This window comes from Pezoporus flaviventris, unplaced genomic scaffold, assembly GCF_033815535.1.
Source record: "Pezoporus flaviventris isolate CSIRO_AGI_PZ_B2104156 unplaced genomic scaffold, CSIRO_AGI_Pfla_v1 ptg000025l, whole genome shotgun sequence".
In the NCBI taxonomy this organism is placed as follows: Eukaryota; Metazoa; Chordata; class Aves; order Psittaciformes; family Psittacidae; genus Pezoporus; species Pezoporus flaviventris.
The window spans coordinates 18283457-18355545 of NW_026892573.1; the positions used below are offsets into that span (position 1 = coordinate 18283457).

The 72089-nt window shown below is 38.8% G+C and overlaps 1 protein-coding gene across 1 annotated transcript; it reads right to left on the reverse strand.

Moving 5' to 3' along the window:
- Positions 1–2491: 2491 nt before the first annotated feature.
- RNF17 (ring finger protein 17) lies at positions 2492–51439 on the reverse strand. The gene is made up of 37 exons (XM_061457727.1): positions 51318–51439; positions 50617–50708; positions 49830–49888; positions 49048–49103; positions 47086–47176; positions 44815–44895; positions 43340–43440; positions 42424–42595; positions 40965–41041; positions 40025–40099; positions 38639–38913; positions 37375–37452; positions 34644–34802; positions 33838–34027; positions 33209–33374; positions 31687–31877; positions 30610–30748; positions 29982–30135; positions 29174–29289; positions 27117–27249; positions 26367–26472; positions 23483–23704; positions 22387–22537; positions 21255–21373; positions 20395–20485; positions 19585–19700; positions 18646–18953; positions 17286–17449; positions 16375–16494; positions 15186–15266; positions 14368–14493; positions 8749–8856; positions 6596–6752; positions 5453–5588; positions 3999–4188; positions 3518–3619; positions 2492–3170 (listed from the first exon to the last, which is right to left on the reverse strand). The coding sequence occupies exons 1-36, from the start codon at positions 51365–51367 to the stop codon at positions 3521–3523; spliced, it is 4749 nt and encodes a 1582-aa protein (XP_061313711.1). The 5' UTR covers positions 51368–51439; the 3' UTR covers positions 2492–3170; positions 3518–3520.
- Between the last annotated feature and the right edge of the window lie 20650 nt (positions 51440–72089).

Genomic DNA, 72089 nt, shown 5'->3' on the forward strand with positions numbered 1-72089 from the left:
CAAGATTTTTGCTGGGGTGGGAGTCTTCTAAGGAGGAGAGCATATCTCCGAATAAATACCCACCTCCAACACCTACACCACTGCTTGTATCGCTCCCGCGGGAGCCGCAAAATGAGTGGGACTGGGGACAATGGACAAAATCCTTAGATAAACAATTGCAGAACTTGCAAGACCGTCTGGGCAAACTGGGGGAGGAGAGGGAGCAAGCCCCAGAAAAACCGGATAAGATCAGTCCTTGTGATGTGTCTTTACCACCGACTCCTACATCTAATAAAGCTAATCCGAGTGCCATGAGATGGCGAGGCTGCATTCAGGATGCAGTCATAGACAGTACTATTTTACCAATAGATGTTCCCGCTGCATTTCCTGTTATTATAAATACTCAGGGACAGTCTGTCTGGACTCCTATGGACTGGAAAGCTATGAAAGAATTTAAGGGAGCAATTACTCAGTATGGGTTGTCTTCCCCATATACACAGCAGATGTTATCTGCTTGCTTTTCTAGTTCTGTTCTAACTCCAAATGATTGTCTCAGAGTGGCTGTAATTTTATTAACTCCTTCACAGTTCCTACATTTTAAAAGTGGGTTTGAGGAGCTTGCTGCAAGAGCTGCAGATGAGAATTCAGAGTGTAATCCTCATCACCCTTTGCCCTTCTTCCATCAATCAACAAAATTGTTAGCTCAACAGTTTGGACTGTCCCTAACAGATGCCCGAGGCATTGTGCAATCTTGTCCTGATTGTCAAGGCCAAGCACTAGGTATAGGCCTTGGAGTCAACCCTCGAGGCCTCCAGCCTCTTCAGCTTTGGCAAATGGATGTGACTCATGTACCCTCTTTTGGGAAATTGAAATATGTCCATGTTACTATTGACCCTATTCTCTTACAGGACAAGCTATTATTGAACGAACACATCAAACTTTGAAACAGTTGTTGGAAAAACAAAAAACGGGGGAAGAAGGTACACCAGTAGCAAGGATACAGAAAGCTGTATATGTTATGAATTTTGTGTGATTGACAGGAGACTTTAATGACCCCCCCCCCCCCACTATAATACATGGTAGAGTCATCCAAAACATATGTAAAACAAAAAAGGGGAAATTGGAGGCAGTGTTCTCACAGGAGAATGGATAATTGGTACATAAACTCTGAATAATCCTGAAAGATACAGCAAGGCCATGAGAGGCCCGAGGAAGCCTAAACAAGCAAGATAAGAAGAAGCTGGAATTCACTGAGTTAATGAGAACTGTGGACTGTTGGCAAGCTTTTGAGGTCAAGTTCTCACACCAGTGCTTAACAAACTGTATGTTAGTCACTAAGGGTCTTCGAGACATGTATCCAATCATAATATGTCAAATCACTGTAAGTGCATGTAAGAAATAGTATATAAGGAGTGAAGGCTTTGTAATAAATTCGGCAATCGCTTGATCACATTGATCGTCTCTGTATTGTCCGTGACCCCTGCGTCAACAGTGTTGGAACCCTTGCCATGGAAAAATATGGCAGGTGGCCAAATTTAAGAGTGTGGGTATCAGTTTACTTACTGCTTGACTCAAAAGAGTAAATAAATGGCAGTATTCCTCATGGTTGATTTAAAAAAAGGTGGGTTTTTCATAAATGCAAATAAAACCCACATGTTGAAGACGAGCATGACAGCTCTACAGGGTACTGCTTCATACTAGAGTATGTACTAGAGCTGTGAAAGAGGCATTTGATCTATGTGTAGAAATATCTCAAGAGAGGGTGTCAAGAGGATGGGGCCAAGATATAGTACAAGAAGCAATGGGTACAGACCTGTGTGACATATAGAATCATAGAATAGTTAGGGTTGGAAAGGACCTTAAGAGCATCTAGTTCCAACCCCCCTGCCGTGGGCAGGGACACCTCACACTAAACCATGTCACTCAAGGCTCTGTCCCACCTGGCCTTGAACACTGCCAGGGATGGAGCATTCACAGCTTCCCTGGGCAACCCATTCCAGTGCCTCACCACCCTAACAGGAAAGAATTTCTTCCTTATATCTAAACTTCCCTTGTTTAAGTTTTAACCCACTACCCCTTGTCCTATCACTACAGTCCCTAATGAAGAGTCCATCCCCAGCATCCCTATAGCCCCCCTTCAGGTACTGGAAGGCTGCTATGAGGTCTCCATGCAGCCTTCTCTTCCCCAGGCTAAACAGCCCCAACTTTCTCAGCCTAATTATGAGTAAGTTTATGTGTGTATGGGCTCAAACTGAAACACAGGAGGTTCCCTCTGAACATCAAGAAACACATTTTTACTGTGTAGGAGACTGAGCATTCAAACTGCTTGCCCTGAGAGGTTGTGGAGTCTTCACTGTGCATGGTTTTTTTTGATGGTCCAGATAGAATTCTCCATGGGGAGACTGACAGGTGCTAAGCTTTAAATGTCAAGGATATTATTACACTAATATAATAGAGATGTGAGGTTTCTTTGGATACTACAGCAGTAAAGGAAAACAAGCTTTCAGATGTATGCTGAGCAAGCTCCTGTTTATTCCAACACTTTCAAATGCACGCTGCAGTTTCAGGCATAGGAAGGAGGTGCAAGGATACCCGAAACGCTGTTCTCATCATGACAGAAAACAAAGCCCCAATGCAAACATGTTCCAGAACAAAGACTGTAACACTCCCCCACCCTAAACTGTTGACTATCTCGAGGTCATACTGGAGAAGTCTGTCACCAAATATGCCTGAAACATAAACAAGAGTAACAGTAATAGAACTATCATCTTCCCTCGAAGTCTAACAAGACAGTAGAATAACTGTGCCCAGCAAAACTTTTAATCTATTTCTTTTCAACCATACACCAATGGCATCTACTCTTAAGAAAAAGGGTACTGCTGAACAATACTTAAGGCTCTAAGGTTGAAAGAAGTAATTGTGAACAGCTTCACTATTTCAAGATTCAGAACTGTTGGAAACATTATCTGCATCAATTAGAAGAATGCTTATTGAATAGGAGGGAAAAATGCTATTTAACAGAGTTGGCCAAGGAATTTGAAAATCTAAGTCTCCAGTATTCGCTGTAGACAACACATACTGTAAGGCTGTTCATTAAAAATACTCCACGTTTGCCTAGATGTATGGACATCCATGTGGTGGTACCCTGGATCAATTTGAGAGCCACTGGCACTGGACACTGAGGTCAAATGCTGAAAATGAAGAGAAACAATTAATTTTGATTGTTAGGGCAGAGTACACTGCCACACATCAACTTACCTTGCTCAGTTAGTTACTGGCAGCAAAAGCTCTGTTTTATTGCCTTAGGGCTTTTTGTTTCAGTACCTGTTAGTTCTTAAAGCTACACTATGGGCTTCAGTAAGGGGTATATAAAGAAATTGTATTTTTTTAAACAGCTTTTTATTTTGTTAAAAAGAGTGGAAGTGTAGACAGGGTTTTTTAAAACAAATTCTAGTTGTCAACATTACTGACAGTTCAGATGTCTGAACTCACACTTTTGAAATGGTATCAGTATGTAGTTCATATTCACTGTACTTACACGTCACTCGTCCAAATCTGCAAGTCCCATTTCTATCAGTTTCATATGAACTGGACTTTTGTCAGCTTCATACAGAGAAATGGTGACCTCTGGTGAAAGAGCCTGAAAACCAGAAGTTCACAAGGTACTGACAGTTAACATATCTAAATCTCCATCCAATCAACAGTACAAGTTACTGTACTGTTTGTACTGTATTGGCTATACTCCCTGCCTAAATGGAACTGTGACAATACAAAGAATATTTCTGGTTTTAAGTAAAGGAAACTGGTTTCAAGCCAACAGGAATACTCAGAAACCTCTTGACTGCAGGATTAAGAGCACCACAGGATTTTGTCTCTTCGACAGCATTCCTTCATGGTAAATGGTTCACAATTCCAAATTATGAGGTTTCACAGTAAAACAAGTATTCAGAAATTAAGAGTGCTAGTGAGAATTTTAGGGTAAGCAAGCATTAGGAGGGAAAAAAAGAAAGTGTTCTCACAACTATGGAAGCAGAGAGCTGTTTTCCTTCGATGCATCCTATCATAGCCCACAAAGCGTCCACGCTCCATTCTGGGGAATAAGGAATTCTTTCCACATGTCTGTCATATAAGGCAGGCTTAAATCCAGCTAACAGCGCTCGCACTGCCTGAACAGGATACTTCAGCAGGTGAAAAGGTATGTGACGCAATCTAAAACAAAAATGGAATGTGTTTGCTTGCAACAATCCACCTGTGAAGCTAAACTGCCAGAACAGACAAAGGGGTAGCTTAATGGCTCATGCAGTAGGTTTATGATGTGGAATCTGGGATCAGAGTCCCTGCACTACATTAACATGCCAGTGTCAGAATGAACAATTCACCAGGTAGGTCTAGGCCGTTTGAAGATGCTCAGCATAGCAACTATCAAGAAGCAGGTCAGTATCAGACCCCACACCCACAGTCCACCAGGCGCCCTGGCTCCCCGTTACAATGCTTGTGGCGGAGTCTCAAGTGCCTGACACAGATCTGAGCACAGGAATGCAAGAGCAAGTCACCACAGTGCAGGCTCCAAATCTGGTGCATCTGGAAAATGACACCTTCTCTGTGGTTTGAAGTGCTTCATGCCCAGATATGCTTTAGACACACTGCTGGAAACAGGTACCTTAGTCCTATATTATCATCTTTGCATTCTTCTGTCTATCTCAGACACAAGGGAATGGGGAAGCTGAGCAGGAAAGTGCAACCCTGAAATAAAACACTCTTTCGCATGACCCTATAGTCTGTGAAGCAGGGAATCTGTTCAAATCTCCATTTTGCCTCATCTTCAGCAAGGACCTGTAGGTTCCTCAATGAGCTCAAGAGCAAGTCAAGGTGATTAAGCAGTATATATAAAATGTGAAAGTGTTTCCAGATAGAAAGTTCAGACAAGCTTAGAGGACCCCCAAAGCCCGGGATGTTTGAGACACTTAGCTGACATCTGTGTGCCAGCATCAGGCAGAACAGGGATTTGAACTTTCATTTTCTACACAAGCAGAGTCAGTTGTGCCCTACTCACACACTCCCTTATCTTACTGTCCAGCTGTCTTCTGAGCAGACTGCAGTTGCACAGGATCAGAGGATTTGTTTGTACACCTGGAAGGCTCAGTCCCTATTTTGTGTAAGCTTCTGGGGTGCAAAACCAGATAATATATGTGAGCCTACCTTACAGGTTATGTAACCTGCAAATGATGGATAAATCTGGTATTATAACAGGCTTCTCAGAACAACCTGAGAAAGAACAGAAAGTGCACAACCCCATTCCCTGCAGACATAAATTATTTGAACAGCCAACCTTCTCTGCAACTGAAATTTAATGCTGAATTATTATATCTATAGTTGTATAAAAATACAAAGTAATAAACATAAACCATATTTTTTAAGTGTATACACACACACATACATAGTTTTTACATGCAATTTTTCCTTATGCATTTACCTGCTGCTTGGGACAACTGAAAAACTACCGTAGTCAACAAACTGAACCAGGATCTTAACAGGGTCAGATTTCATAACAGAGAGGACCTTTCCTCTATACCATAAACCATCCTGGTATTCTACAAGGCAAGGCATTTCTGTAAAAAGAAAATAAAACCAACAACAATAAACCAATCACAAAACACTGTAAAATATACTCACAGTGCAAAACAATCTGACTGAGCTTGAAACTCCATTTTACTTTGTGACCAAGATTAAGTTTTTGCTTCTCTAATTCCTGCTAGTATTTTGTTCTAGGTATCCTCCAATTCTCCCTGGACTCCACAATCATTAGGATGGAGTTTAAGTCAAGTGTCTCTACCTCACAGGGAAATTATGAGAATTAACAGGAAACTGCTTAGTAAACACAGTGATCCAAACTGTTTAACATTTATACTTTTCAACTTCAACCCATTTGTATTTTTCAGTTAGTAAGCAGATTGATCTGTAAGACAAGAGACAACAGTTTGGAAGAAACAAGGCAGATGCTGCCTGAAGCTTCAACTGGAATTTTATTAGTTGGTAGAACACCAGGTACTAGCAGTAAGTGGTTTCTTCACAGAGTTTTAGACTCACATACTTCACATTATTTCAGGCACAACAACTGTGGACAAGAGAATGTAAGCCTATCTTTTCCCTAAATGGAAAAGAATTAAAGTGAAGAGATGCTCTTTAGGGTTATCTAATTTCTAGCTCTTGGTAACATGATTTTCTGTACATAACTTGTGTCTTTTGAATATTTAATAGCAAGATTTTCAGTTACAGCTTCAATTACAGCCACCTTAAGGGAAAAGTTTTATTACTGCTGTATGCAATCTGAACTCAGTTAATCCACTTTAACACTATCAGAAGTGTGAGCTCTTTCCACAATTTTCCAGTGGAGCAGAATGACACAGAAGTCTCAATTTCATGAAAAGTAAAAAAACCCAAAACAACAAACCCATGAGTATAGTCTATCTTATTACTATAATGTAGTGTTACTCCTTACTCTCCAGAAGTTTTAAAGATTCATAGAAATACAGAGTTATTATTATTCTTACAAAAGAATTTCAGGCTTTTTGCACACCCAAATGAAACAACAGTGAAAATACATACACTAACATACCTGTTAGGAAGTTTGTTAAAAGAGGAAAAGAGTTCACACTTTTATTGCACCACTTCAGGGCTTCATCAAGGCTCTCCAACCCTGAGTCACAGCTGGCATCTCCCCCAGAGGCAGGCTGCTTCATAAGGTTCTTCAAAGTATCAAAGCAAATATATACCTACCCAAAGAAAAGGCTCTCATATTACAGGTTCTTCAGACGACTCAAAACCTTCAAATTCCATCTGTAGTCAAGGATTATTAGAAGATTACTGGTTCCCATCTTTATGAGGATCAGCACATCTCTGATCCTCTTTCTTCTTCCCTCAATTTATGAGTAATTTCATACTTACAGATATTTTTTCCAAGAGCAGAAGAGAGTCATTAATTATTAATGTCACATTTCAATGTTAGGAAGTTAGAATGAAAGGCACACACATACTAGAGAACATGCCCACATAAGACTTCACATATAGGATTTTCACATACGAGATTTCCTAATCTCATTAGGATTCCTCCCTCCTGCTACTTGGTAAATAGTCTCACTATGTATTATCAAAACAAAGATTAAAGTTAATGAAAAAAGAAATTTTGAAAAGACATTTTGTTTTATATGCAAAGACATTCATTCTGTTCATCTAATTTATAACTGGGTCATCACTATAATGCTGTAGGTTAGGAAAGTTCAAACAACATGCACAGGCAAATTAAAATCTATACAACAGCTTCTAACTGAAATGCCCTTTTTAAAACAGAGCCATTTCAGAACATGACAATATTCTACTGGTAGACCAAACAAATTAAAGAGTAGGTTATTATTTTTTCTAAACTCAGCATTATAATTCACTGGCCAGGAAGAAAACTGTCATTTTCTAATTTCTACACAATATAAACAAAACAATATAAACTCCATCATGAAACTGCTACTTAAATCTACAGGAGTCCAAAGCAGCATCCAGTGTTCACAATTATATACCATGATCAAAAGTAAGAGTTTGAATCATTTGCACAAAAGGAACCAGAAAAAATATTCATTATAATGTTCTCCTGTAGAAGAGGAAGCAGGATACATAACTTAGAAAAAGCCCTTTTCTATGATACCCAAATACTTCCATCTTGTATTTAGTCAAAATAGTTGTACATTACAGAATCACAGAATCATTTAGGTTGGAAAAGACATTTAAGATCATGGAGTCCAACTGTTAACCCAGCACTCTCAAGTCCACTGCTAAACCATGTCCCTTAAGCACACATCTACAAGTCTTTTAAATACCTCCAAGGATGGTGACTCCACCACTTCCCTAGGCAGCCTATTCCAATGCTTGACAAGCCTTTTGGTGAAGAAATTCTCCCTAATATCCAATCTAAACCTCCTCAGCACAACTTAAGGCCTTTCCTTATTGTCCTATTGCTTGTAACTTGGGAGAAGAGACTGACATCCATCTTGGTACAATGTCTTTTCAGGTAGTTGTAGTTTTATAGTCCTTTGGTACTATAAAACCTGTTATTTGGTTTACAGATTTACCAAAACAACGAACATACACACACACACATCCCCCACACAAGAAACCATTAAGAGTATGTTAGATTTTGTAACACCATCAGCTTCTCACCACTTCCTTTTCTCCTATTTCATCATTCAGCATTTAAAGTCCACACAGGAATCTTTTATGATTGATGAACACTACACACTGCCTTTTGCCTGGGAAACTACTTAGAAGGAAGCTGTTTGTGGGTTTACACAAAAATCAATGATCAATCATTGATCAAAGACAGTAAAATACAACTGTAACAGCCAGAAAATGTTCACATTACTATATGTTCCAGTAATTTAGTTTTTGGAGAAAAAGAGATACATTGTTATTGTTCCACCAAGTCAAAATCCAATAACCTGTCTGCTTACTATATACTAGTTAAGTACCAACCTGCATTATGCATAATTCTAAATATCCATTTTTAGGGAAATGGCCAGTATTTATTTTACTGCCCCTGCTCAAAAGGGTATTTCAGGTAAGAATTTATTCAGAGAGTTGCTCTGCACAGCCATCTGCATCAGTAACTCAGTAGCATTTTGCAACCTTACTAACACTTTCTGGTATCACTTAAAATTGTTTGCCATGATTTCCTTTTATCTGCATGATGTAACTGCAAAATATGCAAGATCTTACAAAAAGTACCTCCTTAGGGTTCACCAAGTGGGTAACTCTGACAGGGAAGGTATCTCCTGGAAGAGGCAGCGATGGTAACTTGTATGAAGGTGTAACAGCAACATCTTCAAGTAGCTCCTAGACCAAGATAACACTTTATTCAAGCATTATATTTAATAACAAAATGGAAACTAGCTTTGGTATGCTTATTAGTTCAAAGGAGTTACCTAATAATGTAAACAGTGTGCCCTTGACACAAGAAATATTAATCAACATTTCCTTTAAATACTGATTTTGTTTTTAAAAAAGCCTCAGCAAAAAGAAGGGTTGGAACGGACCTTAAGATCATCTAGCTCCAAGCCCCCTGCCATGGGCAGGGACACCTTACGCTAAATCATATCACCCAAGGCCTCGTCCAACCTGGCCTTGAACACTGCCAGGGATGGAGCATTCACAACCTCCCTGAGCAACCCATTCCAGTGCCTCACCACCCTTACAGTAAAGAATTTCCTTCTTATATCCAACCTAAACTTCCTCTGTTTAAGTTTTAACCTGTTACCCCTTGTCCTGTCACTACAGTCCCTAATGAAGAGTCCCTCCCCAGCATCCCTATAGGCCCCCTTCAGATACTGGAAGGCTGCTATGAGGTCTCCATGCAGCCTTCTCTTCTCCAGGCTAAACAGCCTAAACTTCCTCAGCCTGTCTTCATATGGGAGGTGCTCCAGTCCCCTGATCATCCTTGTGGCTCTTCTCTGGACTTGTTCCAACAGTTCCATGTACTTTTTTATGTTGAGGACACCAGAACAGCACACAGTGCTCCAGGTGAGATCTCACAAGAGCAGAGTAGAGGGGCAGGATCACCTCCTTTGACCTGCTGGTCATGCTCCTTTTGATGCAGCCCAGGATATGGTTGGCTTTCTGGGCTACGAGCGCATACTGAAGCCAGCTCATGTTCATTTTCTCATCAACCAACACCCCCAAGTCCTTCTCCGCAGGGCTGCTCTGAATCTCTTCTCTGCCCAACCTGTAGCTGTGCCTGGGATTGCTCCGACCCAGGTGTAGGACCTTGCACTTGGCATGGTTAAACATCATGAGGGTGGCATCAGCCCACCTCACAAGCGTGTCAAGGTCCCTCTGGACGGCATTCCTTCCCTCCAGCGTATCAACCAAACCACACAGCTTGGTGTCATCAGCAAACTTGCTGAGGGCGCACTCAATCCCACTGTCCATGTCAGCGACAAAGATGTTAAACAAGATCGGTCCCAACACCAATCCCTGAGGGACACCACTCGTTACTGGTCTCCAGCTGGGCACTGAGCCACTGACGACAACTCTTCGTGTGCGGCCATCCATCCAGTTCTTTATCCACCATGTGGTCCATCCATCAAATTGATGTCCCTCCGATTTAGAGACAAGGATGTCGTGTGGGACAGTGTCGAATGCTTTGCACAAGTCCAGGTAGATGACATCAACTGCTCTACCCCTGTCCATCAGTTCTGTAGCCCCAGCATAGAAGGCCACCAAATTGGTCAGGCAGGATTTCCCCTTAGTGAAGCCATGCTGGCTGTCACCAAGCACCTTGTTGATTTTCATGTGCCGTAGCATGCCTTCCAGGAGAATCTGCTCCAAGATTTTGCCAGGCACAGAGGTGAGACTGACTGGTCTGTAATTCCCTGGGTCATCCATTTCCCCTTCTTGAAAATGGGGGTTATATTTCCCTATTTCCAGTTGTCGGGACCTTCACCTGACTGCCATGATTTCTCAAATATAATGGCCAGCGGCTTAGCAACTTCATTTGCCAGCTCCTTCAGGACCCGCGGATGGATTTCATCAGGACCCATGGACTTGTGCACGTTCAGATTTTGGAGATGGCCTCAAACCAGTTCCTCTCCTACAGTGGGTGCAAGGTCTTCATTCTCACAGTCCCTGCATCTGCTTCCAAGACTTGGGGGGTTTGGTCAGAGCATTTGTCAGTGAAGACCGAAGCAAAGAAGTCATTCAGAACCTCAGCCTTCTCCAAATCCTGTGTAGCCAGTTCTCCCGAGAGCTTCCTGAGGGGGCCTACGTTCTCCCTAGTCTGTTTTTTATTTGCTATGTACCTGTAGAATCCCTCCCTGTTATCTTTAATAACCTCTAGCTAAGTTTAATTCTAAGTGGGCCTTAGCTTTCCTAACCTGGTCCCCAGCTTCCCAGACAACATCCCTGTACTCTTCCCAAGCCACCTGTCCTTGCTTCCACTTTTTATAAGCCTCTTTTTTCAACTGAATTTTCCTCAGCAGCTCCTTATCCATCCAAGGAGGTCTCCTGGCCCTCCTGCTGCACTTCCTTCTAGTTGGGATGCAACACTCCTGAGCTTGTAGCAGGTGATCCTTGAATATCAACCAACAGTCTTGGGCCCCCCTGCCCTCTAGGGCTGTATCCCATGGAACCTTCTGAAGCAGGTTCCTGAAGAGGCCAAAGTCTGCTCTGTTGAAGTCCAGGGCAGTGAGCTTGCTGCATGCTCTTCTCACTGTCCTGAGGATCTCAAATTCGAGCATACAGAAAGGATGTATCTTTGAAATTACTCTAGTGTACTGACTTGCTACTCTGACTGCTGTTAATTCAAACATGCATTAAATATGGAATTCTCTTTAAAGAGAAAATTATTGGGAGAGAAAAACTAAAATGATCACAGCTAAGTGGCACCGATTAATCTGAATGCCATGCCCAATGTTTACTGCAGTTTGTCAGAGCAAGTTATCCCTTAAGAGAAAGGCAAAGGATAATTAACTCCCTAGCCACCAAAATTACCACTCTTTCAAAAAGGTAACAGATTTTGTAAAGTACACATTGTTTCAGTACCACAGCATGCTCCAGTGGGTCTTCCTCTTGAAGCATGTATTTTTATAGTTCGAATTTTGTATGCCATTAACTCATCTGCTTCAAGACAAAATAAATGTTAGTGCATTAAATTATGCCTTTGTAAGGATGCATAGCATGTAGGTTGGCTGGATCGTGGGTCAGGAATACAGCTCCTATTCTGGCTTGTACTTCAATAGTGCAGGTTACAAACGCTACCATTTCTCTAAAATTCTTGGTATTACATGTATATACGTACTTGGTGAACAATTTTTCCTATGCCCAGAACAAGAGAAGTGGAAGCAACCAGATATATGTAACTGCAAAATGAAACAGTAAATTCTGACCCCTTCTTCCCCCTGCATGATCTGATACAGAATACAAAAAAAATTAAGTTCCTCAGACTTAAGAAGGAAAACACAGTGTTTCTACTGAAAATATGTACTTGTGAGATTAAGAAGAAATAATTTCTTGATAAATAGTAGCAAAGAAATGATGCCTAACTACATCATAGATACATACGCACTAAATGCCAGATTCCTGCAGAACAATCAGAAACACTGTGGCAGGCCACCTCACTACAACTGGGTTTAAACTTACTGGACTTACATTTCAGCTCACTCCCAACCGACCACTATGCATAGCTGAGCTGGGTATCTTAGCTAGCTCTTGTGCGTGTCTTTGAAATGAAGACTGCATTTGCGTTTTTGTTGTTACAGACTTTCCTTATTGTCAGATTGGCTACTGCTAGATCTACCACACTTAGGCACAGACATTCCAGCTGTAAACACTGATATTAAAAAGACGGTCTACCAAGTCATCTCTAGGAGTTACCTATTTCAAGCAGTTATCACTCATCCTTTCTGCCTTTGCGTCTGTTTTTTAAAAACCTAAAAATGGCTAACATTCCTTATAACATTTGTAAAGCCACAGCAGAAATGATGTATTCTTAATATACAACTCACACATCACATAATGCCATATACTTAATAAGGCCACACAAGAGTGCTTCTCAGCAGGAAGATCTTAATCCAAACTAGGTAAATGGTTAGTTGCAGTGCAGTGTGTTATGTTGTACTTCCTTCTCTACCACATGCAAAGCTTTGTTTATGAACAGCTACATGAGACCACCCTGTAGTGTGAGGCATTAAAGACATCTTCAGGATGATGAAGACCAAACTGATAGCCTGGCAAGTCTCAGATTCTGATTCCCCTGAAACAGGCAAGGTACCTTAGACTTTACTCTCATATTGACAAAAAGAAAGCAGAAACGGCTATCTGTTTATAGACTGCTTTTCCACTAGTCTTGTTGCAAACATCAGCGACAGAACAGGTCTTCTTGGTGTCAGGGATGGCGGGACTTATGACCCACATGGCTGGCCTTCAGTGCATGCCTACAGTCATCTGACAACTCTGTCCTTTATCCAGATAAATCCTGATGAATTCCTAACAGAGAAATATCAGTTTAGGGTATCTGGTAGGTCTTTCAGTTATACAGATCCTTCATTTTAGAGGAAATTAGCTGCCTGTTTAACAGTGAGGAATGGGAACAGGAGGAGTAAGCCTTCCTCCAAGCTGAAGTGCCAAACCACGCAGCAATCTCTGTGCTAGAATTTGTAATGATGCATGCAGTAGGGCAACACAAGATGCAGCATCTTTTCTGATCTACCATGAAAATCCACGCAGAATCAAGAGGTGGAATTAGCCCTTTGTACACTGCTGTTTCTGCCTGAAGATTTGCCTCCCTGCCTGAAAAGACAATGATCTCTAAAACAGCTGCCGAACAGCTCCTGGTGATGCTAAAAGCATTCAGATGACAAGTCAGTAACATCAAAAATAGCTTTGCCTGAAGTCTTTGCAGCATTGTCTGTTTTTTTCCAAATTTCATTTTTATTTTAAGGGTTACAACCTCAGTTTAAGATCCACATTTAGTATGGTGAAAGTTCTGCACCATGTGGTGACTTTATGAAAATGCAGCAAGAGACATTTACAATTAGGTTTTCCGCAGTTCTTAAGTTCTGATACACAGACAGATTTTTTCTAACTGCATCTCAAGCCCACTGGGTACATGCCAAGACTTACATCAGCACTGACAGCAGCATACTCCATACTGTAAAATAATTTTCTGAAGCAGAAACTCATGTTGGAAAGAAAAACACACTGGCAGGCTTAAACAGAATTAAGAGAAAAAAAAAAAACAAGCCCTTAGTAATTTAAATAAACCTGATCCTCAGATTTCAAGGGGAAAAAAAAATACACAGAAACTACTTTTTTTTTTTTTGTACGTGTGTTAAGGCATTGAAGTTTGATGAAAATTTCAATCCTCCTCTAAAGAACACCAAATGGATGTCCCAAACACTTGGAATGAAAAACTTGGGTAACTCCCTTAGGTATTATTAAGTTTACGCTGGAATACTTGACTCAATTTTTATCCTTTATCATTTTTGATTATCTCCATCCTTGGATATGTTTCTATGATTAACAAATCCCTTCAAGTGATAAAAATATTATCCTATTCCTAACACAAGATGTAATGGGAATTTAAACAAAAATGCAAAAATCTCTTTTCAGTAGGGAATCCAAGAACACACTCCATGCTATTCCATACAACCTTGTCAACACATCATCTGTACACTTATGCTACAGAGCTGTGTACTCAGCCTTACTACTGTTTACATCATAAATCTCTACACAATTATGAAAAGAAACAACAAATCAAAGGTCACCAGAAACAACTGAATAATCTTTTTAATGTCAGAATAGCAACACCAAAAGACACACTAAACATAAAACCACACAGATGAATCTCACCAGCTCTTTCATGTCCCGACAATCTTCAGTAACACAGAACTTCTGGTATGCCATGAAGGAAGAAAGGGACATTCCTCCAAAATACAGGCTGATGGACAATTTGCCCCATGGGTTATCTGGTAATTCCTAGTTACACAAGATAAAATAAAGATTATAACAGGAATAGCATGACTGAGGTTTTAGAAACAGTGACCAGGAAATTCAAACTTGTCCTTCCTACATGCACTGTACCCGTTTATCGAAGATACAAAATCAGTAAGGATGGCTATTAACATGACACAAATGGGAATATATCTATTACTGGAATGGCAGCACTGACAACTCACTCCCAACAGGGAAACATTATCCAACATTTGCTCGCTCAGCAGTAAAACCTTTTACAGCTTATCATTAGAAATTAAGCTATACGAAATCATGGGGTTTCAGACAATACAGATTATGTGTTTCTTTGTACTGTTAATGTATTTATTTAAGCATGTCCATGTTTAATTATGTCAAATGTTAATAACTTAAAATCAAATTTAGAAGAACTTATGTTATTGGCTGGTAGGTTGCTTGTAAGAATGACAACACATAATACAAACAAGGACCAAAAGATATTAATACTTCTAAAGGACACAAATTTAAGGCCTGAAATACTAGAACAACTGGAGAAACAGCTTTAGTTTTGGGGTTTTGTTTTGTCTAAGAAATATATTTACTGCTATATTACTTTACCTATTACTCCTAATGTAAGTTAAAGAAAAAAAACCCAACCAAAAACAGAGAGAACAAAAAGCCTTGTTCTACATCTACCATCTATGAATAAATTAAGCTACCTGAATGTGTATTTCAACTTCTTCATTTGTAAGTAGTCCTTGAAGGTAATCTACTGCATCTTGCTGCCAAAAATTTCCAATCTATTTGGTGAAAATCAAGAAGCCCCCACACATTAAGATGCTGTCAAGTAATACTCTTACAATTTTTAACACAGGAAGAAGAAAATACATGACCATCATTGAAAAACTTCTTTGAAAACACACATCATTAGTTTTGTCTACAACAGTATAAACATTATGTACTACCTGGTACACTAAAACTAACTGTGTGACAAAGCTGACCAGCAATTTTCAGGTCTTGAAGTGGCTTACAATGAGATGCTGCTTGCCAAGTGTAAACTTTACTGTATCATAATAACGTACGTGTGCATTATTACCTAAAGCATAACACAAAGATACAGAATTACCCCTGAAGATAAAACTTAACAAACAGAAAACACAGGAAACTTTAAATACTTCTTTTATGCCCTGCAATATCTGTCTGTCCCCCAACCTGTAGGCTTACAAGCCCACCTTTCTTAATTTATCAGCTGAACTGTTTCCGGCAATAAAAAGGTTCTTTAAAATAAGTTTAAAAGGAAGCTAGTCATTTCACAGAATTGCAAATTGGTTGAGGGTGGAGAAGGGACCACCAGGGGTCACCCAGTCCAGCCTCCCTGCTCAAGCAGGGTCACCTACAGCATTTACTAAATGCACCATTCAAGTTTGAGCAAGATGTGATGATATGTGAAGATGTTATTTACATACCAATTACTAACAAACCCCCCTAAAATAATTCACATATGTTATTTAGACTAAAAGTTTCCTACACATCAAGTTCTGAATGACAGAAACACTTTTGCAGGACTTCTAGATTCACAATTTTCTGGCCATTTTGCATTAAATCCAGGCCTTACTTGTTGCTGCTATTGTAAAATGAAATGCCACTTCAGAGTATCATCCTGCCAACTACTGCAGTGTCCTGTCCCACAGAGACTTCATTCCAGTGACAGCTGGAACGGTCACTTCATAAAGCAATCTAGAAGCTTTTGATAACTGGCTCCCTGGCTGACATGATCCTCACCAGCTATTCTATGAATCCTCATTGGCAAGAAAAAATACTAGCAACTCGTCTCAACCTTTATATGACTAAACAGTGTATTGATTTAAGTAACTACCTACTAAACCCTCTGAGTTTACCCTTACTCACTGGTATTGTCTTGTAGAGCTGACATGGTATGCAAAATGGAGGAATATCAGTATACAATGTAGTTGGATACAGATGGCACTGAGGAATCCTCTCTATACAACCATGATCTATGTACTGTACCTGTATGAAAAGAAAAACTTTCCTGAAATAATTCCTGTTTTTTAAGTCAAGTTTTATAGGAGAAAGCAGTTATTTACAGCATTCACTTCTCTAGAGGAATAAGTAATGGTTTGCTGGTAAGCAGGTGACGTGACAAAATAGAAATGAAGGATTAAAAAACTGGTATGGCAAGTAAATTCAGGCTCTAAACTTGTCTGGCAAGAAACCTTAACTTTTGTGTAATACCTGCAACAGTTTAAAACTGAAAGAACTAAAATATGTGTAAGCTAGGATAGTATCAGATGTCTGAACCTGTATTCAAAAAGCATGAGCAGACTCAAGAGTTTAGGTAAATTTAACTCCGAATTAGAAAAAGTACCTCTATATTTGTGCAGCAAAAAAGAATTAAAACCAGACAGCCACTATTTTTTGGGTGGGGAGAAGCTAAACGTAAGTGTTTTCAAAGTCTTCCACATACGCTAACAACAAAAGAAAAAAACTAAAAGGGATTACTTCCAGGTGATCAAGGGTAGTTTTTAACTTAAGGACATTTATCATCACCACGAAAACTACATTGTACAACTGAAATAAGTAGACAGAATTCATCTTTAAACTAAATGCAAAAACCATGACACTCATCACACTTGATGAGCAGAATGAGCATCTGGACAAGCAAGTCAGCTGAATGAAAGAAGGTGTGATAATGAATTTATTTTAGTCTTATTTGCCCTTTTTTCTTAAGACCCATGTGCACATGTTCACCATGTTCATGCACACACAATCCCTCCCTTCCGCCATATACCTGAACTTACCTGGAGTGTACTGCCACAGAGTTCTACAATTTTACCTCGATACCACATGGTATCTGATCCTCTTACAACACAAGCTTCTCCCTTTTTCCAGCTATAGGGTTCCAGAAGTCCAAGACATTTGAACTTACTTTGTATTTCAGTCATCAGTTTACTTAGTTCAATTTCTGGGCAGTGGGGGGAGAATGAAAAAAAAAAAAAATAAAATTCTGCAACTTATTAGTGCAAACTGTTTCAATCATTAAACCCAGCAGATTCAGGTGAAGATGTGTATGAACAAAAAAATGTATTTGCTGCTTAAAGCATTTTCTAACACTGACAGAATATGTATGTTCAATGTCTAGCATATGGAAACAAGTTTCTATTTAAAACAAGTAATAAACTGCACTTCCAATTGTGAAACCATTAGTAATTCTGGACTACAATTTCAGAGAGAAAAGGGGTCTATAAATTTTGCAACTGACACCTTGCAGCACTAACACAAAAGCCTCTCCATGAACTAGACAAGATCCCCAGAGACAGTGTTAGGACATCACAGAAGAACACAAACCAAACACATGTTCAGAAGACCCTCTTCTGCTGTAGGTCAGTCTACAGAAACAACTGCAAGAACAATACAAATGGGCAGATGGGGCTACTGTATTTTGAATGTTGAAGTTTTATGATACGAACTAATAGTTAAATGGACTTGTGGAGTAAAAAAACAAAAAAAAATATTCTCATATGTCAGATGAAAATATACCTTTTTCAACCAGTACAAACAGAAAATACCGAGATACAGAATTTATCACAGCACAAATAAAGAGCCCAAGGAAACTGGGTACTTAGCTCACACAGAAGGAAAAAAAACAAAAACCCAATGAATATTTGAGAACCAGGCTAATTTCCAAGAATCTTTACGACTGCAATTTCATTACTCTTGTTAAAATGTATCACAATGTCAACATTATATATATATAAAAAAAAAAGAAACCAAAACCACTTGCTGCTTCACCCAATCCTGCCTAGAGAAGAAAGCCAAGTAACCTGCCCACCCAATAGCTTAGGGTTTTTTGATTTCATGGGAGAGTGGAAAGAAAGCTGGTTTTGTTGGCTTTAAGGACAGGACACTGTCTCCTGGGGATCTGGGTTATCTGCTGGACCTCTCTCCACTCCTACAGAACAAAGGGTGCACAGCCATGTACCCCTCACCTCCATCCCAAACGCCTTATCACCTCCCAACAGCAACCTGTCCAACAGGTATCTTCCAGAACTGCGTTCTGACACAGAATACATATACTAAAACATGTATCTGGTATACTCTGATTTACCAAAGGTATCAGATTAACAAGATATGAATGTATTTTCTTCTATGCAATCTTACCAGATGATTTGGGTATTATATAAATAGTTCCATCGCATCCAATAGAGCTTACTATAGCTTGAAAAATTTTTGCTTCAGGTATAACAGGGGACATATATACTTCACCAGTTCCTGAATGAAGCAGTGAGTTGTATGTTTTGCATGGTATTTGTTCACACTCCAGAACAGTGATCCTTTCCTCCAGAGCAAGGCTGTTTCTTGCATATACAATTCTGGAAGTCCAGCTATCCAGTTGTGTGTTCTCCTGCTTTAAATGTACTTTAAGATGTTCCTTGGAGACTGAGCAAGCCACATCAGCTTTATCAGTTCTAGCAGATTCAAACAAATTGTATCAACAAATTAACTGACACAGAACTTGAAAAGTGAAAAAGAATGAAATAATACAAGTGGATGCTGGGGAGCAACTCTTCATTAGGGACTGTAGTGATAAGACAAGGGGTAACGGGTTAAAACTTAAACAGGGGAAGTTTAGATTAGATATAAGGAGGAAGTTTTTTACTGTGAGGGTGGTGAGGCACTGGAATGGGTTGCCCAAGGAAGTTGTGAATGCTCCATCTCTGACAGTGTGCAAGGCCAGGTTGGACAAAGCCTGGGGTGACATGGTTTAGTGTGAGGTGTCCCTGCCCATGGCAGTGGGTTGGAACTAAATGATCTTAGGGTCCTTTCCAACCCTAACTATTCTATGATTCTCTGACTCTAAAAAACACACAAAGATGGCAAATGCTTCTTAAAGTACTATCAAACATCTCATCTACCAACCTGGAGAACCGAAACATGTAATGGATACAATTACTAGTGTTATACCCAAGTGAGTTCACTGAACATGGAGTTCAGTTGCTAAACATTCTGTAGAGAACAATCCAAATTTTTGTTTTACTTATTAGCTTATCATGATGTGGATATGGGAGTCTGAAAGAACATAAAGAAAAACATCCAAACCTTCTGTTTCTAGAAGCCAAACCCTTTTTAATAAGGTGTTCTGAAATATCAACCAATTCTCCTGTTTCATCCTTGCAAAGAATTTTCACAGGCAATGCACAAGCCCCATTACTTTCCTGAAAAAAATGAGCAGCACAACATACAATATGCATTTCCTCTAAACTACAGGTATATTTTTATTTTATTGGTATTAACTGCAAATCGGGTGTCGCTGAACAACTGCTCACATCAGAAGACACAAAATTCATTTAATCCATGTCACAGTTCCCATTGTTTTACCAACCTTTCTAAAGGTGACATTAAAAAAAGTAACAGAATAAAACCCTTTTTCCCTTAGCTGTTTTATTAGAAAGAGCTGACATCAGACACCAAATAAATTAAACCTGCATAATAGTAAGTTTATTTTAACCATTACAAGAAACCAGCTAACCAATGGTGTTTGTGCACCACTGTATTCCTTCTTTCAGTTTCTGAGGCTTAAAAACTAATATAGTAGCTGCTGAAATCACTCTCATCAAGAACACCGCATCTTTTTCTGCTGTCTACAAAAGCTCTCAGCATGCAGTGATCCCAAAGATATAAATATTATTCTTCAGTAACTAAATACATGTAAGACTGTTCTTTCCACACTGTGTAGCCAAACTGCTCTAATACTTCAATGAACAACAAAAGCAGAAAATGAAAAAGCATCTTTTCCTGCAAAGCAAACAGCAATCTATGCCAGTTCCACTCAGATTTTTTTGAGCAGTGAAATATTTAGGGGGGGGGGGGGGGAAATGACACCCTGACAGAAATTCTACAAATACAAACCTGTATAATCATTTTTACTTCTGCCCCAGTTAAGTAATCATCTAGACATTCACATGCTGTTGCAGTCCACTGTGCGCTTCCACCTGTTGGTCTAACAGAACAAATTACAATCTCCCTTAGTACATGAGAAATTGGCATCTCCTGAGCTTAACCAGAAAGCCTTCCCTCAACTGAGATCTGCATTTTTTGTGTTTTTAACTACTTGAAATGTCACAGAAAAGATGACAATCTCTGTTACAGTCAACAGTAAAAAGAAATGGTTACTAATCTCTGGATCTATCTGACAGGAAGAACTGAAAAAACACAATCCCAAAATTTCAAAATGAGGATTGTGAGTTCCAGAAGTATACCTGCCTTAATAGAATGAAGGAAAATCCATACTTCATCTAGAAATTAGGCTTTTTATAGTCAGTCAGGGGATGGGTATTACAAACATAGTTAGTTTTCCTTCACAGTGCAGAAGTCACACAAACTAATGCATGGGAGAATATGCCTGTTCTCTTTTCTACAGTCTAAGTCCTGTACGTTTTCATGAGATCTGATTCATCTCAAATTCTGAGCCAAGGAAAAAAGCATTCAGTGAAACAAGAAAAATCTTTACCACTGGCCCAGGATTTTATAATTAACCCTATGAATACTATTTCTATTTGTAGCATGACTTCTGCTTTAGTGGTATGTAGCAATAACCCTTAGGAAAAAAAACCCAACCTTTTATAATCACAGCCACCATCTTATTTCTTCTTTATCCAAAAAGCAAACTACTTAAGATAATCTCAGATAATCAGTGCTAACACAGGAAAATATGAAGTTATGTCATTATTTGTTTCTAATACTGCTACTCAGTATATGAGAAAAGCTACCTTATATCTGCCAAGGAACATTCAATTGCTAATGTCCTAATTATCTTCATACTTTCCTCAAGTTTTCTTAGACAGTGGATATCAACTGTTTTTTCAGCTCCAGAATCGTAAAGCATTACCTGTTTCAGATAAGAAACACGCTGAAACAAAAAAAACGCCCCTCTTAGAGCTATCTGCAACAACGGTAAATTGAAGCATGCCTGAACAGGTAAACAAAATTCAAATATTATCAGCATTCAACGAATGGACTTTACACTGAAGTCCTTCATCACACAACACAAATAACCACCACAGTGTACTGAGAGGACAAAACACACAAACATGCTCAAACAGCAACAACTTTACAGAGGCTCTTATTTGAGTAAGAAAATTTATTTTGATGTGCTTCAGTTATGCAGAGTTTATATCTGTAGACCTAGGAATACTGAAACAGCTCCCCTCCACCAACTGCTTTTTAGTCTGACATAGTTCAATAGCTCTTTGAGGGCTCTTAGCCTTAAAAAGCAGATGATGCAAAGCAGAAGTATAAAAAGTCCCATTTCTGCTTCCTACATTTGAGGCAAGCAGTTGTGATCTACTCCTGAAATGCCTCTTCTGATGCTCCTTTTTCTTTCCAAATGAGTGCAACAAAATGCATGTTTAAAGCAGCACTGTGTGAAAAGTTACTGTGGAAGTGTTAAATTTAAGTGCACAGTGCATCACCATCTGTTCGGGGCCCAAGCAACAGCCTGACTACATGTGTTCCTGTAGTGGTGCACTCAGTTAAACTGGCTCCATCTTCTAGCAAGTATCATTAAGTCTGAATTAATGTGACAACCCTCAGGTTTATGCAGCTTCTGGAATCTAAGCTAAACTGTTAGGTTATAGCATGGGAATCTGTGCCATGCTTCGAAGTGTAGTGTAAACATACACATAGTCAACCTCATGAGCATTCCTGAGCTCCCAGGTTCCCTGCTAAAGGTGTGAGACAGTACCTTATTTGCAGCAACATACAAATAACTTAAACTCTTGGTAAAAGCAAAAGGCTCCGAGAAAATATTAGCAAAGAAGAAGTAAAGATTTGACATTATTTTAATCAATGAATGGTTACAAACTTTAGAAATACAAGTTTGAACCCTGTTACAAGGCTTACCTCTGCACTTGTTTCAGAGACAATCCTGCTTATTTGACCTCTTTGCCACTGTTTCAAATCATGTACATAAACAGCACAGTGCATTCCACTTTCCCACTTCACGACATGGAGCTGGACTTCTTTGTAGATGGCAGCCATCTTCTCCTGTAAACTAACATTCAAAAAAACTCCTTTTCTAGTGGTATAATTTTATCCAGTGAATAAAAGGTTTATTTAGTCAATTGCTGTTCAACTAGCATACACTGAAATTTTATTAACTGTTCAGTATTTTATTGTTTTCCTTCATGGCATGTTAGAAAAACATGAAATGGGGCTTCAAAACACATGCGATCTCATTAAAATTCTGTAAAGCTATCATGTTTTTTTAAACAACGGATTTAATCTGAGTGATCCTTACTGTTCTATATAGCACTATTTGAAAGATGCACTATTTTCTCGCAACAGCTTGAAAAGTATCATGACACTAAATGAGTGTCATGACAAATTCAATGGGACTTTAGGTAGCTACAAGCAAGAAAGTAAAAAGATGAAAAAATGAGAAGAGGCAGGAAGTAAGCAAGTTGCACTAAGCAATGACATTTCCATTTCACTATCTTCAAACACTATTATCTAAATGTTACCTAAATATTTACCAAAGGAAGGCTGATACACTATGTCTAGAAATTGCCTTCAAACTTTTCTAGCAACATATTAGAATTGTGTGGAAAGAAATACTTGACTGGAATTCTATGACTTAGGATACCAGTATTATTTAATAAGATTTCTAATGAAGGAATGGGGAGGAGAAAAGCAAGCAGAGAGACTTCATTATTTTGGATAGTGCTACATTCGTCAGACCCCAATACTTACTACATTTAGGCTGATTTGAAATAGGAGTCAGATCATATACTTAATTTGAAATCACAAATAGTTAATAAACCACAACATAGTGTCCATTTGTCTTTTGTTCCTATACTTTGCTCAATGAAGCCATATAAAGTCAACAGGATTTAAGAGTACCCAGTACCAAATGCAACCGTAATCAGAGCTTGTTCTAGCTATACTTCACCAGTTTATCATTCAAATGCCTTGAGAAAAGTTCTTAGAATTTTAGTACCTTTTCAGTGTATGTTCTGATGACAGCCATTGTACAAAAATTTTACTAGGAGACACAACATGACTAATTCTCACTTGTAGCTGTTTATTACAAAGCAATCTGAGATTTGCTTCATCCATGGATTCCATGTCTATAGGATTTAAAGCTTCTAAGGTTTTAGGAATTTCTTCTATAGGAAGATTCCATATTTTATTAGGCTCTACACCAGTACTGTCAACATACCTGTAAAAAAAATAAAATACTTAGAATGGAAAGTTTAAACACATTTTAAACAAAATGAAAAAAGAGCTCAATAATCCCACTTCAACATGACAGGAATCATTCAAGAGGGCTGAATGAAGAGTAACTCAGAAAAGTAGACCCCTGCCCCCCCCCCCCCCCAGCAAAAGACAAAATCAGTTCTAAATGCTATTTCTGAAACACTCATGGTAGTAACATTTTTATTCTTCTTCAGAAGATATCCTTGCAGATTCTACTATCAGATGAAAGCATTATGCAATATGGCCTGTCAGCAGAAAAGCAAGCCTGACACATATGGGCTGCTGAACATTAACATTTGTGCCTGGCTTAAAAGAATTACTAATATCATGCTTCTGGGAAGCTGTGTTGCCTTTGAGTAAAGGCTGCAACATTCAACTTCTCTGTAAATATTCCTTTCAGAAATAAAGGATATTAACTTCAGTGAAACATAGAACTGTTGGAACAAGCCCAGAGGAGGCCACGAGGATGATAAGGGGCCTGGAGCACTTCCCATATGAAGACAGGCTGAGGAAGTTGGGGCTGTTCAGCCTGGAGAATGTAAGGCTGTGTGGAGACCTCATAGCAGGCTTCCAGTATCTGAAGGGGACCTACAAGGATGCTGGGGAAACACTCTTCATTAGGGACCGCAGTGACAGGACAGGGGGTAATGGGTTTAAACTTCAACAGGAGAAGGTCAGGTTAGATATAAGGAAGAAGTTCTTTGCTGTTGAGGGTGGTGAGGCACTGGAACATTTGCAAATGCTCCAACCCTGAAGTGCTCAAGGCCAGGCTGGTGTCCAGAAGGTGTCCCTGCCCATAGCAGGAGGCTGGAACTAGATGATCTTCAGGTCCTTTCCAACCCAAACTATTTTATGATTTTATGATTTACCTCTCTGGCATACCCTGAGAAAACAAATGCAACGCAACTGGTCTAACAGCTGAGTACTGAATGAAGCATAGCTGTGGTATTATCTTGATGAAAACGTGTTAAATTGTGTGAACTGGACAGAATAAATCCCAGCAGCAAGAGTTGGCTGGTACGTATTTTGAGCCACAGCCCAGCTTAGTACAAGTCTCTGTGAATTATGACAACTAGAGATGCAAGAGACTGCAGCTTGCAAAAGCACCTGTTTATGCAGAAGAACTGCTTTCTTGTAAAAATCAAGAACTAAAGGAAACAGCAAGCCTCAGTTTAACTGCTGGCCATTTCTGGGCCTCTGGAAGAAACTCTTCCCAGTTTTCGGAGATCTACCACCTGTCTTTTCCTTCCATAAAGGAAACGAACTTCTCTGCCAGAGAGAAAATTCCACAGTGACGAAGTATTGAATCATCTACTACATACTGCTACAAAATTATTTATGTGAACCTTCCTGAGGCAGGTATTTGGGAAGTGCTGGTTAAAACAGCTAACTTGTAGAACTAGGAAAGAAATGAACACCACAGCTCATAAAAGCGCATATCTTGACAACAACTAAGTCTGAACTATGAAAAGGACAGAGGCGATCAGCCAGAGAGAGCTCTTCCAAGTGAAACACATTACACGTCTTACTACCACCTCTCTACTAAGTCCAGTATAGCATTATCATAGCAGATACATCAGAAAAAAATAATTTAGAATGAACTTCAGACTCCACAGTTTCTTCCTGGAATTCTGTATGGACTACTTCCTATCCCAATGCAAGAGTAAGGTTACTGACATTTGCTTGTCAGCAAGTCAGCTTCAAAGGAGCATTGTGTCCTGCTCTTATTGTCTTGTACTAGTTTGTTACTTAAGTTTGCACTTGTTTGCAGATCATAAGCAGACATCTAAGTATAGTTGCAACACAACAGAATACCCTGGTGACAGTAACAATTCAGCATTTCAGTTTAAATAAAGATACTTAACTTTACAAAAATCTGAGTTAAAATTAAAACCAGTAAAAGAAAACTGTTGCTAGGATTTAGTAGTATTTCTGGCTAAGAAATGAAAATGCACTTATTTGCCTCCCCCTGAAAAAAAGCAAATTTAGGGATTCCCTTCTGGAATAAACCATTTCTATTTAACAATTTTTCTATTTTGTTTAGTATTCAAAAATAATGAATGAAAGCAAAATTACTGATTTTCATGAATACAGCCCATGAGTTATCTTTTTAAAAGGCCAACAAATTAAATGCAGCAGTGCTATCTGCTTATCAGTCTCATCTCCCCCAGCAGGCTTCCCAACAATTCTGTCCGTTGCTGTCATAGCTGGTTATAGAGACTATTTGCTTTCTAGTAGCAGACCTTCCAAAGAGATGACTTACCTCAGGTGCAAGTTAAACACACAAAAGTGCTATTTCTTGTCTTACTACAAGGGAATGGGAACCTTAATGATAAGCAGTTCGGGAACATCTGGAACTTAAGTACACTGCAAGTATGTTATAAACATTTAATCTCCAGTTTTTGAGTCAATTACAATTTCAATAGATTATGTTCAGCAAGATTTAGTCTGAGAATTCAATTATGCCAAACTGCAAAGTTATGCTCTGTAACATGTCAGTTGATGAATGTGATTTGTAATGAATGTGCTAAATTCCAGCCACTGGGGTGACATACTAAAGCAAGTAATTTTGTTACGCAAATTCAGTATTTCCAAATATTCTCAGTTATGCACAGTGTATTTACCCAGGTATGTTGGATGCTAGGTCTTCTTTAACTAGCTGACAGTTAATACTAAATCTTCTTCCATGAACAGCAGAGGAGTAAAAAAGTTCAACAGATAAGATGTTATCTAAAATTTCTGTGAATGAATAATATAATTAGTGCTGATCAAAGACAATAAAAGGACAATTTATGGTTTTGAAGGCATGGCAAGTGGTACTAAAATACAGAATTTTTAAAATTACATTTGATTTATAAAAGAATTGTTTCTGAGCATCAACAATAGTGGCTTAGCTTGCCACTATTAAGATTAACTTAAAGTACACCAATAATATGGTTTCCAAACCACTCCACAGGCACTGAAAAATAACTAGCTACATATTAACAATAAATGGTATTGTATTGAGAAAAATCCTGCTAAGGCATGTAAGTGTCATCTGAAATCCCTCCCTCGCCATGTTTTAGAGCAGCAGTGATCACACTCCCAGCTACTAATATTTAAGAGTCAAGGATAGCTAGTGCTTTTGGAAACAAGCCCGTCTTGATAACCAGGATACTTTTATCCCTTAATGCTGGTGTGAACTGTAAGGGATGACATAAACAGAGCTTTTGTCAGTTTTATCTGTCATGCCTCTTCCAATTAGTTCATGTTTAGATATTCTCACTCCAGGCTACCTGTTGTAAGAATGAACATAAGCATTTCAAGTAAATACTATTTAAAAGTCCATGTTTCTACATTTGAGCCATTTTAATAATAAACAAATTAATACACACTTGATAACTTACCAACAACTGAACACACTGTAAGTTTATCTTCAAGCACTTCTTCAAATCGTTCCTTGGCTTCTCTGCTCCACTCATTTGCCCCTTTATAAGGCTCAATGTAAGCCAGCCTGCACCTAATTGCCTAAAGAATAACTCAAATTATGTATCTACCATCACCTATCAAGACCATCTCACTACAGCCAAATCACAGCCTTTGCTCTGCACTCATGCAGGACAAGACGACAGGATGACAAGATTCTACATTACCAATGCTAGATTTTAGATGACAACCCCCATCACCTGAGCATGAACCTCAAATTCAGACACATTCTTGCTGAAATAGAAAGGCCTTACTTCTCCTTGCCTCCCTTTATGGTTAGGCGTAGAACTAGTGCAGAGATCAGCAAAGATTACTGCAGAGAGTGATAAAGAAAGCCTTCATCCTGCTTTGCTTATGATGCAATAATCTTGACTGGAGCATCTAATATCAACGTTATTAAACCATTGTAGAAACCTGAACCACTAAACACAGAGACACCATAGTTCCTATATCAGAAAATTCCTGCCAGATTTTTGAGAGGTGTTAATTAGGAGACATAAAAAAGCAAAAGAGACACAAAGGAAGCCAAACGAGATGAAGTACTTTGATTAGAATTTTTGTTTAGCATTTTTATTGCAAACTATGCTACACTATGACTTTATTTTAAATTAACTGTGAATGTCATTGTTTCTTCCTTCTTCTTTATTGCGCTGAAGGAGAGAGTAACACAGATGAGGGAAAAAAAAGAGAAAAAAAAGACAATAGAAATACGAATGTTTTGTGCAGATATTCTTAGGTCCCAGGCAGTCAGATATGAAAATAAAGACTGACAGGTTAAATAACCATTAAAAGGAAGAGCTGTGGATGACAAAACCAACACTACATTAAGCATTGCTTATGCCAGGCTTAGCCAAGATTTCTGCACCATCCAAGTCCATTAAAATGTGTTAACAATAACACACAAACTGTGTTAATGTGCTGAAGAAAGTCCAACTTCTCTTGTAATTGCCTAATTCAAATCTCTTAAACAAACAACTTAGATTCTTTAGCCCCTTCTCCTTTATGTTCAAAGTGAAGAGGCCTAGTAGCAGGTACTCAAGAGCTGACAAACTTAGCAGATTTTTATGAGGACTTATATTTGGTTAATAACAAGCAATCATTTGGAATAATGGGATTAACATGGCAAAAATCCCAACACCCTTATTTAATCCATTAGGTGCTCTGATCTGAAGCGTTAAGACTCTGCAAAAGGAAGAACATTTTGCCATTTTCAGAATGTTTCCTCTTCCTTGCTGTCAAAAAAGGCTCAATTATTTTGGCTGAAACTTTCTCCAGTTATTACTCATAATATAAACAATTAAATCCTATTTTCAGTAGATACTGGCCAACTTTAGATACAACCATCACTACTTCTGTTGCCTACAACTGGTTAAATGCCCTCTATAAAACATAGGAAGTTTTAAAGTTTAGCATAATCATGACTGGTAACCGGAACCAACAAATAAACAGCTGAAGAAAAATAATTGCTTCCTACTGAAGTGCTTTTTTTATTTGACAGAATACTTTGCAATTGCCTTCCCCACTGTTTTCTTTCTCCTTGTCAAAAGAGGGAAACTCCTACCATACCTAAAGTTAGGAAAACACCAAACTCTAAGTGCCATAAACCAAACAAGAACCTTTTGTGCTTGTGTTTGTTTTTTCTTAAGACCATCATTAGATTACCATTTGAAAGTAAAAGAATGCGAAAATGACTTTGTTTTTTGGAGTAAAAGAAGGTAAATGAATTAAGCACACACAATGTATATATATACCTCCCCACCACAAGCTAACATTAGATTTCATTGAAAACTGAATTACATAATGTGCACCCAAACCATGTTAAGACCAATCACATCATAAACCCATATGAAAAGAAACTTGCTTACCCTTTTATTTACTTCAGAATATTAACAATCCTCTCCTTCCCCTTTCATGCATTGAGATTCTATTAATTCCAAGTATTTAATCTGGGCAAACACTAATTTACCTTTTCTGGAAAGCTCAGAAACTCCTTTTTTACTCTACGTATGTCTTTATGAGTTAAGTTAGCAACACTGCCGTAGTCAACATACTTCACCGTAACTTCTTGATGACTTGGCAGCCCTTCAAGTAAAACAACCCAAGTTACTAAAACAAAAAATGGAGTACCTGATGCAGATTAAAGCACCAGAATTTCAGAGCAAAAATCAACATTTACACCATATAATCCTAAAATACCACATTTTCTACAACCCGATTAAAAAACTATATCCTTTAAGAGCCAGCTCTTTTGGGTTCCTGAAATGACAGCTGGCACTTTGATGCCCCCTTCCAATGACTGTATGAGACACTGGCACACTAAATACAGGCCAAGTAGACATGGAAGGATACAGGCATGCTACACTGCCCATACAGGCAACAGAGAGGTCAGCACAAGTACATTCCCCCTCCTGTTTAAAATTACAATGGAGAATTATTAACCTGCATTAGCTACCACAGAGGTTGGCTATAACAGATAAACCTATACATTAAATTAGATGAAACATTATTTAATTATATAAAGATTTTCAATAATACATAGAAAATTAAGTATACTGCTTCTCATTTAAAAAAAAAAATGTATAAACCACTCCATTAATAGCAAAAGAATATAACATGAATTGCTGCTACTGACTTTATGCATTTACCTGGTAGTCTATGACTGCCTAGTAAAAATAACAGCTGTTTGCCACTGTTCATATCCAATGTGTGACTCTGATCTAGTACCATACCTGATTTTGCCACCTAGCATTAGAGTGAAAGAATCAGTACTTCACCAGTAATCTGTGCTCTGTACCAATTCCCATCTTCCTGCTTTGCAACACAGGCTTGTCCTTCAACTGGGTGGACAATTTGCATGTTTTTCCCATAGTCACGTTTATATACCTCCTGAATTTTCTTTGAAAGAGCTAAAAAATCTGGACTCTCTCTCTAAAATAAGAAAAACAAAACATACATAGACACCAGATGTTGCATTTTGTTTTATTTTGCTTAAGGGTATCTGCTCTTTTAAGGGACACTTTTTCTAGTAGTGTACTTTCTAGTCTTTCCCCCAGATTTAACAGTGGTTATGAATATGTAAATTAAAAAGCCTAAGAAACATTGACTATTGCCCTGTTCAATCACCACTGTGAACAGTAGAACACTACATACCCATATAGGAATTAACTATGCAACATAAAAAAAAGTTAACTTCCTGGAATTTTAAGAATTCATGCAAATAATCTAGGATTAATTAGGACTGTAGGAATTGAATTGGATCTATTAATTCTACGAATCCAAAAACTGGTAACAACTGACAGAAATTAATGGAAATCGTAGCTTATTTAATATGGAGTACAAGTAACTCAGCATTAAAATATTCAGTCAGAATTTTATTTAAATAGACCTTGTTTCTAAACTTACCAACTGCAGATAGAAATCACTGGGACTATTAATGTGACAAACTATGACACAGATGCCTTCGCCTTCTTGTGGAAGCTTTGGTGGACTGTACTTTAAGATGGCATTATTTTCTAACTGATTGGGAAGCTGAGATCTATACCTAAGGTAAAAAAAAAAAAATCCTGAATAAATAATGTCAAAATTAGCAGAGAAGGAACCTTTTTACATTCAAATGTCAAGTTTCTCACAAAAAAACCCTCACAGAATGGTCTTATAAAAATAGTTTGATTCATATTTGTATGAATAGCTTCAACTTTCCTCCTCACAGCTGGTGCAGGCAATTCTTTGTAATGCTGTTTTCCTCACACAAAACTTAAAAAGAATGCTGTAAGTAAAATACTAGAATCCACTAGCAAAACACTTTAAGATTTCCTTTACGTCACTCATGAGAAAAAGCGATTACCTGAGAAATAGTGATGCAGTAAAAAAATCATCTCTCACTGTTCTCACCACCATAAGTAGTTATCCTCAAATATAAACCAAGACCTTTCTTTGTGTGCAGCAAAACAATTTCCTACAGATTTGCATGCTGTACCTCTGTACCCAAACACCAAAACACTCATGTTGTTCTCCATTTCCTGCCTCTTCCACTATCCTTTTCAAAGCAGCTCTCCTCTGTCCTTAACCCCCTATGGCTGTTCCTCCTATTTGCTGTGCTACATGCATCACATCACATGGCCGGTTCTGATGTGGTGACTAATCTGTCACTGCCATCCATCCAAATCAAACATATAAAAGGCTGATTTCTTTACGTTTTTCTGTCCATGGCAAGACACCTTTTACCCCCCGTTCTTCAAACTTGCACAGAAATTTAAATGTTATCATTTTCTAAAATAAGGTTCATTATCTAACTAAAACCCTGACTAGGGCACAAATTTATACCACAGTGCTTACTAGTGCAGGTGAAAAAAGGGTATCAACAAGTATGGCTGAAGATTAATGTATCAGACACTCAAAACCAACTTGCCTGGTAAATTTCACAAGTAATATGCTTTATAATTTATGGCATAAAAGTATTAACTAAAGAAAAACACATACCTTGCCAAATCTAAAAAAACTAATGCATCCTTGAGAGACAATGGCATGTTACTGCATATGTTATTAAATGGAGGTTTTTTCAAATCCACAATGAGAACACCATCCTCTTCTCTAAATATGGTCATTAAAACTGTTTTGTTATTTACCATTCCTAAAAATGTTGTGTTTGCTTTCTCTCCCCAACCTTCACTCTGTGTTAGGAAGAAATAAAAAGTTACGGAAGATATCAGAGAATGTTAAAAGAAAAAATTACAAATAAAAATAAAAATACACAAGAAAGAGAGCACAGACATGTGAGCAGATGAAATACTGAACACAGTTAAGACTGTCTATCCATAGCCCAGACAACACTATTCTTGCATAATGGATTTGTAAGGTTTTTTATGTGTACATAGCTGAGTCAGATCAAAAGGGTGCAGTTTTCACCACATTTCTTTTAAAGTTTCAAAATTTCATCCCCTCTGATTGTTCTGATAGATAAAACAGAATTGTCATAGGCTGTTTAATATAATACTTACATTTCTGCTCTCCCGATTTGTTTCAAAATCTATTCTTATCTTTTTGTGTCTTTCTACAAATGTATAACATAGTTTGGTCAATTAACACATTCCTCCTCTCCACAATATCCTCCTTGACATTTAATCTACCTTGAGAAAGCCTGTCTGAATTTATTTATTTTGGATCAAGTTAATGCACTTCTCACTTGATACTGCAAATCTGTGCTTTTTAGGTGTTAACAGCACATAGAAGGAAGGATTTTTACCTACACCTGTAAAAACTGTTTCTGATCCTTCCTATTTAAAGCTATTTCAGACAACATGAGACTGGTACAGAAAACCCACAAAACCAACCAGCAGTTACACAGTCAGAAATGCACAGCTGCTTTGGACATAATTAAATCCCATGTGAATGTGGCAAAAATAAAGAGAGCCTAATAGATAAGTGAATACTGAAGAAAATAATGCTGCAAAATATGTCACTTTTCTAAGCGAATAAAGGCTGACAGTACTTTATTTGTTGCTATACTGAAACAAAAAAAGTAACTTTTCAATAGTGGCAGAAAAAGAAAAAAAATTTACAAAGGACAATTGCTGAAGATCCCCTTAAAAAATCTGAAGCAATTTCTTCTGTTTGGATGGTTTTTAAAAGTTACTACTTACATAAAGTTATCAGCCAGCCATGAAATACCAGTTCTTTAATTTGTTTTTAAATTTGACAGGAGAACATGCCTAGAGTAAGAGCAGTGAGATTTAAGCCTGACGTATTTGTAAACCCAAAGGCTTTTAAAGACAGACTGCTATAAACTCATTTCCTTTCCAATGAAAGTACTCAACCCACTTTTTTTTTTTTTTTTAACAAGAGATTATCTAACTTCTTTTAAATAAAATACACCCTGTACTCTTGAATTTCCTTCTGTTTATACTGGAACAAGATCTATGTACATTATGTATTTAAGTTCTTCAGTATAAATCTTAGGAGAAGGAAAAAATATCCTGAAATAGTACAAACAGCTTTTACTTACTGCATTTTTGGGAACAACATCCTTCAATGAACACCGTACTGCTAACGGAGGAACAGCTGCAAGTTCTGCCTCAATATTCTGATCAGGCTTTCTTATAAACAAACTAATGTCATCTGTTTCAATAGTCTGGAGAGTAGCAGGTTCAGGCCTTTCAGCAGGGACATACCTATTGTCAAAGGGAGTAGAAGCAGTGCAAGCTTGAAAGTAAAAAAAAAAAAAAATCCAACAACCCAAAAAAGCAAAAACCAAAGCCCAACACCAAAACCTACACCAAACCAAACCCCAGACTTAAAATAGAGGTCATTATTCCAGTAACTGGCATGATGTCATGTCACTGAAACAAAATTAAGAGTCTCAACAAAATGCCTTTTTTTTTTCTTAACATTGAAGACTCAGGTTCTCTTTTTCAATTCAAGTCTAAGTTAAGTATTTTAACATGTGGAGGCTTGTACAGTTGTGTACTTAAATACGTTGCCACATTCCTGTGGGAAATACGTATGTATAGAATGTTAGTGTCATTTGGGTACCCGATTATCTGCTTGTGTGAAGCTGATGGAGGACTTCTTAGTAATGATCCTTCTGATTAACATCAATCAACTGCAGATGAGAAACCTTCTCTGTAAACATACCCTGAGAAAATTAGAACTATAGAGCTCCCAAAATCAAACAGGAATGCTTCCAGCAGCGCAATATCACAAACTTTGCATCTTATTGGACCACAAGGCTCCTTCTCATTTTCACTTTTTAGAGGAATTAAATCAGTGATGGTTCCACGGCACCACATTCCAGTTTCCTTACTCTTAATAAAAGCTCTAGCACCTACACAGAAGCAAATAAAAAAAAAAAAGAAAAAATTCAGTATTTGAAGATAAGTCATACCGGGACTATTATTACAGTTCTGCATAATGTTCCATTGTTGCCCCTCTTCCACAGAGAGAGTAAATGGGCTACTGCTAAAATAAACACACAAAACACGTTAGAAACATTATCTTGACAGCCACCAGAAGCTTTCTCCCCACGTTCATTTACACAATATCTGTACCGCTAGGAGGTGTTTGCCTTGTATTACGTAATTTCTGGGAAACTCTGTACCTCTTAATAATGGTGAAAACCCACTGAAGTTCAGAGCTATCACATACTTCCTATCAGGTTTCTAAGCACCTTCTAGAAGTGAGTAACATTTAACATGTGGGCTAGAAGAGATTTTTAATGATTTAGCAATATATTGCTGTCTCTGGTTTTTACTCTGAGAATAGTTTCTACCCAGTTAGTGAACTTCAAGGGAATGTTGCTTGCATGAGAGAAAGCTAATTTACTGAAGTAAGGAAAGAATCCCCCTGTGACAAGGGGCTTTGAACTAGATAATGTTTAGGAACCCTTCCAATCCAAACCATTTTACAATTCTAATGTAGCCCTTTAGAAATCAGTACTTTACCTATTTCCAAAACATCTGAAGGCAAGATAGATGAACTCTTATTACAGTAGTTTTTCAATTTCTTCTCCAAAACCCCTGCTTCTCTCTTCTGTGTGTATCTCTGAACATAGAAGTGGCATGGATTTATAACATGGGTTACAAACACTAGTTCTGTCAAACCTGAGTAAGGCAGAAAACAGATAACTGAACACTCCAAGTGACTCCAACAGATATTATTAGACATGAGATTAGGTTTATGTTGCATTAATCATGATAACATTAGCTCAAAAAGCTCTTAATCTGACAAGTTTGCTCACACTTGTTTCAAACTAGATACCATGCTTGTTTTCTGGCTAAATCTGCTTTTTTAAACTACCTCCCTTATGCTACACTAAAAAAAAAAACAAAACCACAACAGAAAAACCACTCTGAAAGCAGGCTATCACTGCTTGCAAAGTGGTAGCCTGAATTTAAGTAGGAAATTCAGAGTTCACATTCCCTCTATTCAACAGAGAAATAAGAAGCTTTTAGAAGGCAAATTCGAGAGATTAAGACACATTTAAGAACAAGTATGCCAGGCACTTTTGTATAGTTACTCAGTGTAACTCATAAACACCTAAAGCTAGCCAAGAGACATCCCTGCATAAAAAACTCAGTACTTCTTACTAAGCATCCAAATCCTTTGTACTGCAGGTACCTCCCTTAATTTTGGATCTAAAATGCAGGTTTCTCATTCTACTCATGCAAGCTGCTGAATAGGTCAGATGGTTTTAGAAGCCCAGCAACTCAATTCCTACACAAAGTATTCTACATCACAAAACCTCCTGCAAAGAGTGGACAGCATCATCTAGATCCAATGCCATCTTCATGACTGATCAGGACACAGACAGATTTGCAGCATTCTAGAGCTCTGCCATCTCTGTGCCCATCTCTTGAGCTACAGCTAATTGTGGCAGAAGATGGTACAAAGAACCTGGCACCTGAAACATACTGACCATGTACACATGACTGTGCTTGGAAGTTCAGGAAATGCAGTGTCCAGAACAGATGTAAGATTACTCTTCAGCATTTCCAGTGGAAAATACGGTATCTCAGTAAAATGTCTTGAATGTCTGAATGTCAAGTCTGAATGACTTGAAAGCTTTCACCTACAAGTACACTAACTCTTCTGTATCACTCCTGGTCACCATCTACAATGATGTGATGACTCAGCTACCGTAAGCAGACCCGGAAAAGCATGTATTGACAGGCACTTCACTAGATCAAGCAGAGGCTGATACCTCCAGCCAAAAAAAGTGTCACGAACTAGGCAAGTTCTGGATCACTGAAGGCTTTTAAGCTGTTTGAGCATGTTCCTTAAACTAAATGCAAACCAAAAACATCCCAACAAACCACAGCTGCCTGAAAAGGATTTGAAAATTTTATCAAATATTTATTATGTCTGATAACTAGCCCTACTACCAGGACAGAATGAAAAACTCATTATATCAAACTTCAAATTATGCTTCCCATAATCCAAAAAAATCCAATACTGCACACAGTATGTATTTTAGCATATTACTGATAAAACCAATCAAGTAAATCTGTGATCACTTAATCTCTTAAAATACACATGAGAAATAGTCTAATTTAAATGTCTGGTAAGGCTCAAACTTACCACACAACTGTGACAGCTGTGAGGTGTTTCTCCATGTTAGTTTTTTGATATCTAATACAGGGTGAGCACATACCACATTAACTTCAGTATGGGCACTGGGAGAATTTCTCAGCTAACACCTTATTTCTGAAGAATCTGTTATGGACTTAAACTGCTCAACTTCTATAACACTGTCAAGCAAGTCCCACTACGAGAAGCCAGTGAATTCTCAAGTTATGGAACCAGAAACTGTCACCAGGAAAGCATATTTACATGACCCCGAGGTTAAAGAAACTCCCAACCAACAAATAATAAAAAGCAGTTTATCTTTTTTCTTCACTACAACTATTTTATGTCCTAGATTAAGGCACATCTTTTCCCAGCTGTTCTTCTATGTCAACTTCTTAGGTCAGTTTTCTTCTTCCTCAATACTGCAGCCTCTATTCTTCCACTTTCATTACTATTTATACTCAACAATCAGCAAAGCTCAAAGCACCACATGAACTGTGCCTGCACAATTTTTGAATGAAGTAACTTATTTCCTCAGTTTCTCTGGTTCACTCGTAATTCAGAAAACCAAACACAGATGGACGGAGAACAAGGCAACAGTTCAAAATTCAGTATATGAACTACCAACCTAAGAAATGGGTCCCACTGTTCACAGCTGGCACTGCTATCATTATGTCAAATATCTGCCAAGTATTGAGAAGCACTGGAAGTGCTGAGTTGCTTGGTAATTCCTGTACTGCATCTTCCAATTACGTGGTTTCATAGTAAACTGTAAGACAGTATTGTCTTCACACGAGCAAGGAAAGCAGATCAGGGAGTGCTTTTGCAGAGGAAAAATGCTTGTGCTAAAAATAACATTTGTACTGCAAGCATCTCCCAGACTACTTTTAACTGTAACAGAATCATGTACTCAAACTCTGCTCTTACATGTGAGCAAATACATGCTAACTAGGGATGGTCAGATCTGCTTCCTAGTACATTCTTGATCACAACTAGAATGCTAATGCATGTGTCCAACTCTTCAACTAATTCCAGTATCTGCTCTCACGACCTAGATGATGGATCCCTATTAAACTAAACCATTTACCAGACAGGAAAGCCACTAACCAGCTTTGTGTTGAAAAGGCACTTCTTTCTCAAAGAGTTTCTTCTTCTGTTCATCAGCATGACATTCTGTGGGAAATGCTGTTCATTATTTTAGAAGAAAGGCACAATGCACTTATACATAGGTAGTAATGCAGCAAATACAGTAAAGAGACATTGCATGTATTGCAAGGATACTCCAACAGCAAAAATTCTCCTATCTGATGTGACTGAACAGATACATACACAGTGACTATGTGCAGTGGCCAGCCTGCATGCTAATTCCCAGATTACAGAACCACCATTAAAAGTTTTGGATTCAAGACATGCAAAACTCATACAATACTGCAGTTTGAAGGAATTTTGTTCCAGTAAGAGGTTTGTGAAGTCCACTGGGATTCTGAAATACACTGGTTTAGACAGTTGTGCCCAGGCTCTGAAACCTACTTCACTCTGATCACAGCTGTATGTTACTACAATTACTCTCACCACCCCTACCCTCTCTCTCATTCTCCTCAAGCATTACTAACGACACACATTTTCTAGGCATGTTGTGAATGCAGAATGCTCTGACGTTAAGCATCTTAATTATACTGTGAGACATATCTATCTATTCCTCCCCCACGTCATTATCTCATTGGCATTTCCGTATTCCAATTTGTTCCTAATGCCTTTAGCCCTATCCCTGAGCACCTCCTAGGCATCAGCTTAGTGGCCTCTGCTAGACTCGCTCCAATATAAGAGTGATTTACAGTACTGCAGGGTGCAAAACTGGGCACAGTAGTTCACATTAAGTACACAGTACTCCACTACTCTCAACAGCCTAACAGAGGGAAGAATCACTTCCTGGACCTGTTAGCTACATGCTTACTCATACAGTCCAGGCAATATCTGACAAACTGAAGAAGCTAAGTTATTGACAGTTCAAGTAGAACAACACCCTGGGAGAAGATTCAGGAAGCCAAAGAACTGCCAGAAGAGCATTCTCCAGCCAATGTCAGAAACTCTAAGATGGACTGTAGTAATTAAGAGTCAAAGAGAATTATCCAGGCAAACACAGGAATTTATGACCCCTCTTTGAGCAAACTTGTGAGAGTTTTCACTAAGCTAAGCTGAAAGAGGACAAAAAAGAAATTCTACTAACTCAAAGGATAAAGTGAAACACAGGCACCATTAAAGAATTCATACAAGCCAAGTATAACTACAAACACACAACATCATATAAACCACATAAATAACATCAGGCTCAAGAATGGAACATTGAACACATCCAGTATTAAAAACTTACTTTCCACGTCATCTTCAAATATTTCTTCTATTATGACATCAGGGCTGGAAGGAGTCTTGGGTAGAGCAGGAATATTCTGCTCGTGTATCATAGGAAGTGTTTCTTCTATTTCTTGAGTATTTCCCACTTTGTGAACACCGAGTTTATTTGCAAGAGCTTTTATTTTACTTTTTCTGTTACATGATGGAAAAATATTCTGTACAGAGTACTGACTATCACAGTCTCGTATTTCTTCTTTGTCATCAAGGATACGAGTGTGTTGTCCATTATCTTCACTGTTTTGGGGAAAACATTTATTTGGAGACAAATTAGTAAAATCCACTTTGTTTTTCCAAAAGCATGTAAGTCAAAGCGTAAGTTTTATTAAGAACACATCACCATGTTAAGAAAGCACCTCGTAAGTGCTAGCTGAAATAAACTGTTAAATATTTGAATACCAAGACAATAACCAGTAATACGATTCTGAAACCTGATTGGCACAGAAATGACACATTCTTGGCCATAGCTCAATACACCCGCTTAAATGATCAGAGAACACAGGCACAAATACTATATTTGCAAGAAAGGTTAATGTGACAGATAGCTCACATTAAAACCAAAAGGGATGTCAGGTGCTTCTGTACAGTTACTCTTCACTGTAATCTACAGGACTTTCAAATATTACAGTATGCAAATAAGCCTTTTTTAACATAACCAGTGCTAACTACAACAGTCCTAACTGCAACTCCATTTTAGTTTCTCAAGTTCTAGTTTCTTTAGTTTAAAGACTCCAGGAAGAAATAAATAAAGGGACTAATAATTGTAATTTTTAAACAACAGCTTAAGTAAATTTTTTTGGCATTTGACAAAAATCAGTATTTAAACTCTAAAGTGGAAAGACTGTAAATCTCAGTATTTTGTTTATTTTAGAGAGCTATTTACACTGACATGAAGTAATTTTCATATGCTGAAATGATAAACATCTCTAGTACATGTAGTATGAACATGCAGATGGTGCTCAGGGACACGGTTTAGTGGGGGACTTGCCACTGTTATGTTTATGGTCAGACTCAATTATCTTAAAGGTCTTTTCCAAACTAAAGAATTCTATGATTGTACCATTCAATGCCAGCCAAAGCTGAAAAGCATATAGTGTAACAAGATTTTGATAACTTAAGTGATACAGTGAAATGTGGTTGGGTGAAACAAGTAAAACTTGTCAGAACTGAAACACTGAGTTAAGTGGAAAGCTGAAAAAGAAAAGCAACTGAAGTTTTGCCTTGTTTCATTACATTCTTAGAAACCCATAAGCACATACAAGTATTTTTTTGTTTTAATCTCCAATACATATTTAACCACAAGAATAGAAGAATTACTGTATATATATATTATTAAAAACATACTTACTGCCCTGCTGTTCCCCATTCAATCCTGCCCAATTTTTTTAACAAAGACATAATCTCATCAGTGTTCAGGATGAATCTTGAAAGAAGAAACATTACAGAAGATGAAATTAATACCTAAATCACTGACATTTTTCAATGTATGATATTTTTCAGGACACTATTAATGGAGAGGTAAAATAACAGATAAACTACCTACTCCATTTTCATTTTTTCACTCCTATTAACAACAGATTTAGTTGCTCATTTATCTTCACATTCATATTTACAACACTCTTGCTTTTTGCTTTCTCTCTCTCAAATGCAGAGTACTCCAACATTCACTTACTTACTGAGTTTTCACACCTACACTCAGTTAAGCTCAATGAAGTTAACTGAAGTCCAAAATGTTCTTATTGTTCCACTTACTGTTACACTAATAAACAGCTATTTCATTGATGAAAGTATTGTTTGAAGCTAACAGACTTTTTAGGCTAGCAGAACTTTAAGTATCAAATTCTTAGCTTTGCTGTCCAGTTATAATAAGCAATTTGTGAAAACTGAAGTTTAAGTAGTCCCAAAAGAAGCATTTAAGTCTTTCCTGAAGGTGAGAAATAATTTTTTGTTTTTTAAAAATCAAGCCATTATTGCCCCTATTAATTTCTGCTTATAAGGGAAAGGAGTGGAAGCTTAAAAGTGGCAGAAATATGTCAAGAATTTTATAAATGCATATATATGTTTACGTAGCAGAAAACCACATGTGCTTTTTCCCCAATACCTCAGATGAGGGCTACTCCATATTGTTAGTGATGAGTTTATGTTCATCTGAACTAGTAGTTCTTCAGTAAAAGGTAAGTGAAGCAGTTTGATTTCTGCAGCTTAACTGTTACACTAACAGTTTCTGTAATTGAGATAACCAGTACATCCATTTACCTCCCAGTTTACCTCCTATTCCAGTTATTTACCTTGGAGATATTTTTTCCTTCAGGCTATTCACTATTGAGAGCTCGTCCTCAACTGGCAGCTTTAAATTATAAATAACCTGAAATTAAGAAGTACAGTCTTAGCTCCTATTATACAAAAAGCACATTTTACAGGCACCTATTATCAGCAACATAACAAAGCCAGAGTATAACATCTTTAATTTTACAGAAAAAAAAAAATATAGTTTCCTCATTAACAGCCAGTAGCCAGGTCTCAATTATGTCTTCTTACGTTGTTAAGACCTAATGGCTAGTGATTTTGTAATGTTAGCATGTAAGCAGAAGTCAGATTTTCCTTTTGTATGAAAAGCTGCTGAGAAGGTGATTTTAAGTAAGAGGACAGTGGTGGGTGCCAGATCCCAAAAGTCAAACTGGGCAAGACAGAGGAAAAATGGCAGAAAAAAAGGAGGCATTAAACTTCTTTTCTGGGTCAGATGAGAAACACTATGTTTCTTCATATGCAATGTGACAACCAGATGCAGGAAACAGAACAGCCTAAAAACCATACTACTTCAAAAAATTATGAGACCAGTTTCTCATTATCTTTCCCAACACAAAAACTACAAAGGCTGCAAATGAAATAACTGGTAGCAAGTTTAGAAAAAAAAATGAAGCTAATTCATATACATCTCATTTTAAATATTAAAATGTGCAACTCATTGCCACTGCATAGGAATACATACATATAATGCAAACATGTACACACACAGGCACACTGCTACAAGCATTATCAAGACATTCAAGGAAGTGTTGCACAAGCTTATACAGAATAAGGCAATGTTTATTTAGTGTAATGAACCTGATGTATCCTACCAATTATAAAATCCTTAACCTTCAGCTTCCGGTACTCACTGAACACTTCTTCCTCTAAGCACTTTTTCCTCTCTCATCAAAGACAGGAGACTTCACAGGATGGATTTTTGGTCTGATACACACGAGGTAGCATGGGTTTCTATGGGCAGCAGGTATTATGGGGGTGAAGAACAGGAGTAAAGGCCTGGGATCAAGAGGATCAGGAGAGTGTGGCTATTAATTCTGGAATAGTTCAGTGAGAGGGTTGGAGAGCCCTGGAGCAGGAAAGGCTCAAGACTCCTAAAGTAATGAGGAAAGTGCCCTTTCACTGATCAGTATCATGCCACAGTTTTCCTGTCCTCCCACTCCATTTGCTGTTTCAGACAGCAAACTCTTCAAGGCAGGGACCATCTCTTTTGTTTCACATCAATCACCAGACCCTAATTTGTGACTAAGACTAAATATAAACTCTGCGTGTGTGTGTGTGTGTGTGTGTGTGTGTGTGTGTGTGTGTGTGTAGAGGTGGGGTAAGAACACACTACTGCTACAGTACTGAAGTCAACAAAGTTGTAAGACACATCACAGAACCGTTCAATCCAAACTTGAGTATGTTCATTAAATTTTTTTCACAGTGCAAGAATGTAACTACCTGAGCAAGATCACAATAGGTTCTTACAGAAGGTGTAACTTTCAACTCCTCTGCAATCCTAACAACACCAATCAAGCACTTTTTCTTCTCTTCAATGACTTCCTTAGCTTTTGCAATACCAGCACTGTAATTGTTGACACTCTTCACTAATTCTGCACATAATTTCTTTTTCCTGTATTAAAAACATGATTTTTCAGAATTTATTATGCCCTCAGCTGTACAAACTTCACCTGAACACACAACTGCCGGTTATACCACAATACAAAGTGGATATATCTCACACAGAAATACAATTTTTCTCAAAGCTTGAAAAGTGGAAAGTATGGAAAACCTTAGATATTCAGAGGAGCCACAAAAGTTAAGAATTCACAGTGAAAAGACAACTGGAGAAACATTTCTGGTTTTATTCAACATTTAAGCACTCTTCCATCCAAGCCTCCTGATACTTTCATGCACACCCAACTGAAAACAGCTGGCTTTTACAATTCAGCTTATTAAGATACTAAACCCAACTCTCAAGAGACTTTCCTGTAATCGTAAGCTTTGACACTCTTCTACCCCTTAAATATTCATTTTTGAAGTGAAGAAATGAAGGGTCACTAGGCTTCTATCAGCTTTAAAATGTGCTGAAATTTAAAAAAAAAAAAAGTTATTCTTGCTGATCCCCCACCAGATCAAAACTGCCCAAAACTGAGCCATTTTGGAAAACCAACATCATCAAGACAAAGTTATTTTTGTTTTTTAAAGAGCAGAGGCTGCATAAGCTAGTTTTTTTCTACCCAGAAACTGAACAGGTGTTATGACATACCCCTATGAGGAATACAATTTTATTTAGAATTCTTTTATTTGAACTAGAAACAACTTCTTGATAAAAGTAATTGACCACTCCATCCTACAAACCAGATTACTACACTACCTTGAGAGCAGAGAAGCAGTAAGTTCATCAAATTTTCTATCTGCAGTTTCTGCAATTTTGTCTCCATCCTGCTTCACTTTCAGTTCCAAGTATTTCAGCATCTGTTTTGTTCAGTATTGAATAAACAGGCATTTATTATTTTTATTCTTTTTTTTAATTCAGAAGAGAAGCAATAAAGAGTAAGACAGTGATCAATACTCTCAGCAGAAAAGAGTGACACCAAACCACGTAAGACACTTAGGAGTGTCACTTAAACCAATTATAGCTCATTAATCCCTTTCCTCGTCTGTTTGCACTGTCTGAAGCCTCATCTCAACTGAGGTCCTTAGATCTATGAGTCAAGAAACCATAGATCTTGAACCCCCTGTCTCACTTTCACTAGCTGACATTCTAATGCAGCACCACACACAGCACACTAAGAGTTCTACCGGGTTTTTTTAAACTCATTGTGTGCATAAGTTTTTTCCCCTGGTAAGCATCAGTTTTGTTACTATAGTTACATTTAATGAAGAGACTATGGAAAAAAAAAAAAATCTCAGTAATGCAGAAATGCTTTGGCAATTCTCTGCCTCTGCTGAAAAGCTGTTGGAAGACCCCAGTTGCACGTGCATGAGTTATTTTATTAGAGCCGCCGAAGTGGTAGGTTTTTATGAGATGCTGTTAGTGTATGAATTAGGTATTCAACATAACTTTAACTGGCAGATTGGCCACTGCAACAAAACAAGAAAGGGAATGGGAAACAGGCTTTAAGTACATGTCATGCCACTTACTAGGCTGAATTTGCTTTAAGCTTTTGGATCATTAAACACTTCTGTGTCTTGGTATCTTAGAATACTCGTAAAGAAATGGCAAAGACAGAACTGTAAGCTTTTCCACAGTGCATTTAATAAGAGTTAAGTTTAAATAAAATAATTATCATTGGTGTACTATAGGTTACTGAGTAAAACCTTTTAACAGCATCATCCAGCACTTTAGGATTCTTCCTATATTTTATACTGTGCATAAAAATACATTACTTGATTTACACATTTTACATATTGTGTCTGTCAGAATTACTACTTCTGTGGTCCATATAATTTCTTTCCCACTTTAACTCCAGGAAGAGGCACGAAAAAACTAAGTCAGCACAGCTGCTACAGCAAAAACAAGTGCTGAATTTTGCCCTGACTCAATGAAAAAAGAGTTCAGTACTTAATGACCAACATATATATGATTCTGCTAAATACATGGAATAACCTATTGACTTTAGATTATGGAGAGGCTCATGTACTTCTTTTACAGACTACTACAGCCTGGAGTTTAAAACTGTATATTATTTCTGCTATAACAGAAATAGCAAACAGTTGAAGGACAAAAAAGGTATCAAAATGAAGGCAGTAAAAGCATGTTTAAATAGCATATTAATGCACGACTACTCACAACAAAAAGCTTCAGTCAAGGACAGAATTTAGTAGTTAATGATTTATTTCACCCACCTCATTTGCATCATGTAAGTGGTGGAGATTACAAATAGCTATGCCCAAAGCTTCATCAATATCTTCCGTAATTTTGCTGTCCTGGGGAAAGATTTGCCAATGAACATGAAGTTGCCTGTACGACTAGAAGACATGGGCTAGAGATGGGCTAGACACATTTGCCATTTTGACAAAGAGGCATTTGATGTGGTTGATTATCTCTGTAAGGCTCCGAGCAGCTCTATACCCACAAACAGGTCGAAATACTGAGCTCACCTGAATTACACCGAACACATTTACGTTGCAGTATTTCCGAAATACGGTTCTAAATTTTTGATTGTTAAATACAGGCAACTTATTTGCACACCTGCATAAACACAAAAAACCCCAAATAGTACATGAGGGAAAAAAAAAAAGATAGTACATGAAGGAAAGCAAAATAAAGTTACTAAAAGAAAGCAAAGAAAACATGCAAGATTCAAGAACGGGAAAACTGCAGCTTAGAAAAAAAATATTTAGGAGTATCATTTGGGGAAAACCAACAAAAATCCAAACATAATAAATTCCCAGTGTTATGCTGATGTGAGAAAGGACAATAAAATACTTGCACATGAATTGGCACAAAAGCAAATGTACATACAGAAATGTCTTTATTTTGTTACTGGCACTACTAAAGCTAGTGTTAAAGAGTGCTGGTTATTTTGCTAAAAGCAAAATGGTATCATGAGCTGGGAAGGCACCAGAGAGTCAGGGATGGTGTTGTGTAAGTCTGTTACTATCAGGCAACCAGATCACCTAGCCAAAATACAAACATCTCTAATTTGTAAAGGACTCCTCACTAGTGTTAAAGAGAACAAACACACATTAGAGAGAAATCCAGGCTTAGAGTTCAAAAACCTGAAACAGTTCTGCATCTGACCAGATACTGGTGTAAGTGAAAGGATGTGCTGCCCACAGTTTGAGAGAGACTCATTGGTCACATACATCATTATGGAGATTAATAAAGATATCTTATCACTTCCATCATTAAAACAGCTTTCCCATTAATGCATCTGCATATATCAGACCAATTAGGTCTCCTTCCTAGAAGGGGAAGAAAACCCTCTTCCTACACTGATTTGGATGTTAACCATATTAGGACCCCTCCCTGTGACAACTATTCTATTTTGAGCAGATGCAAGGAGACATAACAGCTAAAAACATCATGGAGTTACACTGCTCCCTCTCTGTGGTTCCCATTATGATCAATGATGCAGAAATAAAAATAATTCTAAAACTTGAAAGACATGGATATACTCAGTAATGTAAGAAATGATATTACCAAAGATCTAGTAATCATCAAACACTCCCCAAGGAGTCTGGGGAAAAAAAAACCCCACAACCAACTAACCAAATAGTAAGCAGCAGCTAGACTAGGATCTCAATAAATGTGGATTTTCACATGAGATCATTCTCAGTAATTTTCTCAAAAAAAAAAAAGTATTTTGTCAAAAGAAGAGGTGACTACCATCAAAATATTACTTACAACCTCAGACTTAAGATGCGCCAAAGATAACCTCATGATATTTCCTTTAATACTTTGTCAATAGCAAGGTAACATGATAGAGCTTTATTTCAAATACACTTTTCAAAAAAATGTTAAGAAAACCACTTTCAAACTCTGATGGGCACTACAGTAAAATTACTTAAGGAGTCAAGACAAGACACCTGCAAGCTACAATACTTTCAAGGTAACTGTGCAGGACAATGTCCATAGAAGCAAACGGGACTGGCATAGGACATATTAATTTCAGTTTGTTCTGTCATTTTAAAATAACCACAACACTAGTTCATCTGGCCTAAAAATTGCACAAACCTCATTCAGAAAGATCAAGTTAGAAACTTTAATAGAATGTTTCAAGAGAGATCCATTTGTCCGACAACCCTGCTGCCCTGAATGACTTTAAGGATGTGTTGCATAAGCCTTGCAGCTACCTCAAATTCAAAAGAATCAAAAATCCCTAAACCCAAATATTATGAAGCTTCTGGTATTAAGAAAAATTCAAAATACAGAGTTGCATAGTCAGCTGAATATACTAGCCCTTGTCAGCTATGATCTGGTTGGGTGTAACCTGCACTCACTTTGCCAAGTTTTTTCATTCATACTATAGGTGCACATCAATTCTATGAGGAGATGAGAATGATAGCATGTAACTATTAAGGATGCAGGCTTTTGCTTTTGAAAGTGCATTGTTAACTATGCATATATGAAAATAGCAAGTGAGAATATAAGGAAATTTCACATTAACACACCATGTCTGCCGATGGAGTTACAGCTGGTTTATCCCTCAGCCCACCATTTGAAGAAACTGGATGTGTTGTGACCATACAGTGACTCAAGGGCCTGCAAAGCAAAACTTCAAGGAAAAATCTACATATTTTAGCTAAAATACCAATCTTCCCACATATGCTTTAGACACAATTTGAGTATTTCAAAATCTGTCATTAAATACATAACATATATGCCTATTCCTGAAACAGCAGAAATTCACAATGTGACATACTGTGAAATAATACCTCATTTTCAGGAAGTTTCCTTTCTACCAGCATCATCCTAAAATTTGTATTTAGGAACATTTTTCATTTAACAATTTTAGCAAGGCTGACCAAAACCTTAGCCAGGTGGTCATCATTTTATCTTTAGTGATAATAAAATGTGTGACTATCAATGTTCCAGGATTAACTTTTCATTTGTTGCCCATGTATTTTTCTAGGTTGTTAAAATGCTTAGACTACATGGTAAATGACACTAAAGACACCTACTGATAACCAGTTCAAAGTCTCTTAAATGCTGCTGTATGGCCATCCACACCTGCTCTTCTGCAAAGTACACACGGATTTGAACATGCATCAAGACTCTCACTTTAAAAAGCCTGTGTAAACCAGCCTTATAACACGGAGGAAGCACTGTGGTATTCTTCCTGTGCGTGGTTTGTGCTCTCTGATGGACTCTGAGAGGACTTGGAGATCACTGTTGTAGAGCCTGACGGCCATACATGAAATCATAGAATAGTTAGGGTTGGAAAGGACCTTGAGAACATCTAGTTCCAACCCCCCTGCTGTAGGCAGGGACACCTCACACTAAACCAAGCCACCCAAGGCTCTGTCCAATCTGGCCATGAACATCATCAGGGATGGAGCATTCACAATTTCCTTGGAAAACCCATTCCAGTATCTCACCACCCTTACAGGCCCCTATAAGGATGCTGGGGAGGGACTCTTCGTTAGGGACTGTAGTGATAGGACAAGGGGTAACAGGTTAAAACTTAAACAGGGGAAGTTTAGACTGGATATAAGGAAGAAATTCTTTACTGTAAGGGTGGCGAGGCACTGGAATGGGTTGCTCAGGGAAGCTGTAAATGCTCCATCCCTGACGGTGTTCAAGACCAGGCTGGACAGAGCCTTGGGTGACATGGTTTAGTGTTAGGTGTCCCTGCCCATGCCAGGGGGGGTGGAACTAGATGATCTTAAGGTCATTTCCAACCCTAACTATTCTATGATTCTATAGGCCCCCTTCAGATACTGGAATTTCCATTTCATTCTGGACAAGGTTTGCGATGCACATTACATGCACCAATCCCAGAAGACAAATTTCCTCTATCTCCCTTATGTAACATATCTGAGAATTATCTGGGCCTATTCTCATTTGTGTCAACATAAATCACCACAGCTATGGCAGTGGAGAGAAAGACACCCACTTTAAGACTTCAGATTCACACAGGCTAGAGAAATAAGCAAGTGACTGTAGCTTAAGATTATGATAACAGACCACATAACATTGCTAGCATCTAATCTTTATAGCTGTGAACTGGTTATCTAAGCAGAAGGTGCAATGGAAGCAGCACAGGGGTGGAGGTAAGGAGGTGCTTCAATGATACAGTCCTTCCTGGCGCAGCCTGGCATTTCAGTAGTTCTCCCTCTGAACCTTTATCAGGGAGTTACCACAGTGCTTAAAACTTACAGTTCCAAACATTTTCAAGCCAAACCAATCTGCTTCTTGCTGTCTTTCAATGAAATGTTATTTGCACAAGCGTCAAGCAAGCTGTTCCCACAGTACTAGACATCCATACTGAGAAGACATTAAAGAAGTTTAAAGAATGTATTATTAAAAAGAAAGCAGAGCAAGAAAACCAGCTGGAAATGCTTGCTTGGTCAAGTCTTCCCCCATTGTGGCATCTAAATACATACACTCCATCTGAGTTAATAAAGGTTTACCTTGCTAGCCTTTGTGAGTTGCCACTGCACAGCCCAAGTTTAAAATCACTTTTGTTCTAAATTCAGAGGAAAAGAGTAAAGCAAGTTCAAATGCAGGGTTAAATCCAAGTCCAAGTTAACAACAACAACAGCAAAAAAAAAAATTCTGTAAGCCTGTTTTCACCTCTCCCCCTGCCCCATTTCAGTGAGACTAAGCTTCAAAGTACATACTGTGGAACTGAGCGAGAAGAGGTTTAAAAAACAGCTCCCATGCTGAAGCTCTGTAGACAACAGTGTATCTTTGTGGTAAATGAAAAGTATTTCTAGTAAAAGGAATGCTGATTTCCTTTCTGAATTATATTAGTAAGTTACACAATATTGTGCAAAGTGAAGCTAGCTTTTTTTGTTTGTTTCTGTTGTTTTTTTAAATCTTGTAAGTCCTTTTATTTGGGAACTGACAGAGTACTTTGTTTTCTTTAACTTGTGTATGTGCCAGTTACTTTCTTGGACATTTTGTGCAAACAAGAGGGTGGAATGGAACTGGCAACATGAGGTATTAATGAGGACTATAAAAATAAACCTTCCTAAAACCATATCTCAGGCATCAGATGCACTCTACATAGCCACACTGTGCAACCATTCGTGCTAGCAGGGGAGCACGTGGTTATGAAGTGCAGGCTCTTAACTCACATGGGACCTGATCTTGCTTTAATCACTTTCAGTAAAAATGTAAAAGCTCCTGTAACATCACTATTTCAGACTACCACAGCGACTACAAAACAGAAAGCTTTAAATCAACTTACTTCTGCAGAAGAGAGGCCAAAAAAAGTGGTGTCTTCATCCTTCACATAATCATGCAAGGCTGTAAAAACAAGCATAGGAAACACTTGACTATCAATGTTGTTAACTGCAAGGCATCTTAATCAGTAAGACAAAGAGGAATGACAACCAGAGTAGTCTTTTAGACAGTATCCATGAAGTCAACAGGAATTTGTACATCAACTTTTGTAATGACAGAATTTTAAAGCTAGAAATATAATTCCAGATAAACAGATCTGGTAGTTATCTTAGAATTACCAAAAAAAAAAACCAACCAACCAAACAACAAACAACCCCAACTTACTTGCATTTAATATTTACTGTATTATCTGCATGATTAGCTACATTACATTGCTTCTACATTCAGGACATGATAAACTCATTAAAGGGAAGGCAAAAAGGCAAAAGAAAACATGCACTCAAAACTTGTATCTATAGGAGAGGAAAAAAAAAAAAAGTGTTTAGTAAAGCATCCATTAAGTTTTACGTACTGACCAGGATTTTGCAACCCTCAGAAAAAAGCCACTCAAGCAGAAAATCCCAGAAAAATGAGGCTTCTTTTTAAACCAAACTTTTCAGTAGCTTTGTCAATAACAGGAAAAAAAAAAAGGTATTGATTGCTCTTGCTAAGTGCTGGAAATGTAGTAAATAAACAATGCATTAATCAAATCTGGCAGCACATTTGTTGTCTTAAACAGACCATATAAAATATAAATTTATAGTTAACACTGCATACCACAAAGTTGTTGGAAATAAGATCCAAAAGCTTACCTTTCACACTCACAGCTTTTGACATATGACAGAAAGCCCTGTTTTTCCAGTTTGGTTCTATTAAATCCTCTTCTAGTATCTTAAGACGATGCCTTCAGAAATGGAAGTAAAGGTTTAGGATCATTAGGGATATCAACCAAACACAAATTCTGACTTCCAACTCTTAGAACTATATCTGCCTACTTTTTACCAAGTGACTTTATGGAGAAAGTGCAGTTAATTAAATGCATATAAAAAAAGTGTTACCCTCTTAACTGGAAAAGTGATTTACTCCTATGATGCTTAATTCATCATCCATGAAGGTGGTACTAGAGCTTTCAGACATGCACCATTTAAGGTAACTAGAACCACTATTAATAAACTGTTTAACAGTCAATGACATTCATTCTACAGTTAACTAAAAGTATATTGAGTAAACAGCGATTTACTTACTTACATACATACAGATCAGTATGCTATAGTGGTAGCCAAATAACTCAGTATTTGAAAGATGCATTTAAAACAGCTTTTCTCTGAACTTACTCCAAGTGCTAGAACTTTCCACAAATTACATTTTACACCCACACGTAACAGAAAACTTAAATGCAACACTACAAAATACAAACATTATTTTCTACATTTCTTCAATAGTATTTCCTGGTAATCATACTGTCAGAGCTTCAAAATATTAAAGCCGCCACAGTAATCCCATCTTCACATACCTTACAGCTTTCATTTTTCTTCTAGGAAATTCTTCATTACCATCAGCCATCAAGAATTCTTTCCTTCTACTCACAATGGTATCTGGCTTTAAAAAAGTGACAAGATTTTCTAAGACATACACATTTCAACAGTTGAACCAACACTACAGTTAACATTCAAATGAAAAAGACAAAATAAATAAAACACATAAAGGGTTTTTTTTTCAGGAAAATCCGATCTAATGCAACAAAACATTAGCCTGTTCTGCACTATCCAGCTGCTTCACTTCACTACTCTATCCATAAACCTTACCACTGCCAGACACAGGAGGAGACAACACTACTGGTCCTCAGGCCTTCTTCCTGATCCTATCTCAGCATGATTATTTATTTCTGCAGTATCTCAATGCAGCAGGCTTGCACCCTGTTTGTGATCCACCATGTACACTGACCCCCTCCTTTCCTAAGGATCCGCTCTACGGTGAGTTTTTCCTTTAACTGCTCGGCGGGAAGAGTGCTTTTTCCTCCCAGCCAGTGCCCGGTGCAGCACTGCCGGTGTAGGTGCCACGAAATGGCCGCTGCACAGGCCACACCAGACACACCGGGACCGGCGGGGACGGGAAGCCCCGCCCCGCCCCGCCCCTCCCCTCAGCGGGGAGCACAACCGCAGCCCCACATCCACGAATGCCCGGGAGCCTTCAGGGCGCCAAAATAGCCAACCCATCCACCAATCACCGAGCGCCTCGCCCAGCCTGCTTCTCATCGCAGCCAATCACAGCGAGGCGGGAGAGAGAAGTTGGTGGGTGTAGTAGCGCTCGCGCGTGGTGTTTGTCTCCGTTTCGCCTCGTGGTGGGGATGCGGCGGCCGGTGCGGGCGGGCCCGGGTTCCTCCGCTCACGCCACTCTGCCGCGCGGCCAGGGCCCCCTCTTTGGAGATGGGGGTTTCCTGGCTTAGAAGCAGATAGTATGGCAAAGCTGCTGCCTGTTGTATTTTAATTGTAAAAGCTTCTGTGAGAATCTAGAGAGCTGTATTTGATTTATATGAAATTAGTGTCTTCTCAAGGTCCATTTTCACTTTTATTCCAAAATTTCTTTCAGTGGTGTTCAGTTGACTATTTAGTATGCTGTGAATATAGTCTTCTTGTTCCTTGTTTGAAAATGAATGCATTATCTTATCTGCGCTAAAGGTAATAGGGGCTTGGTGTCCAGGTACTGAAAGCTGGTGAGAACTACCTGAATTGAAAAATTACTTAAAATAGGACTTGTGTGTCTCAGTGTTCCAGTTATTCTGTGAGCTCTGAGGGTTTTGAAGATGGACAGGAAGTTATTTGGGATTATACTTGGAAACTGCATTTGAGGAGCGTTTATGCAGTTCCAGAATACAGAGGATTAATGTACGTCACATCAGCAGTATTGAAAAGATCTTTAGCTATGACCTATTGACTATGGAGAAAGAAGAGAGAAACTATGTATACAGACCTCAACTTGGAAATGTAGTCAATTAAGTCCATGCTCTGGGGTTACTTCTAGTCTGTGTGCACTCATTACTTTTAGAACAAGAGATGTTTTTGCAGTGTTTTACCACTTTTGCTTTGGCCGCCATAAATGTAGCATGATGTTTCCCAGATTTGCTTAAATCTCCTCTAGTAAAATACAGTTATGTTTTCAAATTAAATGTACACTGGCTTTCCCCTGCAACTTCTAGACACTCGACAAATCATGAACTAGGCAAACTTTCCAAGAGGCAATTTCGCTAACAAAACCTAGGTGGTTCATATTTCTGCACTGTTCACCCAGTAACCCAGTCACTGGGTTCCATCCTTCATATTTCATTTTACATAAGTGTGTTTGAGGCTGGGGTTTTGATTTGGGTAACAAGGCTGAGATTGAACGGTCACACAAACTGCTCCAGTTTTTCTTAGTGGTAGGGAATATGTCAGGGGTGTGACCAAGTGAAGCAGTAACTGTTGAGAAAAGTGCCAAAGGAGAAGACTACAGTCCTGTCTGCTAAAAGGGCAGAAGGAGGATTTCAGGAGTAATGGGGAAGAAAGTCTGAAAGAAAGGAGCAGTATAACTCAAAAATTAGCTGATTCTGTGGAGCAAGGTCACTCATATTTTGATAGAGCACCCAAATCAGGCAAGCTTGCATTGGTTTTCTTTTATCTACGCTTGAATGAGCATGATCTGTTTGTGAAGGGCAGAACTTCCCAGAAGATCTCCTCAAATACCTTGTAAATACTTTCCCTCAGAAGCCCTCACTGTTAACCAGGACCTGATAAGATTCTATTTTGTATATAGTCCTTGCGGAGATGAGTTGTCAAGTTTTACAGCTGTGGTTTGGACCCAGTCTGGTTCTCTTTGGCATGGTTTGCCTACAGAAAGTTTGCAGGAAACATACACAGTATAACTTCCTGTTACCAGTAGTGTGTTTTTCAGAAATAAACTACAAATAAGTTCTACAACATACTGTCAAAAGAGAGAGTGGGGACCTGAAATTCTTATTTTTCCTTGACATGAAAATTTATACTCAAGTTAGATATTGGCTCTATGGCACATGATTATATTATGGCCCCATCTTCAGCTAGCCCATGCTTCACAGGCATGTGAACGTAGCCATCTGTCTCTTTGTCCCATAAGAGCTAAACCCTCTTTGGTTCTGTAAGTATCAGTTGTCTTTTCTCTCAGATTCTCCAGTTTTTGCAATGAAGTTAAAGTCTCAGTTTTCTCAACTTGCATTTAGCTTTTAAAATTGGTTGCTTATTTCAAAGGTAAGGGAAGGCTTATATACATAGAATTTTGTCCTTCTGTATTCTGTGTGTCGTGGTTTAAGCCCAGCCGTAAATCAGAACCACACAGTCTCTATCTCACTCCCCCTTCTGTCCGCCCCCCCCCCCCCCGAGGGATGGGGAGAACTGAAAGAGTGTAACTCCCACGGGTTGAGATAAGAACAGTCCAGTAACTAAGGTATAACACAAACCACTGCTGCTGCCACCAGTAACAAGGGAAATAACAGCAGAAGAGAATACAACCGCTCATCACCTGCCAACCGATACCCAGCCCGACCCCAGCAGTGATCTAGCCCTCTGGGGTATCTGCCCCCAGTTCTACATCCTGGGCATGACATGCTATGGTATGGAATACCCCTTTGGCTAGTTTAGGTCAGGTGCCCTGTCTCTGCTTCCTCACGGCTTCCCCTCCTCCCTGGCAGAGCATGAGACTCAAAGTCCGTGCTCAGAGTAAACATTACTGAGCAACAACTAAGAACATTGGTGTTATCAGTGCTGTTCCCAGGCCGAAAGTCAAAACCACAGCACTGCCCCAGCTACTAAGAAGGAGAAAAATGACTGCTACTGCTGAACCCAGGACACTATCCACCCCTTATTCCATACCATTCACATCATGCTTAGATCCCACATTTTCAATATACCATCACTCTTATATATATACTTATATATACATCCACAGAGAGAGAGAGATATTATTCCTTAGTGCATGGACCAATCCCTATAAAGCTGCTGTGTCCACCCAGTCCATGATGTCGGGCTCCATCTCTTGTCACAGTCTTTCAGAGCAGGAGAGAGAGTGTGATGTAGTCAATCTGCCAGGCCTCCCCATGTGCTTCAGCTGTCGTCCTCCATACCAGAGAGGCTTTAACCTCTTGGCTTGCTTAATTGCAGCATGTCTCACTCTCGTGAATAACCTGGGCAATAGTGTCCATTGCTAAGTCCATCCCTTGATCATGAGTCCATCTGTATGTTTTATCTCTGCCGTGATGGCCTGAAGTGTCACGGACCCACTAGGCTCAAATAATTCACCCTCCCCTTCAGCAGTTTCTGCTACTTATTGTCGGGGACTGCATACAGCTGCCTTCCATCTCTGATGCTTCCAAAGCACTGGAGGGGCCCAGTGGACTAGATACTTGCCCAACTGTCCCACACACCCTGCAACTCATGACTGTCCAGCCTTGGGGAAAATCTCTTGGTTTTCCTAATCATCATCTAGCCCTAGATAAGACCCAAACACGACTCCGCTTAACTTTCGAGGTCAGACAAAATGGTCATGAGTAAAACACGGTCTCTATGTGTGCCAACATGCTGATCCTTGTCACAATCAGCTGGCAGGTCTCAAGGGTACCCAAAGGCCATTCAAAACCTTCAGAACTCTCAAACGATGCTGCTGTACTTGTCACTGGGGCTGGTGTAGCTGCTGTGCTTGGAGCTGGAGTAGCTGCACTGTCTGCTGCGGGTGGAGTTTGAGTAGCTGCTGTATTTGTCACTAGGGTGTGTGGGAATGTCTCCTTCATAGGCTGACCACCCGAGAAGGGGAAAAAATGTGTAATTGCTGTACACTTCTATTATATACCCCCCAAAGTATAGAGGTGGTGACCACACTGGGAATGCAAGCCAGATCAGTTTCATGATCAATGATTCTATTGTATTACAAGTCATTACCATAAAGCACAGTGAAACAAGAACTTTTGCCCAAGGCCCTCAGCTGATAAACACTAGAACAGCAAATACTGGCTGTAAATAAGGTACGACATGCTGAAACTGTGAGACCAAGAGCAACAACTTTGAGAGCCAATAAATCAGCGTTGTGACGAGTGACTGTTAATCTGAAACAATGAATGCTTATCACAAATATGATTAAACACACGCCAGTCAGATCTGTCGTTGTCTCAACCCTTCGAGCCCGAGCCCCATGTTGGGCACCAAAAAAATGTGTTGTGGTTTAAGCCCAGCCATAAATCAGAACCATTCAGTGTCTGTCTCACTCCCCCTCCTCCCCCACCCTCCCCCCCGCCCAGCTCCCAGAGGGATGGGGAGGAGAATTGGAAGAATGTAACTCCCACGGGTTGAGATAAGAACAGTCCAGTAACTAAGGTATAACACAAATCACTGCTGCTGCCACCAATAATAATAATGATAAGGGAAATAACAGCAGAAGAGAATACAGCTGCTCACCAGTCACTGACCAATACCCAGCCCAACCCCGGCAGTGATCTAGCCCTTCCAGGTAGCTGCCCCCAGTTCTACATCCTGGGCATGACGTGCTATGGTATGGAATACCCCTTTGGCTAGTTTGGGTCAGGTGTCCTGTCTCTGCTTCCTCCCAGCTTCCCCTCCTCCCTGGCAGAGCATGAAACTCACAAAGTCCATGGTCAGAGTAAATGACTTAGCAACAACTAAAAACATCGGTGTTATCAGTGCTGTTCCTAGGCCGAAAGTCAAAACCACAGCACTGCCCCAGCTACTAAGAAGGAGAAAAATGACTGCTACTGCTGAACCCAGGACACTGTGTTAATTCCCACTTAAAAATTAACTCATGAATATTACTTAAGAGCATAGTGGATAACAGCTGAGGGGTCAAATGTAGAGTGGGTGATGGCAGACTTTTTGTGGATGTAGCAGAGAAAGGGAAATTATAGGAATGACTGCCTTTGTTAAAAGTCTGAATGCAATTTTAAACCAGCAGTGTGCAGGATTGTCTAAAAAGTAGCCTAACTAGCTCTTTGATGAGAAGCCTAATTAGGCCTGATCAGCTTTTTTTTTTGTTTTAAGACAGCTTATCCTTGCTTATATTTCAACTTCAGTTCCATTTAATAAGTGAACAATTTACAAGTGCTATAATTTTCTGCTTCTGAATTTGTCAAAAATTGATAAAAATAGCTGCACATTCTGTTCTCTATGCCTTTAGAAAGAATTATAAAAGAGAAACATGCATAATTATGCAACATATCCTGCAATTTGTTTATAGCTCTGTCAGCTTATACATAAACCAATGAACCTATACTGCACCCCTTCATTTTTTGCGCTCATACCACTCCAAAAATCTGAGGATAAAACTGGGAGCTTGGTTTATTACTTCCGAAAAGATAACAGTAATTTTCGAGACAAGAAACACCTTCTGTCTGTACCTTTAGCCATTCAGAGGGCATTACTGTAGTTTTTAAAATGCAGGCGATGTGAAAGTCAGTGTTTCTAGTGCGGGTAGCCACAAGATGGCAGTGTGGGTTAACCCTGGGTGCGCTCACTCGTCCTCCATACCCAGGCGGAATCTTAGCAGCACGCTAGTTTTGTCTGTGGTGGAAAGTCGCCGTATTAGAAAGATGATACTGAACAGACGGTTTTCTTTGGTGTGAACAGTGTAGTTGGATTTAAAAATAGTAATCACATGCAGCTTGAAAGCATATATATTGATTTGGTCATCTTTCCAGCAAGTTGTTACTTCTTCAAATGCATCCTTCTTTTACATCATCTGTGTCTTACCCTTTCTTAGCATGAATTTCTGATTTCAAAAGGTAATGACTAAATGCAATAAAAATGGCCAGTATTTGTTTATTTGTCTGTCTGCTTGTTTTCATTTAGGTGTTAGATTTTGCAAATGTGTACCTTGGTTATTTGGTATGTAATCGCTGTTGGGTTTTTTTTCTCTGTTATGGCTATGTGATTACATGGTAAGTAGAAAAATAGATGTGAGGAGCTGCACGTGTGTTTGGAGGCACACTGGTGCAGACAGAACAAAATGCAATTATTCAGGAAAGTTTGTAGATGGAAGATATGCAGGTTTATTGGATGTATGAGTCAATGAATGAAATGCTAATTACATAGCATTACAAATGGAATTATCAGGTTTTTAAAGTTTACATGTTAGAAAAGTAATTTCAGAATGTGGTGGTGGTCTGAGACATTCATACCTGAGGGAAATGTTGTACTTCATTGCAGTTCCTCACTGACAGATTTTGGCTCATAATATTTAGAGTAATCTTTCAGAAGTATTCCAGTTTTAGATTACTTATGCTATGAAAGGGATTCAACTTTTCAAGATTGTCAGGTTTTTTATTAGCCAGGATGTACATGTCAGTGATTGGGTAACATGTTAGTTACCCAGTGTGCATAATTTGTGCTTTAACACTACAGTTGCTATTTTCTTCAGTGAAGTTTATCATTAGGAATAGTTAATGTTTACAACTGTATTATCTGGCAACAGCCATTCAAGTAAAAGTGAATGTTTACTCCTCTTCAGTTAACACCTTGCTTTTATCACTGTGCCTAAAATCATAGAACAGTTAGGGTTAGAAAGGACCTTAAGATCATCTAGGTCCAACCCTCCTACCATGGGCAGGGACACCTCACACTAAACCATGCCACCCAAGGCTCTATCCAACATGGCCTTGAACACTGCCAGGGATGGAGCATTCACAGCTTCCCTGGGCAACCCATTCCAGGGCCTCACCACCCTTACAGTAAAGAACTTCTTCCTTATATCCAATCTAAACTTCTCCTGTTTAAGTTTTAACCCAATACCCCTTGTCCTATCACTACAGTCTCTAATAAATAGTCCTTCCCCAGCATCCTTACAGGCTCCCTTCAGGTACTGGAAGGCTGCTATGAGGTCTCCATGCAGCCTTCTCTTCTCCAGGCCGAACAGCCCCAACTTTCTCACCCTGTCTTCATACGGGAGGTGCTCCAGTCCCCTGATCATCCTCGTGGCCCTTCTCTGGACTTGTTCCAACAGTTCCATGTCCTTTTTATGTTGAGGACACCAGAACTGCACACAATACTCCAAGTGAGGTCTCATGAGAGCAGAGTAGAGGGGCAGGATCACCTCCTTTGACCTGCTGGTCATGCTCCTTTTGGTGCAGCCCAGGATACAGCTGGCTTTCTGGGCTGCGAGCACACACTGAAGCAGACTCATGTTCATTTTCTTATCGACCAGCACCCCCAGCTCCTGCTCTGCAGGGCTGCTTTGAATCTCTTCTCTGCCCAACCTGTAGCTGTGCCTGGGATTGCTCTGGTGTGGGTGTAGTTGTAGGCGTAGGACCTTGCACTTGTAATGTTTAAACTTCATGAGGTTGACATCAGCCCACCTCACAAGCGTGTCGAGGTCCCTCTGGATGGCATTCCTTCACTCCAGGGTATCAACCGAACCACACAGGTTGGTGTCATCGGCAAACTTGCTGAGGGCGCACTCAATCCCACTGTCCATGTCACTGACAAAGTTGTTGAGCAAGACCGGTCCCAACACCAATCCCTGAGGGATACCACTCGTTACTGGTCTTCAGCCAGACATTGAGCCATTGACCACAACTGTTTGTGTGCAGCCATCCAGACAGCTCTTTATCCACCGAGTGGTCCATCCATCAAATTGATGTCTCTCCAATTTAGAGACAAGGATGTTGTGTGGGACAGTGTCAAACGCTTTGCACAAGTCCAGGTAGATGATGTCGACTGCTTTGCTCATGTCCATCAGTTCCATAGCGCCATCATAGAAGGCCACCAAATTGGTCAGGCAGGATTTCCCATTAGTGAAATCGTGCTGCCTGTCACCAACCACCTTATTGATTTTCATGTGCCTTAGCATGCCTTCCAGGAGAATCTGCTCCATGATTTTGCCAGGCACAGAGGTGAGACTGACTATTCTGTAATTCCCTGGGTCATCCATTTTCCCCTTCTTGAAAATGGGGGTTGTATTTCCCTTTTTCCAGTCGTTGGGAACTTCACCTGAGTGCCATGATTTTTCAAATATGATGGCCAGCGGCTTCACAACTTCATTTGGCAGCTCCTTCAGGACCCGCAGATGGATTTCATCAGGTCCCATGGACTTGTGCATGTTCAGGTTTTTAAGATGGTCTCAAACCAGATCCTCTCCTACAGTGGGCCCAAGGTCTTCATTCTCATAGTCCCTGCATCTGCCTTCCAAGACTTGGGTGGTGTGGTCAGAGCATTTGCCAGTGAAGACCGAGGCAAAATGACTTTTTATGACCAGTTAAGATTGATTTAAAGCTGTGCTGTTGCTGAAAAGGAAGGTTGTACATTTTTCTGGTCCCAGGTGTATGTTCACCCTTCTTTTACGTTACCACTACCGTTTCTTGAGCCATACGGTGAGCTGGTTCTATAGATTGCTGTTGGGTAACCATTTAGTTCCCTAATTCATTCAGAGAGCCTTGGATCCTTGCATTTAATAACGCAGTCAGTGGTTGTTCTTACATGGACATATCCTCATAGTAGTGGTTATTTGGTCTTTTATTCAGTAACTATTTTTCTAATTTTCTATGAATGAAATTAATTGCAAACTATGCCAGTACTTTTTTCTCATCCACCCTTTTGGCTAGCCCCAATAAACTATCTGTAGATGTAATGGTGGACAGTTTGGTTGTAGATACTTCTGTGGCATCGGTGCTGAACTCACACTACTTTCTTTTCTGTACAGATCTTTTTTCTTTCTGAAGCACAGCGTAAGACATTTTCTGAGTCTATCTTCAGGTATATTAATGTAAAAATATGACCTGAAAATTCAGAGATATAAAAGCTTTTAAGATGTGATTCTTGTAAGACATCTTTAATGCTTGAATCAAGCTTTCATCCTTTAAAATTCCTCTTAAAAGCTGTTTACTATGAGCATGACACAGTACTTTTTGTTTAAGTTCCATCTTTTTTTACTGTGTATGGAAACAGCAGCCAGAGGTTGGATTATGAGTTAGCTTTGCCTGTTGTGCTCAGCTGCTGAATTTGGGTTCCTGACAGAGGTAAGGCTGTTGCAGTTTCCTCTTCCCAGCCAGTAGTGAGGCTAAGCATGATTTCCCAATTTTAATTTACAATTGAAAAGACTACAATGCACCTCGACCACATAGTATAAATAGGGATATATGGAAATAAAGATTTGTTCACCAAGCAGATCTTCAGACTTCAGTTTTCAACCATTGAAACTCAATATGTCTGTAGCAAGTCCCTAATGCATAAATAATTACTAAAGAGGGAGACTGCAGTATCCTGCAGGGTCTGGCTAAAGGCCCTGCATAGGCACTGAAGTAGGTTTGGGGGAACCTTCAAATATATATCTGTGTATGGAGATGTAAAGATATTAGAATCTTTTTGAAATGCATGTTGCAAATCAGCTACTGCTAGGCTCACTGAAGATGAAAATCTGTCTCTAGGCAAATGAAGCTTTCTCTTTCTGTTCTTAAAATCTTTAAGAAACTTGGCTTCACACCAAAAAATCCATCTGAAATATTTCATGAAACATTCTCTCTAGTCCGAAGTTAGTACAACAGAGGGAAAAAAAGGCTAGTTTTTTAGGGTCTAAACATATAGCTGAGAGGAACATGCTGGTGAGGGGGCTTTTTATTTGGTTTTATCCTGTCATATAATGTAAGTTTAAGCTCATCCTTTATTGGTTAGGTGATTTTAAACCACAGCTTCAAAAATACTAGCAGTATATGGAACCTTCAGGAGATTTTATTGGAGCCTAAGGAATAGCAATATTTGGTTAATATGTGAACCCAGCACTGACAACTGCCAAGCAGTGATTTTTGGGAGAAATATTTCAGCTGCATACATACGTGGTTGTATAGTCCAGAATTCCTACAGCCTCTCCAGGAAAAAAAAAAACAGAATGGCTCTCTGTGCCACTGCCTTTAGAAACCAAATGAGATTATAGTCTGTGGAATATAACATCGCAGAAGATAGCATAATACAGTGCTGCAAAAGCTGCATGTAGTTTTGACTGAAATATTTCTGCTTATGCATAGAAAGGAGAACTCCAGCTATGTTTTATGGAGCTTTTTTGCAAGACAGTGAAGACGTGGTAACCTGGGCAACCATACTCCCTTGTAAACTTCACAGTGCACACTGAGGCTTGCAGTTGTCTTCATATATTGCTGTCTGAACTAACTGAATCCAGGGTACTGATGGTTATGATCTGGGATATTGAAACTGATGACAGTTTAGTGCCATAATCCTTCACTAACTCTTTGTATGACCTTGAGCTAGTTAGTAGGTAATCAATTCGCCTTGTCTGTTTTGGTTGTTTTGTGATGTTTTGTCCAAAACTGTAGAAAAAGGAGTTGGAGAGCTATTAAACCCATGAGAAACATCACATACCATTGGTTCTGAATTCTGTTGCTTTACCGATAAAAGTGATGTTTAAAAAGAGCAGGATTACCACCCAATAACACACCCATTCCAATTCCTGGCATTGTATTTACTATCAAAGTAATTCTGCCTATTTTAGGAAATATACTTATTTTCCTAGAAGGCACTCTATGTCTTAAAGGTTTTTTTTTTTTTTGTTATTCATGCATAAAGAAAAGGGAATGGAATCAATGACAAATGGAGAATCTGAATTTAAAGAGACTGCAAAACCAGTGGGGCACATTCTCAGGACTGAGAATATTTTAATTTGAAATCTGTCACACTCTACACAAGGTTGAGTACTAAAAATTCATGAAACACGGTGTTTGTGTTCCCAGAGAAAGCTATGGTTGAATGCCTCTTGTACCTACTGTTCCCAGCAGTGATCTTTGTATTGTTCATTTTTTTTTGGGTGCACATCTGCTGTTTGAGAAAGTGTAAAGTGTTGTTTCTGTGTATACAGCATATGGGAATTAATATACCCAGAGCTTTTGTTGAATCCCAAAAAAGATCTGTAGTTTGAGTTTTGCTTCCTTTCAAAATACAGGAGAATATCATGGGCAGAAAGTCTTTTTGTTTACCTTGGCTGGTATAGCTGGCTGCTTCATCTTTCATGTACTTATCCATCTCTGACTTTTTCCTGGAATAATAATTGAAATATGTGGTTAATAACTTCTGTTGGTGAAAAAGCTATTTTTAAGTATATTCATATAATGCTGAGCATAAAACTGAAATTGATAATAGCATGTAAGGAAAATTTACTCAAGATCAGATACAGGACTGTACACTCTTGTTCTTTGTATTTAAAGGCGGAGATAAAAGCACTGTGAATAATAAGAAATATGCAGAGATTTCCAGAGGAAAAGGCTTACATGGACTAATATTCTTAGCATGTTGTTGAAGAACAGAGTAGAGATACAGTTTTCTGTAAGAATGTGGAGAGACTAAATTCCTTATAAGTAACATAAGAACCAGAAGGCACCTAATGAAATTATAGTGACAGACTTAAGTAAAGTGAGAAGTACTTTTGAAAACAATCCATAATTTAACAATAAAAATTACTTTCTGCAGGAATACAAAAGATGTAATTTGTAATGTAAAACTGTAAAATATGATCAGTCTGTTTTATGGTCTGTAAGTTAGACCAGAAGAACTGCTAAAAAGGGTGGTGCACACATGGTCTGTTGCAGCTCTGTTAGTCTCTCAGTGCTCACAGCAAGGGAGACTACTAAGGGAAGTACCCTTCCACACTGGCCTATTTTTATGTTTACTCAAAACATCCACTTATGGCCACAGTAAGAGATAAGGCCACTTTTCTCAAATCATCTCTGGTGTGGACCAGTATATTTCTGCTTTTATTTCCATGCTAATAGATTCTGACCCCAAGAATCTAATAAAGATCTAATACAAAATTAATATTGTAGGGTAATACTGTGATATAGTGCCTCTTTTTTTTGAGAACTAAATTAAACTGTGGCACAAGATGATTCAGTATGCGTAGAATAAGAATTTTACATGCGTATGTTTATTTCAGGTATGTCGTTAGCTGTTTAATACATGGTTTAAATCCATTTGTGATACCAGTGACAAAGTATTTACACATCATCTATTTGATAGCATCACCAAAATATGTTTCGAGTTTTAGTGTGTTCCTGTCTGGATAAACATCCCAGTCAATGTTTTGGCTTATACATTACCTTTAACAAAGATGGCACTGTTTGAGTTGGGAATAGGAAAAACATTCTTTCACATGAAGATATATTCCTTCCAATAAAGGCTGACAGCTTGCTGATGGAATGCAATGGGCAATCATGAAGAGCAGTTAAAGCACAGGCTTGCATTTCCTATGATCGGCGTTCTGGCACCTTATTTAATTCAATCAAGAGCTTGTTTGTGAATATTTAACAATGTGTCTCAAGTTTGTAGCATTTCAGAGAATATGTAATGAAAATTGATGACATATATTAATCAAGGGACAAAATAACTCAATTTTCCAGTGTGTGTTTGAAGGGAAAGAAAGGCTTTGCTGGATTTTCTCTCCATGTTGCTTTCCCTATTTCTTCTGTAACACTTGTCAGGCTGAAATAATGTGTGGAAGCTCTTCCTTTTAAATCACATATATTCCAGGAATCACTGGAGTTTTAGATGGAAAATGTGAAACCTGTTCTTCTGATCTGAGCAATATAGACAGCCAGATTGGAGCAGTAGAGCAGTGGCTGGAACAAGGAGGAAAGCCAATCCAAATTTTTCAAGCAGACTTCACTATTAGAATATTGGAAAATACTATGGTAGAATCAGAAATGCTAGAAATTTCTCAGAGTACATTTTCATGTGTTTACAAAGGGGAGTTCAGTCACATTCCAGGCAAAGTCGATCAGTGCATCCCTGGCCAGTTTGTTTTCAGTCTTTCCAAGCAGGTCATAAGTCCAAGAGTCCTGGTCACATGTTTAGAAACCCAAATCAACTTGGAGTTGCTAATGAGTCCAGGAAAGAACCTAAAAATTGGTTTGAAAGTGTATGGGTGGTTTTTGTTTGTTTGGTGGTGTTTTTGTTTATTTTTCCCAAGTGCTTTTAGTGCTTTCAAAAAGCATCCATCTCTGATGGGATTCTGTATAGAGATTGCAGTTGAGGAATGTCATTAAATAATACAGGTTGGTTCAGCAGCTTCTGGATGTGGACTTGAATGTAGGTCATTTGAGAGTGTGGAAGAGCTATGGTGTTTGTGAAAGTGTAGGTGGAAATGAAGGATTTAAGGAGAAAAAGCTTGATGAAAGTGTATTCATCCCTGCACAAAATAAACTGCTGAAAATTTTACCTCAGTCTTTGCAAGGTTTTATTTACCTTGGTTTTTGTTTTCTGCTGATGTAGAAGTAAAATCTCTTCTTAGGACTGGTAAGAGCCCTTAAGTTATAGTAATTCTTGAGGCTAACAAGAGTATTGTGTTTTCCAGTTTTCCTCTAATATTAAAAGGTCAGCTTCAAAAGGGTTACCAAGCTTATGCAGAATACTGTTAAGCTCTGTTGCACTATGTTATAACAGCTATCTTATTGAGGCTGGGTAGAAATGAAGATGGCACAACAGCTTTATGGCTTCACTGGATTCTTCCTTCAAGATTCTCAAAGACATCACAAGAGAAGCTTTTAAAACATGTTATGCCTGACTAACTTACTCTTCTCCCTTCTGTCACCCAGCTGACACCCTCTAAAGAAAACCAGGGCCAGAAGAATTCTGAACAGAAATGACTGTGCAGAATAATATTTTACAGATGGGACTGGTTCCCTGCACACACTCCGTGAGTGCAGTTTCAGCCCTTGTTTAGCCCTACTTGTGAATAACCTGACTTGTCTAACCATTACTTGTGAATAAGCTGACAAGTGTGACATGGGACGCAGAGAAATGGAGAATACCAGGTCTCAGCAATTTGTGATAAAGAGCTGTGGTTGTCTCTGCAAACATAATAGGCATTTGCTATGTTACCTCAAGGGTCAGTTTATAAGCATGTGGATTCCCTAGATCATTGCAACCTGGACATGATTCATCTAACCACCCTCTTGTAATTAGTGAAGAGGAACAGGCGCTTTTAGAATACCAGTCTTTACATTCTCAAGGAGGTGTTTAAAGCAAACCAAATGAATCACACTTACAATTCCTTATTTTCCTCTACTGAACATAAAGGGACCTTGGACTAGCTGAGCTCAGGACACCTATATTTCAACCTTTCGCTGAGATTAATTCCACCCAAATGATTCTGATATCTAGTAAGGTGTATGGAAGGGTTTTCTCTTCAACCTGTACAAGTGCTCTTGCATTTTGTACATGCACATTAGCCATTTACTGGGTTTGAGATTTATTAATGCTTTCAAGCACGACTGAGAGAAGACCAAAATGCAGTTGCTTCCTGCAAGACTTACAAATTCTGAAGAAGTGTGCAGAAGTTCCAGGTGTGACTGACATCTCAGTCCCTAGGGAAAAAGGAAAAGTTTCACCTGAAGTAATGTACTTTTATCCACTCTGATGGCAAACTTCTGAATTGTTGTTCTGGTATGAGAATTTACTAACTGTTATTTTTTTTTTTTTTTGAAAGAGTCACATAATATCTTATGTAAAATAAAAAAGAAAAAGAGTCACATAATATCTTATGTAAAATAAAAAAGAAAATAGAAAGGATTATGATGCTATTACTGGTGTTTCTCCATCCAGTTTAAAAACTAGGGCTTGTGAATTTATTTGCAAATTGCCATAAATTTAATTGATATAACTGTAGTTCTATAGGCATTCAATTAAATTAATAACCTTACCTGAAATTAGCCTTTTGCCAGGTTTTGCAAAGATGGTACAGATTAGGTCAGTCAGCTTGTCTTTTGCTTATTTTTCTTTTTTTTCCTCCCAGTTTTATTGTAATTTCTGTTTGTAATTATTTCTGTAATTCATTGATAAGGGTTTATAGCAAACAAGTAGAAAGCCATTGACAAGAAAAACTTGTTTGTGTTTTTCTAATAAGAGATAGCATTTGCTTTCTGATGATTCAAGTGGCAGGTTATGTAAACATTTCTGTTTCTGATCCTTCTTAGGCTTTTGTCTCCTGTCTGTGAAGTGTTTGTGGGGGAAAACATGATCATCAAGTCGGCAATCTGCCTGGGATTTCAGAATGGCATGAAAATAAATAATTACACACGTTGAAAACATTTAGGATATTACATTGTGATCATTTCATATCACTGGCAGATGCATTTCAGGAAGGAAAACAACATTACATAAAGTCTAGTGGTTCAGTAAACAAGGGGATTTAAAGACTGATGGATATTGCTGTCTGTTCTCTCACTAGGAAAAAATATCAACTGTAATGCTTTAAAATTAGATTTTCCTTTTTTTTTAATTCCTTTTTTTTTATTTTGTTCACAACAGAGAAATCTGCAGGTGGCTGATAATAAATAGTACGACTTTGGCAGTTTGTAATAGCTTTTACTGGAAAAAGTAAACTAGAGGGAATGGAGGACCTAATTTCATAGGACTTCCCTCCAAAAGCACCTGAATTTGTGAGCATCTTAACCTTGGTCACCTACCTAATCATTAGGAGGAACCAAGCTACTCAGTTCCAGCCTGAACAGTATAGTGGCTTTGTAATATTCATAATTCCCTTCAGAATTCAAATGTAGCCAATATTCCCGTTTATTTATTTCTTTCATCCTTGCTCTGAATAGAATGCTAATCCTCATCTGAGCTTCTGCTCAGAAGGAAAGTTTGAGTTATGAGCGGCATCAAAGGAGGAAGTGAAAATGATCACGAAAAGACAAGGTGACCTAATTTAATGTAATTAATCTACCATGTTAAAAATATACATACTTGGTTTTCAGAAGTGCTACACTTCCAGAAGGCTGGTAGAAGACAGCAACATTTGTACTTTCAGAAAACAATTTTTATGCCCATATGCATGTGGGAACAGAAGCTTTTGACAGCTCCTATGGAGCTTTATATGTATCTATACTTTAAAATATTTATCCTGCTCTGTAGTCTCATAAACTGGATCCCCTTAATAAAAAAAAGCAACTTGAAAACCTTTTTAAACAAAAATCAAGATATGTTGTACATTCCTTGAGTCTTGTCAGCTACTGTGCTTGAAGCCCTTGAAGTAAGAAGTGCCACTTTCATGCATTTTCTTTTAGTGTGAACCCACTTCTGTATCAAAGGAGCCCCTTTGGCTTCTCCCATTTGGGAAGCTATGTGGTCCCTGCACAATACTGAGTGAGTGATACAGGGTTTGTGATTCACATTGCTCTTAGCCTGAAGTAGTGGGAATTTGTGTCAGAGAAAGTAGAACAGTTGAACACATTCTGTCTTTGAAGAAACAGAGGAACTGCCTCATCAGTAAGAAGTCATGCAAAAAGCAGGTTATGTGTAATGAGAAGTTGTTTGTACTAATTTGTGACAAACACGTGAGGACATACAGGTTTTATTTACAGTGGTGCCTCTTGCAGGCTTTATCTTCAACAATAACACAGAAGATAATAGCTGTTATATACACTATATTCATGCAAGTTAATTCAGTTAAATTCATTTCAAAGAAAGGCAAGAGCCTTTGGAATTGATTGCTTAATAATGTTCTTGGTTTATGAAAAAGACAGACGCTTTACTGTGTACAAGCAGCACATCCTGTTCTGCCTTTGCCATATCTTCTCTGTGAATTCTAACCTATCAGTTCTCTGAATGGCAGCCTTTTTCAGATATTGTTGGAAGAGAAGGTTGTGTCCCAAGACCATTAGTGCCACTTTCTTCCCTCAGACATTGCTTTGTGTATGTCCTCTACTAAAATGTAAACTGGGTCTGTGTGTGTTCTATGAAAGGATTTTGGAATTATGTAGTCACAAAGTAAATGGGAGTCCACAATGGTATGTTATTGTAAACAAGGCAATTGGCATCTGAAAGATGCTTGTGTACATTGTCTGGCAGGCCTCCCTGTTCTATCTATGCCAGTTTTGAGGAAGCACATCAAGAAAAAGGTAGACTGGCTGGATTGAGTCCCAGGACCAGCAGCCAGACTTGTCAGGACAGAGGAAAGCATAGCCAGTGAAAATAAAATTAAGGGAATGTGAATAACAGTAGGTTGCCTTGGAATATATAAAAGGTATTAGAAAGGAAGAGGTCAATACACTGGCCCTCCATGTTCACTGGAGAAGGCACAAAAGTTCCTTCTGGGAGCTTTAGCTGAACAAAGGAAGCAAAGACTGATTAGGTTAAATATTACAGAAAAGCACTCAAATGCTAAGAAGAGATAAACACTCAGTGAGATAACAAAACATCCCTCAGGAACAATATTTTACCCTGGCTTAGAGTAAGGTGTTGGGCCATGACCTTACACTGTTCCTTCTCTACCTATTGCTTCTGATTTTATGGTAACCACCTACAATATTGACCTTGAAAAAGTACTGGTTTTGTCTGGGATAGGGTTAAATTTCTTCACAGTATCTAGTAAGGGGCTGTGTTTTGAATTTGACCCGAAAACAATGTTGATAACATAGGGATGTTTTAGTTACTGCTGACCAGTGCTTACACAGAGTCAAGGCCTATTCTTTTCCTCATCCCACTCCACCAGCAGTGGCCTGGAGGAGTGCCTCCTTGACATTGAGAGGGGACTCAGCTGGGACAGCTGATCCCAACTGTCCCAAGGAATGTTCCATACCATGTGGTGTCATGCTCAGCAATAAAACTAGGGGGGAGGTTGGCAAGACAGCAGCTTTACAGGATTAGACCAAAGACTGCACTAAGCCGCTAAATTGGCATGACCAAACAGCTATCTGGAGTTCCTGTATGATGGTGCATCCTGCATGGGGACCAAAAAGGAGGAGTTACAGGTCTGTACGTAGCTGCAGAGTTACAGTCTCACTGTGATCACAACAACACGGAAGGATTGCTGCAGTGAATTGGAAACACAGGCTGGGGAGACAAGGAGAGTGAAACATACTGGAACAAGTCCACAGAAGGCCATAGAGATGATTAAGGGCTTGAAGCACGTTCCATATGAGGAGAGGCTTATAGAGCTGGGACTCTGTATCCTAGAGAGGACTCAGCAGTCCTTATCAGAGTTTATAGATACCTGATGGGAGGGAGCAAAGAAGACGAAGCCAAAGGCTTCTCAGGGGTACCCAGGGACAGGACAGGAGGCAATCTGCACAAATGGAAAAATGGTGAGTTCTGTTTGAAAATAAGAAAAAGTTTTCCTACTGTAAAGGTGGTCAAACATTGGAAAAGTTTGCCCAGAGAGGCTGTAGAGTCCTCCTTGAAGATATTAAAAACCTAGCTGTGGACATCCTGTTCTATGTGGCTGTGCTTCGAGTAGAGGTGTTGGAACAGATGGTGTTGAGAGGTCTCTTTCAACCTTAGTGAATCTGGGATTCTATCAGGTAGTGATGAATAGTTGATGCATACAAAACCAGTAGAGGTACAGATTGCTCCTTCTCCTGGTTTGTCCTTCTAGCTTCTGGAGTCAATAGGTTAAATATTAATCATGTTCAATAGGCATTGATAGATCTTCTCCTCATAAATCTGTTTAATTATCTTAAAGCTATTTATGCATATAATTTCTCTGGTGTGTTGTGATAATGAATGTCACAGTTTGATTAGGCATAACGTAGTTCATGTGGCCTGAACTATAAAATCAGGCCAGTGAATTTCCCAGAGCACAAAGCTCTTAGACATTGACATCGTTAGGGAGGTTGCATGGGGATTGGAGGGAGAACATGACTTTCTGTGGGAGTTAAACACTTAGGTCCTTATGATTTATTTAGTGCTTCTTGTTTACAAAATCACTAAGAAATTGGTAGGAAATCTGGTCCTCCCTAGGCTGCTGCTGTATTTTGTTCACTTTTCCCTCTCTGCTCCTGCTTTTCCTTTCATGTCTTTGAAAGGTTGCTGTCCTGATTTTGTAACATGTTCCTCCATGGTGCAACTTTCAGCTTATAACAGAGCTGTTTGCACTCCAGTGCCTGCCCTATCTGAACCACCAATATGGCTGTCTTATAATATAGATTCTGGTTGACTTTTATCTGGTTTAAAGCAGGTAGTCCAGCAGAGGAGGATTTATGACTATGTACTGAGGTAGATAATGTTGGATGGACTTGCTTCATGCTTGTAAGGGTCCCTGTAACCGTGAGAGAGGCTAACATGTAAAAAAAGATGGTAGGTAGATATCTAGAGATTTTTATATACTTGCATCCATGGCTATGTAAGCATTTAGATTATGCCGTTTCACACATTTGAAAGCCTTTCTGTAAAGCCATATGAATTTAAAATAATACAGTGCAAAGGCTAATGGAATATGCTTATACTTCAACACCACCATCTAATTCATATATTGAGTTACAATCTTAGAGAACTATTCTTAAACATTTCCTCAGACAATATAAAATGCGAATCTTCTGGTTCTACTTGCCTTGAGGCCAACGGAAATAAAGGCTGAAGGTCCTATCTGCCTGTCTCTGTGAGAAGGTTACTCCAGAATAAGATGGAGCATATAGTTCAAAGACTGCACTTCAACATTAATACAGTCCACTCGTGAAAATGTCCGTAGAGGCAGCTTTGGGGAAAGAGGTTTAACTATCATAAACTACAGAATCAGAGGAACTGGGATTAGGAATATTTCCTGGGCAAGCCTTTCTCTGCATTGCATTGGGAAGGGAGTGAGGTACATGCACAACCAACCAGAGCTAGACACAGAGATGGCAACCCAACATCAGAGCATTACCTCCACACCCCTTTGTGCTCCCCCTCACTCTTTGTGAGTCTGCTGAGCTGTGAATTAGAAAGATGAAGAGTGTGCAGAAAGCACAGCTTTCCCATGTGTGATATAATCCAAGCAGATGGATATTTCCAGCATGTGGGACATGGGAGGGCTGGAGTAACTATCCTGCTGTGTCTATATAGAAAAGGTCAGAAGGCATCTCTCAGCACCTCTACCATCACAGCCTTCCATGTGGGAGATCTGCTGCTTGGACTGAGCATGAAGGCTTGCCTGCTGTGCTGGAGAGCAGGGGAGAGCACGCACAGGTCCAACAACATGCTAGCACCTGCTGTCAGAGCTGATAGGGCTTGCATAGGAGATACTCAGTATGTGCTTGTAGTTCAAGATGGTGTACTGCATACCCTAAGAGTACTATTGTGAACTGGAAAGACACTTGTGAAGGGAAGACTTTTTAGGCTAACTGGGAGGTAGAATAGGTTACGGGGGACCAGCACTGAGACTTAACCCACTGGTTTTGTCTTTAATAGATTTATTAAAAAACCCAACCAACCAAACTCACCAAAAGCTATGAAAAGAAGGCATTCCACTATATCTTTGTGGAGAAACAAAAGTCAGAAGCTACTGACCAATTGCCCTTTGACAGCCA

Excerpts from the sequence above, each read along its gene's own strand:
- RNF17 (XM_061457727.1), bottom strand. The coding sequence starts at position 51,367 with ATGGCTGATGGTAATGAAGAATTTCCTAGAAGAAAAATGAAAGCTGTA. Across the intron at positions 40,100-40,964 it reads AAGGAAAAAATATCTCCAAG|ATTCATCCTGAACACTGATG; the intron begins GTAAATAACTGG and ends TCTTCTTTCAAG. Across the intron at positions 26,473-27,116 it reads AGTTGTTGGTAAGTTATCAA|ATAACATCTTATCTGTTGAA; the intron begins GTGTGTATTAAT and ends CAGAAATTTTAG.